Here is a 72,089-nt window from a genome sequence, read left to right on the forward strand (position 1 = left end):
CCTTATAGATTCCATCGGGGCATTCTTTAACGCGCCTCGGACAACCCGCTGGCGTGGTGCTTTGCGCACACACGGAACGCGTTTTCTCACATCGAGTGCACGCACGCGTGATTGGTTGGGGCTCCTGGCACCGTGGGGAGCACAGCCTCGCGATACGAACCCGGTGATCCGAGACGGATTGAACAGGTGATGCTGCCCCACACATCCCTCTCTCTCTTTCTCTTTCTCCGGACTCCTTCACCGACCCGTACCGACCAGCGCGGTGAAGTATGGTCAAACAACCCCTCCCCCCCGTTACTAAAAAGCACGTGGAGGTCTTCATCCAGCAGTAGATTTACAAAGGGGTGTGGTGTTCATAATAGAGGGGTTTTTTGGGTTAGATCGCGTAAAATGTATGTAGTAAATTGGTTAACCATCGCCAGCGATCGGTATCCAGTTCAGAAGTTCTGTCCTTTGGGTTGCCTCTGGGAGAAGGGAAGCCTCCGCCGTGGGCCATGGGTTCACGAGAATGTTTAGAGACGTAAATGTCACCCAGGAACCTCGAAACAAATCGCCCAGAATGAAAGCCGATGTGGTCAGGTCTCAAAAAGCTAAGCTGTGTTGAGCCTGGATAACGCTTGGATGAGCAACCACCACGCATCGACAACAACACTAAAAGCTGGTGTGCCCCATGCGCCTGAAGGTCTACGTGTTATGCGTGTCTACGTTGAACTTCTTACGCACCGTACGTAGTCAACCGTTGTTAATCGAAGGTGCGGGGGAAGGACAACAGATGAAACGTACAAAGCAGTTTTACATTTTTTTTGTTTGAAATCTTTTTGATGTAAAAGTGCAGAGCTCCAGTGGCTGTTTGAGAAATGTGACGTCACATCAAATGCCCATCTTGATTAAATAGACTTTTTAATAAATCTTTCTCCTACAACATCAGAGTGCAGCGGCACATTAAATGCGCACTACAATGACAATCGTTTAAAGCGATTTGAAGCATGTTTTTTTTTTGGGGGGGGGGGCAGAGATTTGTGACGTCATATTTGAGGGGGGTCTGACTTTTTGTGACGCCGTGTGACGATGGGGGGGGGGGTCAAAAATCGTCGAAAATCGTGTGACGTCATTTACGGACGGCCCCTAAGCCACTTCGTTGAGCTATCATTTGTGGCCAGGTCGCATCTGAAAAAGATCTACATAGCTCAGTTGGCCTTACCAGATAAAAAAATAAAATTGTTAAAAATTGTTTAGATCCTGGGTTCGCATCCAGGATCTCACTAACGACTGCAAATACAAAGAACATTTTATAATTAATTTTGTTCTGCACTTTTGTCCTGGTGAGGCTGCGACGAACGAACTTTTGTCCAAATTTCAGCTTTGGGAATTAAAATGATGTTTTCGATAGCCTTGCCATAAACATGACTCTCATATGGCATAGCGGGTGGGAAAGTGCTGTCTGTCCTCTACTGTGTGGACCAGAGGTCACTGTAACATGGACCTCAGAAGTAAATCTGTGGTAACTGCTTCCGTGAACCATTCTATAACACTTAAGGTGGCACTGCTTTGGGAGATATCAGAATGGGTTCTACATCTCATGATTTGACGGCGATACCACAAGTAAAGTGAGATTGGGGGAAAAGATTAAAACAATTTCAATATATACTGCATAGGAATTATATTTATCAGTTTCATAATAAGACATTTTAGTTTTAATTTAAAAAAATCAGATTGGCCGCCCAATCATCATCATCATCATACTATAATGGAGCGCGTAACATTTGTGAAAGTCCGAGTAGGCCTCAGACCTCCGAGACATACTCGGACGCTCTCTTTATAGATCTTCCCCTGGGTCGCAGACCTCTCGGTGGCGCTCCGATGCCCTTCCCGGCGACCTCCCCTCCCTCCCCCCTCCCCGCATGCCTCGTCAATCACAACCTCCCATTCACGATTACACATCTGCAGTGCTCTCCTTAGCGCGTTCTATTTTAAATGTCCGTGTCACTTGCCTCCGCCCGGCCATGACATTCCAAGCATCCGCCCCCCATATATCTCTCTCTCCATGGGCCAAGGTATTCAGAGTTGCCTATCAGGGTAACGCAAACGTTACCACTGCCCCGGACCTCATCTCGTCGTGGCGAATTTGAATTCCGACGCTATTACACAAATCGGTTCAGACTCTTCGTAAAAATATACTGTATTGATACACGTCAAGTCTGATTGGTGCAACATTCACATGAGTCGTTGGTGGCCTACAAATGAAACGGAAGGAATGGAATGCGTCTGAGAGGATGTAACATCGTGGAGATGGAGTGACAACATCGGTTCGTGTGCAAGGTGCAGGTGGAGCATTCACATCGCGGGATCGTGAGAGCCGGCGGCGGCGGCGGCGGCAGTAGTTTCTGGAGGCCTTCATCCAGCAGTGGATTGAAGGCAGCTGCTGCTGATGGTAAATGAAATGCAATAGGGTAACACGATGATCAATCCTCTAGAGCAGTGGTTCTTAACCTGGCGTGCACCGCATCCCCTGGTGGTGCGAGATGGCCTTTCTGGGGGTGCGAGGCATGGGCAGATCGAAAACGCGAGCGAGTGACGTGCAGCACGACACCGCACAGCTGGTGCTGTGTGCGATTTAATAACAACAACAGCAGCAGCAGACCAGTCCATGGGTTACAAGGCTCCCTCATTAGTTCCGACACACGCAGGGGGCGACACGAATGCTGCGCGCGATTTCACGCGAACAACCGACACGCGTCGGGCAAAGGCAAGCCCCGACACCCAGGAGTCGTCAACGAAAATAACACAAGATGAGACATTTCCTTTTATTGTTGTTCGAATTCGGTAACAAACAACAACAACAACAGCAAAAAAAAACCTCGAAATGTCAAGAGCCGCGATGCATGCGAATACGAGACGGTGGTGTTTCAAAAACAGAGCCGCATGCCACTCCGGACATTACAGGGTACAAGCGGTACAGGGCACAAGGTTTCCGCACCCTTTGCCCTGTACTCGTGTGGGACGCAAGGTGGCATACGGCAGCTTTATGACGCTCAGATATTTTATTTCTCTCACTCCCACCCGCACGCACGGCCGTGATGGTTTGGTGATACCAAGGACAGCGCCTCGTGCCCCTGGCGCCGCGCGTGGCCGGGCCGAACACGAGCCGCGTGAACGCGCGCCGAGTTTAAGGAGTTCAGTGGGCAGCCCAGTTTCTGTCTCGCGATTAGCCCCCGGGCTTAGAAGGGGGGTCATGCTCGACTGTTTGAGCCGGTCCCATTTTCCATTCAGACCGCGTTTTAACGAATTAAAAGGCGGCGAAGATCACTGCGACGAAGCGAAGTCAGACCCATGCGCATCGAGTCGGGATGGCCCGGGTGAAACATAAAACACACATCAAGCGAATGTAGACACATGCGATGATTACCATACATGTGTAGTGCCGACTGGTGTAGAACAGGGGTGAAGACGCGCAAACGGCTTCTCACATCGATCCTCTGACGCGCTGACGTGTTGCGTGCCACGTGGGGACCGAGCCAGTTCAGTGACCCTCGACGAGTGAGGAGCAGCGGACACTTTTTAAACCAGCGTGGCCGAGATCATCGACGATTGCGTCCCTTGGCCAGCACGGCTGCTGCGCGAAACCCCAGGTGGGCTCATCTTGGCGAACGAACGGTTTGAACGAGGGTTCATTGCATCATTACGAGTGTCTCTGTTTTACATCGTCGATGGCAGGCCAAGACGACATCGGCCGTCATTGGTGTCTAAATGTGCAAACGGCGAACGTTTGCGCGAGAAGCCATCAAGCCAAATGTTCGACGACTGTTTGGCTCACCTCGATTTGCTTCACGAGATTAAATTGAGAAATGCGTTTGTCAGGTGTTGGACGCAAAAGACGGCAGTGGTGGCAGTGGTGGTGGGGGGGGGGGTGATCGCGTTGAGCAGCGTGGAAGGCCAAGGGGAGACAAGCCAGGAGTGGAATAAGTGACCGGGGGAGCGATAGAGATTCGCCAAACACTTCAACGCGAGCAAGCGAATGGGAGGGCGGCGTCCAGCGGCTCGCGCGGCCGCTCTCGGGCACGTGGTTGAAAGGCTGAGCACGGATCCCGTGCAGGTGAAGATGTCAAATGTGTGCGGGGAGATTTCAGTCCCACGTCGTGGCGACAAAACACGCGAATACACAACAAGCCGACAGAAATCTTCTTTGTTCTTTCGGTAAAGTCACGTAGAAGGGAAGTAAAAAAAAAACATAAAAATAAAACATAATAAAATAATATACATTATTTTATTATGTTTTATTATAAAATAATATACATTATTTTATTATGTTTTATTTTTATTATTTAAAAATAAAACATAATTAAATAATATATATTATATATTATTTTATTATGTTTTATTTTTATTATTTTATTACTTCCCTTCTACGCGACTTTACCGAAAGAACCAAGAAGATGAATCCCTGCAGTCACGAAAGCTTTAAAACGAAATTTAAGCCGACAAAGTTTAAGTTCCACGGGTGCGGATTGGGGGGAGGTGGGGTGTAGATACAGTGGTGTTGATAGGTGGGCTGCCGTACACACACGGTTGATAAGCCACCGAGCTGAATGTTTTAAGGAAATTTATCGACGTGTGACTAAGTGGAAGGAGAAATTGAGTTTTGGGATGATAGGTAAGCTACGAAGTGGACGGGAGTGGAAATATGAATTAAAAATTTCAGCTCCTTCCATCATGAACACAAAGCTGGCAATGTAGCAGAGGCTCGTGAATGATCAGAAGTATGGTCTTGGGTTGATGTCCGCTCTCTGAGACACCAAAGAGGGTTGTTAGCCTTTGAAGGAGCATTCCTGTATGTTTGGGGTTTTCACATCTCGTTGTGATCGCGAAATCTGGGTCCAAGCCAAAACCTTTCAAGTTTGAGAGAGAGAAAAATTGGTTACCCTAAGATCAGCGGGAACACCTTTGGGATGATGAGGAATGAGCGGTATGTTAATTGAAGCCATACCAACCAAGCGGTGGAGTGGCCCCCCACTCCACCGCTTGGTTGGTATGGCTTCACGTTGAATCTGAAGGCAGTAGCAAGATACTTGGAATATCACTCGTGTTCAAACAAACACACACACACACGATTGCAACGTGCAACTCGCCGCACACGAGTCGTTCACTCTCAGACAGAGCGACGGAGGGAGAACGACTCTAGGAGGAGGCGCGAGGAGGCACCGCGGACTAGCAGGAAGGGAGCCTACGCGGCGAGCCGGCGTCAATTGCCCAAGCTCTGCGGTTTACACTCATTCGTTTGGTGGGCGTGGCCTCTGCTGCCATGTTTAATATGCTGAAGCGATCTTGATTTGAAGCTTTCGTGACTGCAGGAATCCATATGCTTTGGTTCTTTCGGTAAAGTCACGGAGGTAGAAAAATAATAGATCACGACGTTTCGATCGCAACACAAAACAAACTGCTGAAGTAGGCATCCTTCAGCAGTTGTTTCTTGCTGTGGTTGTCCCACCTGATGACGATTACTTGTGTTGCGATCGAAACGTCGTGGTCTATATTTTCTACCTACGTGACTTTATCGAAAGAACCCAACGTTGTATTTCACCAGGAAAGGGCCCACCGAGCTGCATAGCTCTTTTTCAGAAGCGACCTGGCCACAGCCGGTAGCTCAACGGAGTGGCTTAGCGCGTGCACATCGATCGCAGCCAAATACTCGAAACGCGTGATGTTGATTATAAAGGTGGAGGGAAAAACCGGAGGACCAGTAGAAAAAAATCCACGCGACCAGTGGGAGAACGTGCACACTCCACATATACATATATATAGCATCAGGGTCGGGATCGAACCCACGGCCGCTGCATACCAGGCAAAGTAGTTAACATCTTAGCACCGCGGCACCCCAGTGAATGTTCTGGCACCTGGGGCCACTCTGGCCCGTGGGCCCCGGGTGCAGTTGCACCGCCTGCACACTCAAGTCACCCAACCGCATGCGACTGGCACCCAGCGTCCAGCGCGTGATTGACGCGTCGGAGGACACCCTTACCCACGTTACAGTAGACGGTGCACTCTGATCAACATGGACACCAGCATCAGCAGGTAGATGTACCACTTAACATAGCGAGTCTTTGCAACCCGTTGCTCAATAGTAGTACGCAGGTTTTGACACAAGCTCTGAGATTCGTCGTTGAGGAAAATACAAAAGCAGGCCCACGATTATCTCTGCGGTCTCGTTTCGAGCATTTCCCCCATGAATACGCTTCCAAAATGGCCTTCTTACGGGGACTTAATTTTCACTGCGTTGCACATAGCCAGGCGCGGACTAATTTAATCGGATTCACGTCCCTCCGGTAGATACCTCTTTGATGCCGTGAAACATTCAAGGGCCAAGGCCGTTTGGGTTATCTTGAGCAAAGTCCTTGCAAACCTCACACTCTGGCCTGCCCGGAGGTTCAACGAAGACATTTTCTCGGCCCAGCAATAAGCGAAGAGACTTTACGAACCAATGGATCATTGTGTATCAAAACGTCTGGACTGCTTCCGCGAGACCTTCATAAAAAAAAAAATATGTTTTAAAACCACGGACAAAATCTGGGGCCTTCAGTGGGAGAGATGCATTCTGGGACCACGCTGGAGTGGCGGTGAAGCCGTCAAAACCTGCAAAAGCGCAGCCACAGTCGTCGTGTTTGGCAGAGGTGAACTTATTTACAAGGCCATGAAAACCGTACGTGAAACATACGTACAGAGCATTTCTTTTTGGTTTAATATAAATCTAATATTTAATTACCGTAATATAGTTACATTCATTTATTCCCACCCCCAGCACCACCACCGCACAAAAGTTCCCACGCCACTGCGCTCGCAGTCCGACGTGTGCGGTGCGTGGTGGCGTCCGTCAGGCTGGGGAGGGGGGGGGGGGTGCGAGCGCGTCGTTTGGGTCATCGAGGGTCGGGAAGATTGCGCGTGCAACGTTACAAATGGGAATGGGGGGGGGGGCTTAACTCGGCAATCGACATTTAGGTGCTTGCACACACAAAGGGAAATCGGTGCTCGCAGCAGCTTCTTTTGGCTCTCGGATGTGCCTTCTGCGGCCGCCTGGAACGCGGTTCCTTTGCGATATTAGGAAGCCACTGAGGCGGTGCATTTAAATCTGGATTGAAAACGGGGTTTCTTTAGAACTGTTTGCGTTTAGTTTGAAGTCCGTTCCCCCGCACCTCCGATTAGCGCCGTTGGCTACGTACGGCGAGAAATATTTCCACCATACATATAAGAAGAAATGCCACGTGGACGGTGCGCGTACATCCGGGGCCCAGCCACTGTGTGGGTTGTTGTGGATGTCTGGACAACCCAATGAAAATATTGGTAACAAAAAAACCCCACCCCTTGCAGGCAATTTATTCCCTCCCTTCAAAAAGAAAGGCGACGCAAAATGGCAAATTGCACGGACGTCAAAGCCGTTAAATACGCAGCAGCAGCAAGCAGCAGGAAGCAGCAGCAATGCGCGCCCCACCAGCATGCTCGGTGCCGTGTCAAGGCCAGTAGGTCGCGTGGATTTCATTTGACGAGGGCGCAGTCGTTCAACGCAGTGACACGCAGCGAGTTCGGTCACCCCCCCCTCCCACACCGCATGAACCTTCGTGGCGATTGCGAGCGAGCGAATCCCGACCACGGCACACGCGATGACTGCGTGGCCGAAGACTCGGTTCCCTTCGCCCCCCCCCATTGACGTCCCAAGTCCGGCACACAAAAAGGGACTCTCGCTTCAAGGGTCGAGTCGGCCAAGCAGAGGCCCAGCCAGGAGCGAACGGCTGTGCCTGCTCCGACTCACTGCACCCGCTCCGACTCGCTGCACCCGCTCCGACTCGCTGCACCCGCTCCGACTCGCTGCACCCGCTCCGACTCGCTGCACCCGCTCCGACTCGCTGCACAGCACACACAGTGATGGGGGGGGGGGGGGTACTCCATATCTCTCGAGGCAGTTTTATTTTATTCTGTTAAATTGAAATGTATAGACTTATAAGACTTTGAAGCACAGGACACAAAAAAAACGATATTACTTTTACATATACAAAAGATACAATAATTAATATGCAACCGATGTACAAGTGAAGAAGAGTAAAGAAGTTGCAAGTACAGGGGCCCGCCCACCCCCTCGCCCATCGCTCAAAAAGCGTCAGCAACTCAAAGCGCCTTGCGTCTCACATCAACCATCCCAATGCCCTGCTGCAGTCGAGCTAAGGGGACCTTCTCGCCCTGTGGCAGCTGTCTCTGTGTGGCCGCAAGGTGAACGCAGCACCGGCCTGAGAGGTCATTGACAGTCTGCCAGTAGGGAGGAGGAGGAGGCGATATAAAAGTGACCGTGGGCACTGCAGTTAGGGCCGGGACTCGACTCGAGCCACTCGTTCCGCTTTGACGAAATCTCGAGAGGCTCAGCCGTGGCTCTGCTTTGATCCCGAGCATGGCTGGGACCGTGGCTCCGAGCTGGCTCAAGTCGAGCGTGGCTCAAGAGCCGACGGACTTGGCTTGAGAACACTACGGGACCTTCGGCACCGTTTCCCCAACAACCCCAACATCTTTATTAGTCTTGAAATAAAAACGTATATAAAATTCGGTTTATTAACTAGTGTATGCGAAAACCTTCACCCATTTTTATTGTGAAACTTTTGAGAAATGTTTAAGCTTCACTTTTGAAATGCTTTGTATTTGATAACAAGACTACATTTGCTAAATCAAATGAGAGTAACTGAACTATTTAAAAGCAAGGGTTGGTATGTTACAAGGAGGCTTACTGGAAATATAGGATATAGACTAAAATTATATCATGATCATCTTGGTGGGAGTCTATGTTACATTTTTTTTACCCAAAATGCTCAATGTGGGATGCCAGATCAGAACAAAATAACAAACACCATTTTCATTTTTACAGTCTTTAAGGGAGGCCCAATTATTTTTCACCGCGCGGTTAGAATCGGCTCCGCTATAAGGCTTTGCTGGACAGGGGTCGCTCTTACTTTACAATGTACGTTTAGTATCTAGAACCAAAACACACAAATGTCAGCAGTGAATATAGTTTGCCAATTCAAGCTGCACGGACCACAATGAGTGGTTCCCACTTCATGTTACACGGGCAGCTTTTGGTTTACAAGTCACCCACCACAGGGATCACAGTCCGCTGACACTCATAACTCGCGACACCCACGCCGCACGCTACACCCGCGCTGCAGCGCGATGGAGCCGGCTGCGTGACCCGGCTCTCTGGCCTGTCAAAGGGGTTCACACGCGTCACGACAACCTTAGCGGAAGCCGTGGCCCGGGGAAAAAACGAGACGACTTGCCAACTTGCGCAACTGAATCTGGCCCGATTAGCGAATGCCGCCTACGGATACAGGGGATCCACGGAACAGCCTCGTTGCATCTCGCCCCGGCGGGTTTGAGGGGGCCCCTGACGAGTCGCCGTGCCCCACGTGATCCCCTTTTGTCCCACTGTCCAGGGTTTTTTATGTGGTGGCGCTGCACGGTTCTCCGATGTGGTTCAAGGGGCGGGAGGGGGGGGGCGTCGTTCGGCACACGATGTCCGACGTTTTGCTCAACGTGCCAAGGAGTTTCTTGGGTGACCGCGCCGAATTCTGGGATTTCTTAGGTTGCCGAAGACGCTCTCGTGGCACGTGGAGGAGAAACGTCGGAACGTCGTGCCAAGGAACGGACGGCACGGCTCGAAAACCACGTGGGAGGAGCTGCCTTCATCGTTACACACTAGAGCGCCCCCCTCCCCCCAACCACCCCACCCCCCTCACCCCCCACCCCTGCGCCCTATCAGCACATGGCGTCTGCCATGTTGGCCTGCAGCTTGGCGAGCTCCTGGTGCGACCGCGGGGTCCCGGGCTCGGGCCCGGAGCTGGCCGGCTCTTCGGGGAGGTGCAGGCCGATGAAGATCTCGTAGATGAAGGCGCCCAGCACGCCGCCCAGCATGGGCGCCACCACAGGCACCCAGCTCCAGTAGTTGCCCGCCCTGCAGCAGAGCGCACACACTCGCGGCGTGAGCTCACGTTTGTTCGTCAGTGGGTGTTGTTGCTGTTGGTCAGTAGGTGTTGCGAAAGAAGTTCAACATACATCGTGCATCGATGCAGTGGGGCCACTGCCTTGTAAAACAATGCTCGGGTCAAATTTTCGGAGCGCAATATTCGTGGTGCGTGGCAGCCAAAACACTCCATCACCCATTGGAAATCTTTTTTTTCATAAAAAATAATAATTCTCATGTCTGCGAGACCTTCATCCGCCAGTGGATTGACCACAGCCGACTGACGACGAGACTTACGAGAAGACCTGCCAGCCCCAGCCAGCGAGGGCGGTAAAGATGCGGGGGCCGAGGTCGCGCGCGGGGTTCACGGCGTAGCCGGCGTTGAAGCCCATGGAGAGGCCGATGAGCACGACGATGAGGCCGATGAGGAAGGGCTGCATGCCGCGGGGCGCCGGGCTGTTGCGCTTGTCGATCACGGCGAGGATGCACACGAGCAGCGCCGCCGTGCCGATCAGCTACGGAAGGGGGGGGGGGGCGGCGAGAGGGGGGCACCGGAGCTCAACGCGCAGCTTTCCATCGGGCAGTTGGCGAGTCCAGGTCAACGGTCAGCCAAGGCCATCATCACTCGGCGGTCAATAAAATAGAGTAACACTCCGGAAAGGTGGCAAGGCCGCAGCAATATATTGCTGGCGAAGTGCAACGTCTTATGTTTACAACTTCAGAACGTCCCTGCATGGCCCGCGACTCACGGGAGGGAGGGAGAGTTTGTCACCTGATCAACAAATCCGTTTCCGATGGAGAGATGCGGTGACGGGAAGGTGGCGAAGACCCCTGCGAGCTGCAGCGTCAGGTTCCCTTTGGAGACGTACATGAAGGCGTCTGCGAAAAACCGTGACAAACGCGTTAACGCACCTAAGAGAGAGCGAGAGGGAGAGAGAGGAGGACATCTGCCTCGGCGATGCCGGGGCGACAAGAGATCGTCTTGTGCGCTCGAGCCAGATGGATCGGTTTCGTCGCAAGACCCTTCATCCGGCGGGGGAGAGGCCGCGGCTGACGACTGCGATTGGATGCGCCGAGCGGGAGGAGGGCTGACGGTGATGAACTCCGGGAGCCAAAAGAAAAGCAAAACGCATCTCTCCGCCGACGTCACGGTTGGCGGATACTGCAGGGTGCGGTGGTGCTCTGCAAGTCGAGTGCAGGCCACGCCACCACGGGAGAGATTGTGTCCCAAATCTCTAACGCAGAGAGGGGAGGTGGAGGGATGGATCTGTATTTGAGGACAATGGGGTTCGCTACGCACCACAGATCGGGGAGCTGCATGGCAGGGATGCTTTAAGGGTCGCGCCATAAATATTAGCAATGTTGACTTTGGGGGTTGCAGGCCGGACTGCCAGTCGGTTCACTCGTGACGCTCGTGGGGGTTAGAAGTCACGTCGCTGAGACGACAGGGTGACAAACAAAAAACAGCCACCACACTCGCCCACCTGCTAAGCAAACACTCATCTTTGCAGCACCAAAACAGATCTCAAGGTCCTTTTGCCTTTTGAACTCAAGGTCCTGGAATACATTGATCCACAATGCACCGGCTTTACAATACACACACAAGGTCTCGGAGGAGGAGGGAGGCGAGGGGAGTCGCGTTGGAGATTTGAAATATCAGATGGGGAATATTCAGTGGACACCAGGAGGACGTTTCAATGAACAGGGTGGGGGGTGGGGGGGTGGGGGGAGCAGCAGAGAAGCGGAAGTGACCACGCACCGCGCCAGAGGTTACCGTGAGAATTGCGTAGGTGGTGCGGAGTTCCTCATGCAGAGAAAGTTAAAAAGCACGCGAGAGGGGACATCAGATCACGCAGGTGGCAGACGGGGCAAGTTGCCGTGTGTCCCCCCCCCCCCCCCCGTGCGAGCGAGGCCACTGTGTGGGGGTAAATAAATTAATAGAAATAAACATACTAATAAGGTTTTTCCCCTTTTTTTCTGGCAACAAAACTGACACCTTTTGCAAGGCATCATGCTTACATTAACCACAATACTTGCAGTCAAATGCAAACAAAAAACAATACTCTGATAATTTATGCATTGTCTTTGAAATTGATTGGTCCACACCAGAGACAGCTGTCAGTTTTGTTGCCAGAAAAAAGGGGAAAAACCTTATTAGTATATTTTGGTACTGGCAAAGGAGGTCCCATGATGAAGAAATAAACATTTCAAAAACCAGACAGGGTGGAACACAAAGCCCACGGCAGTCGCGCGATCATCTCTGAGAACCGCGTCCACGCGTCAGGGTTTATAAATCCGACCTTGCGTGCTAATCAACGTCCCTCAGCCACATCTCTTTTCTCCTCTGTCCACCGCCACTAGTATCATTTACCATCACATTCCTGCCCCAGGGCTCATACCTTGAGAATATCAAAAACAAACGACCGAACCTCTTTGTGTAGATTAAGATCGCAACGCTTTCAGCGTTAACAGCAAAGGTGGCAAGGTAAAAAAACCCCCATTGCCAGACAGCGTTGGTGGTGGTGGTAGTGGCGGCGCCGAAAGTGGACCCCGTGGTGGGGGGGGGGGTAAACTGCAGAACAGCCGAAAGGATTTGGGGCAGAAGGAAAGAAGTTTGGGTGCCACCGGTGGCAATGGCTGCGACGACCTCTTCATCGAGGTGACGCTAGCGAGGATCGCTTAAGTTGCTGAACGCTGCGTCAGCCGTTATGGAATGCGAAGCGCGGTCGTGGTTGCAGGGCCCCGTGTTAAACTGTTGACCGTGCGCACATTGTCATACCTGTCAACCCATCATCAGTGCCCTACCTTATTACAGACCAAGTCGGACCTTATTGGTCACCCCGTGCCCTTATAAATCTCAACGTTCATCCTACAAAGTCCCTTCTCACTAGGGAGAAAAACAAAGAGAGACAAAAAATGTTGCCTGTATTGAAACGGCTGTACAGGAATACGGGTAAACCGTATGGGTTGACAGGCATTACACGAGCTAGACTTTTTATGCAACTAGGTGAGGCCCACTACTGAGCTATATAAACGCGTTTTCAGAAGTGTCCTGGTCACAAATGATAGCCCAATGAAGTGGCTTATCACGTGCAAATGTATAGCAGCCAAATATCTCTAAAACACATGTTTCTAAATGTCGAGGGGAAAAACCAGAGGACTGGGAGAAAAACCCACATGACCATGGGGAGAGAGACACGCAAACTCCAAATATACAGCAGGCGTCAGGGTCGGAATCGAACTCACAACCTCCTGTGTACCAGACGCCGCCAGGAAAGAGCTCACAAGGAAAATATTTACAGGACGAAGGTATTAGGCGGATGTGCTAATAAGGTCGGATGTGTGAATATATATAGCAAACGAGAGCTACACCGTGCACGAACAGTACACTGGGAATGGGCGGTTATCAGTCAGGTAGAGAGGCATTGGCCGAGGTGTGACGTGCCGTACTGCATGTGTATATTTTTGTTTTACCAGACAGTGTAATTTCCAGCAGAATCGAAACCCCTGCACATGCACACACTTCGCAAACTTCTTCAAAACACCACAGCGGTCACAATGGATCGCGTGCAAAACATTAAATCGCCACATTCCTAGGTGCAGGAAAAAACACAACCCTCGGGTCCTCACGCAACACAAAAAACGCTATCTGAATTCAGCAACAAACAACAGCGTGCCTGTTAGCATTTGGGAAAATACGGTCTTGTCGCTCACGTGGAAGCGACTCTCGGAAACTCTCATGCTGGTGCGAGCCACTTGTGCGCACGCACGCACGCACAGATGTCAGATAAAATAATGTTTGTACATCACAACTCTGCATTGTGCAGACGCGGAGTGTCCTTAAAAACACCACCCCGGGCCGCGACGCGTGCGCGCTACGAAGGAGGAAGCGTGGCGGCGCAACGGTTTGTTAAAATACAGAATCAGAATATGTATTTATACCGGGAGAAATCCGATGAGCTATAAAGCTCTTTTTTTTACAGATGTCAGTCGGGGCGGGTAAGAATTTGACAACAAAGAGTACAAAACACACGATAGGAGTTCAAAGTACTAGAAAAGGTCAACAAATCGCCCAAACACACGCAAATAAATCTAAACCATCCCCTTCCTACCAGCCAAAGACCACCGAGGTATTTTTCAAAAGCGACCTGGCCACAAATGATAGCTCAACAAAGTGGCTTATCATTCGCACATTTTAAATCGCAGAACAATCTAAATAGTCTAAAAGCGTGTTCCTAAATGTGGAGGGAAATTCCAGAGGACGCGGAGAAAAGAATCCACGCGACCACGTGGCGAGACACGCAAACTCCAAATGTACAGCAGGTGTCAAGGGTCGGGATCGAACCAGCGAGTTCCAGCGGCGTTGGACAAGCGAGCCAGCAACTTTTCTCGCCTCGCTTAAAATTTGATTTCTGGCTTACTATAATCGAGTGCTTATTCACTGCGATCACATCGACAACCAACATCGTTTGGGCAGCACCGTTCGGTGAACCTTGCCAGGACAATGCACAAGGCCTCACGAGGATTGGTCAACTTGGCTGCCAGTGGACACGCCGATACACCGACTGCGATCGAGCCCGTGTATAGCGCTGGGTGGACAGAGTCGGTGGGGAGAGGGGGGGAGGGGATTAGAAAAAACTCCACCATTGTATCAACTGCCACGCCAGGGGATGGAATCGATCCGATGACCTCTGGATTGCAAGTCAAGTTTGTTAACCGTTACGCCACGGAAGCATTCCAGTCACTCTGCAACTGTTGACAAATGACGGAACAGATAAACAAATAACGACAAGAAGAGAGAGACAGAGACGGTGGTGAGGTGGGGGGAGGGGGCGCAGGTGACGCGTGTGCACAGCCGCACCGTAGTAGAGGCCGAAGACGGTGCCGGCGCCCATGAAGGCCCCGAGCAGCTGAGCGGTGACGTACAAGGGGAACTTGCTCCAAGAGAAGCGGCCGAGCACCGCCAGCGCCATCGACACCGCCGGGTTCAAGTGCGCGCCTGCATGGGGACAAGGGTGGGGGGAGGGGGGCGGTCACAGAGCACAACGGTTCAGGAAAGGTCAACCAAAGCCCCCTCCGCCCAAGTGTTCAGATCGACCCGATCATCCACAGAGGTCGGACCAGGTTCCGTAGCGGTGACAACGCAGCACCTGCGGAATGCGAACGCTCGCACGTCTGTCCGTGTGTACGTCCCCCCTCCCATGTCAATCCGCTGCTGGATGAGGGCTTTCTCTGGGCCGTGGGGCTCATTTGACCATACTTCACCATGATGGGTGGGCGCGAGTTTGTGAATGCGGAGGGTGCATCGAACTAAAAAAGCACAGCGATAGATGTTGTGCTGCAATGCTGCACGTAAATTTTGCTGCAAAAAAGGCTCCGTCCTGCCCATCAGTCCATCCAGGGCTGGGATGGAGGGAAGTCCATTAGCGGAAAAAGCCACATCCGTGGAGCGGATGTGCGTGCAGTCGCTGGTGTCCAGGGTGGGACCACCACTCAAGCCAATTGCAAAACGAGTGACCCCAAGTGGCCGGGAGCACGTCCGCTGTTGAAACGAGAGCAAAGAATTCAGCTCGCGGGCAGGAGTCGGATCGATTGTTACGACGCACGGCCAGGAGCGAGAGACAGAGAGAGGGCAGGACGACTTCTGGAGGCCTTCATCCGGCAGCGGTACAGACCCGGGGGTGCTAACGATGACAATCATCTAAAAAAAATAAAAATTGGTTTTGGCGATGGGGGTATTCGGGGTGAGAAAATCAGGTCACGAGAGAACGCGGAGTGGACGGTGCTCAGTGGATGAGCGGGGGGCGTCCGCGGCAGAGGAGGGATCGATTTACATAATTGGTGTCTGGTTAATGAGGTTTGGGTGCGATGGGTTTCTTGCAGACGACAGATGAAAATCAATCAAGGAGGGGGCATTGAGTGTTAAGCTTCGGTTAGGGTTGTAAGCATGGCGAGATGAACACCACCACGTGAGGTCCGCGGAACGGTCAACAAAAAAAAGGCTGCTACTGATGAGCGACCTACCCCGTTCACGCGCGGTACGCTCGGTCATCTCTCACAACCGTGACCACCTTGAGATGGTTTCCAGCCATGACCCGATTGTACAGGAGTGTCGTCATACGGAGACGCTTCTACCTTCACACACGGATTATTCTATATTTCTGCACAAAAAGGTGTTTGCATAAAACCCCAGATGTCAGAGTTGGGCGCAAGTGCAACAAGCGGAAGCTCAGAGTCCCAAGGGGCTGCTCAAGGGGCCCTGGATTCATGGAAAAATGGGTGCATTAACTAGGAGCTCAAATTCAATTTCTAATAAGCATAAAAATGTAAAGCTAACCTAGGCAAAGACAACAAAACTCAATGCATGTCTGTCCATTGTCTACAACTCTAAATTCACATCAGTCTCAACTGAAGCTCTCTTCCTTCAATCTCTTCTCACGACGTAGCCATCTCGGGTCTCGAGGCGGCTCTCAGAGCATCTCACCGGGAGATTAAAAATCCAAAAGGTCGGAGAGACCAACAATTATTTCTGCTTGGGGCTCCCAATGGGCCGTTCACCCCCAAAGCACAATCCATAACCCCTTGCCTTCATGAAAATGTGTGAATTGAATAAAAAATAATTACCTGGTTAAAATGAAAATAGCTTAGTTTTAAAATAAAACATTGTTTAGTTTCGTAAACTATCATCCAAAAGCATGTAAAAACTCACACCGTAATGATTATTGTAGCACAGAGTGGGTTAGCGTGCCGAGCCATCGCCCAACTATAGACTGGAGGGACCAGACCATGAAGTTTAAATACGTTCTCATGGCTTCCCCAGGCTTCAAACAGTCACACGGCCCACGTCTAGAGAAACAATATTGCAGCAGGGGCTGAGAGCCTGCCGAGCGCTTGATGAGCGACCACCAGGGATTTCCAGGTGGCGGTTTTCAGGGCGGCCAGGATAGGGGAGGGTTGGCCGACGAGCACAGCAGGCCGTCATGGGCGGCTGCAGGACAGCTGTGCCACGTGCCAGGCCCACGATTGTGGTCCCTGCAGTGGCCGGCGGTGACGGGCGCTCGGATGAACCCCACGACCCTGCACCGTGCGGGGTCGTGGGGGTCATTTGAGCGCCCTTCACCAGGGAGGCCCTCGAGCAGCAGCAGCAGCGGCGGTTGTTGTGGCTCGAGAGCGCTGCGTGTGGAACAGGAGCCGCTTGTTCGTTCGGGTTTCACCTGGGAACAGCAAGCGCTGTTCCCACTACGATGAGTGCCCACCGCAAGAAGCCTCCCCCCCCTCCCCCCACCACCACCACCACTGGCAACTCCTGCAGGGCCCACCACAGGGCCGCGATTCACACGCGGCTCTGTGGGGACGTGGATTCCCCCTCCTCCATCACCTCGCCCAGCCCGCCCCCCAACGCAGACCCAATTGGTGCTGAACTGGGAGAACCCCAAATCCACCCTGGCGACAACACAGCAACGCGCCTTCGTCAACAGTGGAGGGTCCACTTGGGCCAAAATTCACGATCGCACGATTATCGGTCGCTCGCTTTAGTCACCTCAAATGTTTTATTTTTGACAAAATGCTTACGAAATGAACAAAAGTGTACTATTAAAGTTGTAAATAAATACCTCCTGTTATCTATTCAATTAGGGGGTGGCATGGAGATTAGGGGTCGTTTAAGGTGATCGATTTATTTGATTGGAAGCGTTCGACCGACAGCGGCGTGTGCGGTTTAACCACGAGGGGGTTGTTGTGAAGTTGCTACGATTCAAATTCTCTTGACGTTGTCCTGCCAAGGGAACTGCATTTGAAGAACTTTTAAGCCACCTTCAATTCATTACAATAAATACGAAGCAAAGTAGCAAAACTAAAATAAAATCCGAGACAATGCACACCGCCATGAGAAACTGGCCACTGGTAAAATCGCGTCAGTCGTGACGTTTGCAAGCGAATCGTCGGAAAATTATATCGTGGAGAGCTTAGCGAACGTCACACGGTAACTGCCCTCAAAGCACTCGGTAGCGAGCAACTGCCCCCGCTCCCCCTCCCCCCCGACAGCCTTGCGACGGTGGTGGACTTTACACATTCCTATGGCGGGGACCCGTTGCTCTACGGCACAACCACTGTCGACAACCAGCAAGGATGGTGCAGGTACACAATTGATCAAAACGCAGCAAGGATGATGGGCCACGCCGACCTCCCGAACAGGATACGAATCAGAATATGTTTTTATGCTGGAGGAATCAGATGAGCTGTAAAGCTCTTGCTCACAGATATCCAGCAGTGCGATTCTCCAACTGCAGAGCCACCAAGCCAGATGTACTTCGGACACTCTAGTGTACAGGAAGACCTCGATATGCATATATTCGATAAACTTAAGTTTTGATATAACGAACTTGGGTTTTTTTGTTACACCCTTATTTTACACAGAAAGGTAGAAACAAAGTAAAATAATGCACTGAAAATAATAAATAAATATTTAACCCTTCTACATTACTATGAAATAAGAATAACATTACGTTTCTTCCATAGGACTAATTAGATAATCTATTGAAATTGAGAAATAAAAATAATTTTAACCGTTTGGATAGCAACAGACTTAGTGCTGCTTGACTCATCAAATAATATAGTTTAAATGCATGCCTATCCAGGTCACCACACGTCAATTGGGATTACCTGTGAACAGATAATAATGTACTGCTATTTCAGTGCACACAAACGACAGGAGGTACAAGATCAATGTACATGCATCATGTTCGTTGATTACCAAATAAATATATTCTTGGGGTCTTTCGGTAAAGTCGCAAGCATTGCGTTGCGATCGAAACGTCGTCGTTTTTTTGGTTATTTTCTTTTAACCTATCTACGCGACTTTACCAAAATACCCAAAGAATTTGAATTCCTGCAGTCACGAAAGCTTTAAAAGTCAAGATGTTACCATGTAAATGACCCACCCGGTAATGGCTGTCCATTGTGATTTAGATGCATTCCATCCCACCCCACCCACCACGCACAAGAAGGGCTCAAAAGCGACGTCTTCACAGCTACCCCTCTATTTAAGGAACAAAACAGGCGGATTTATCCACAAATCTGGCTGTCGCCTGAGGCCGGCTGTAAATACTGGCGAAACGTCGAATTCATATGATAATATTATTTTCAATATAGTCTGTTTACAATACGAATGGGCAAGTTATGGACGTGTTTATGGGACGAAATGGAAAGTTACAAAGGCTGCGTGAAAGCCTCCTCATAGCGATGTTATACGTCGGTCATATACGACGCTCCAGGAACGTATCTCCTCCACATATCGAGGTCTTACTTCGCCATTTACTTTTGACCGTACAGTACAAGGACCGTGCATCACCCTCGGTGACAGCAGCCACTACAATGCCTACGATTCTCGACAACGGCCGAGTAAAGACATTTTACCCCTCACTCTAAAAATCAATGTCTCGCTGTTTAACAGAACGCGATTTACTTACGGAGGAAATCGCCAGGCTGATTGCAGCTAAAAAGGAATGACCACTCATCCTGGGATGTTACATTTCAGGATAATGCATTATTTTTTTCTGAAATGAAAAATTCACATTCACTCACGATGTCAATTTTCCCCCTCAGCTGGGAGTTTTGATCCTACCAATTGCACGGTCAAATGTAAAATTGCCTTAATGGTAGGGTGACCGGATGCGGTGTCTGTAGAACATTGCCACGTCATTAACACGTCACCCAGTGGCACTTCTTTGTTCACAAATGGAGAGGACGCGGCCCATCATCACTCAGGGGTAGATAAAATTAGTCGCCCCTGTGGTAAGTGACCATTGATTAAAAAAAAATATCACATTGTATATTCTGACCCCCTGCCATTGGAATGTCGAATTTCCATCACCGACTTGGAAACACCAACGCTGACGAAGAATGCTGCCCAAGCGCTCGTTTGCGCAAGGAGAAACCTGGACTCACCGAGCACCTCCGATGAGCACGGTTGGCTACGTACAGCGCGAAAGAAGTTCAACGTACGTACAACTCAGCATGGAGAGCATCAGTGGCAGGGACTTCTCTCCACAGTGGCTCAAGGCAAAATCACCAATGTGGCAACTTTCAAAAGAAGGATAAATGGTGCATCCGTGCAATTTCTTCTTCGTGCCACTGCTGCTGCTGGTGGTGGTGGAAGGGCTTCCGGAGGGTATTTGGCCTACTCTTCCAGTGCGAGCAGACAACATTATCCGATTGACTGACTGCGGTGTTCGCATTTACACCGCTGGGTGGAAAGAGGTGGCTATGGGGCTGAAAAAAAAAATACTCGCTCATCGTTTCAACTGCTGCCTCGGGCGATCTAAAAAAATGCAGTCACTGGTCAATCGGAGGAAGGCTGGCGGATCGGCGGCCATGCGAAACGAGCAGTTCCGTCTTGTGGGATTTCTCCCCCCCAGAAGCATATTTTAACAAAGTGCAAATAAACCGAGCACGTGAGTCCGTCCCGGTTCCCACCACCTGCGTGTAAACGATATCTGTTATGCGAAACTTCTGGCACTCAGGAGCAGCATAAACACGACAATTTGCGATGATTAAAACAATAAGGACCATGCGACTCTCATCCGCAAATTGCTTACTTGAAGTTGATCAACGCCTATTTCAACAGGGCGTATGTACACACGGTGGTGTGGTGGGGGTGGCGCAGCGATTAGCATGCCGCCACTTTAAATCCAGCGACCAGAGTTCAATTTCCAGGCCACTGCTAACAACGCCAGTGGCGAGGGCATGCCCGGAGCGGTGCTGGGCCACCGCTTTGCCAACCTTGCACAGAGCAGCCAAGTGAAGTCTGGTCCAACAACGTTTCCCCGTGACTGATGCAGCTTAGGGATGGGTGGCTTAATCCATAGGTGTGAAACAAAAAGATGTTTGGATGAAGAAAATAATTACGCAAGCCTATAGTTTAAGCCGCATCATCCGTACCCTTACTTGGGCCCACGTGACTACTGGGACTGCACTAATTCAGGGGTTGGGCAGCCAAAATAACAAGAATTTTTTTTCGAATTCGGTAAAAAAACCCCCCCCTCAATATTGCAAAAGCCACACCGCACGTGAAAACGAGACTGTGGTCCCTAAATAATGTCACGAACCGGTCCCTTAAAGAACCGCACATGGCTCTGGTGCCGTAGGTTGTGAATTGGTCAACTACTTTGTGTGTGGTAGATTAGCCAGGCCCATTAAAATACAGCACCCCGATCGCCCATGCAGCCTCTCATACAAGGCAAGAAACCCCCTAAAAACCCACGCTCGGTGTCACGCAGCCGATGACGTCAAAGCCTGTCCATCACCTCCCGTCCAGCGGCACATGTGGAAGCAGAGGCGAGAAATGTTTTTCTCCCCTACAATCGTGTTACTTGTCGAGTGACCAAACCGATGATAAATACGCGCAATCGATGAATATAAATGGTTTCCATTCGGCTTCTCCTTAACTGCATGTTTAAATAAAAAAATCGATACCGGAGTCTTTAAAATGATAACATTTTAGCTTCAACACCGGTGTTACGATGCACGAGACAAATCCAATCTGCAACTCCGGCAACGCGCACATGGCATTGATCGAATGGAAGGGCGGGGGGCAATCTTCCAGCGAGAGAACTGATGGAGCATTAAGTACCGTACGCACAGGATCAGGTGTCATGCCCGGTACGAGGAAGGCTTTTTGAGCAATCCACCATGCAAATGACCCGTAAAAGGGAATTTCCCCCCACCCCCCCACCCGTCCAAATTCAACTTTCAATATCAAGGAAGGTATTCTCGTCCCGTAAACGGAGCTCACAAGGGTCCTTTGAGCAATGTACGTCACACGGCAATGCTTCAGTTTCAGAGTCGTTAATAAACCCAGCAGATGTAATCCATTATCCTGACAACCACATAAACTGATAAATACACGACGCTGCGAGGTCGCGCCTATACTTGGGCCAAATTTTGGGGGGAAACGAAAATGGCAATACAAACTGGCCCTAGGATAGGCCACGTGGTGCTAGTACGATGCCAAAATGTGGCATTAGCCACCTGCTACCACCTAACAATATTGTTCTGTACACAAATATAAAATTTTGACCAACCAAGCTTCAACTCAATGGTGGCCGTAGAGGGCTTTAAAAGTTGGCCGAGGGATAGTTTACAGAAGCGTTCATGACAAGCGCGAGGGTACAAACCGTCCGTACAGGCCTGGGCAGTTACTGTGTGGTGCGTCACGTTGCATCGATTTTTATTTTTAAGAAACTTAGATTAATCTCGATTTGAAGCTTTCGTGACTGCAGGAATCCATACTTTTTGGTTCTTTCGGTAAAGTTGCGTAGGTATGAAATAAACCACGACGTTTCGGGACGCTTGTGTTGCGCCCGAAACGTCGCGATTTATTTTATACCGACCTGACTTTACCGAAAGAACCAAAGACTTAGATTAGATTGTATTGATTCATTTCGGCAGGAAGAGCCCACCAAGCCGTTAGTACAGTTCCAGTCATGGTGTTATATATATAGGTCAAGATACAAAAAGGAGAGTACATCGGCACACGCTTTAAAAACACGTGACAGGATTTGCTTGCAGGCACGATCACAGCACGTTACTGCGAATGTAAAGTGTTGATACACAAAGTGGTCCTGGTAAAAGCAGCAGCAGCAGCCACATTATTGGCCGATAGGCCTCCCTCCAGTGGGATTTTATTCAATTGGCAGCTACACTTAGCCCCCCCCCATGCCTATCACGTTCTCAGTCATAGTCGATTGCCCATGGGCGCTTTGTTGACTCGCTCTTGGATTGAGGGGAGATTCCCGCAGCCGTGCCGGTCACGTGCCGGTTGTTGGCCCGCACTTCATCGAGCTGGTCAGTGAACGTCAAAGGCAGGGGATGGCACAAGTATAATAACATTGGATTTTGAAACACTGCCATTTGCTGCAAACGATGTCGCCCCGCAAGCCTATAGCACCTGTTGGGTGTGGTGGTCACTATCCAGGCTAAAATAGAAACTCTGCCCGGCGTCGGCAAATTTGCCGAAATTGGGCACGTTCCAGGCAATTGGGGTCATAGGCACCGGTAAATCACAAGCGCAGTGCGCAAACAGTGTGCAGCGGACTCAAACGTCTCGGAGTAGGCCGTGTACTACTTTGATTAATTGTTACCATTCTCTTAATTGGAATATCAGACGTAGCACAGGTCATGCCAACGCCGTGTTAGGGCATTTGACTCTCCAGGCGTGCGCCCTCTTGTGGGTGCATACGATGTGTTACATCAGAATACGACCAAACAATATTTTTTTTTTTAACCAACTCTTTGCGAATTATTCGCAATTCATTACTGCCCAGCAATATCTCCGATATTTTTTAATTAACCTTCATTAGTTCGCGCCGTTCAACGGGAGAGATCTCCCAGAAGGCATTACAATTTCTGAAGTTTCCATTAAACACTCAACTTCCATTCAGTAGTTTTCGTCACAAGGCGAATAACTGTGGCTCACAGCCACCGTGTTGGCTCCGATTAGAGTGGGCTTAGACGATTTTAAATCGTTGCGAATTTACACGCGCGTTTTTAGTGGCGTATCCTTGCATATGTACGGTGCGAAAGAAGCTCAACATACGTTACCGTGGCCAAAGTTTTTCTCCAATAAAGGAGGGACTGGCCAAACGTGGCAAGGCAGGCTTTCCTGCGGCTCCCAAATGCAGAGCAGATTGGCCTGGTTACCTTGGAACATCTGATCAGCTGATCATAACTGGAACGAGGGGGTTCAATGGCAAATATCAAATTGCGTACAACGATAACGCAGGCGCCCTCTTGTCCAGAGGCTGTGATAATAATGTGCACGATTTAATTAAGTGCGGTTCCTAATGGAACACTGGAACCTAATCAAGGCGTTGATCGGTGATGGGCTTCACGAGTGAACCCACGGCTCAATAACGAGCACGCTATAAGTGCCACACTGCCAATCGACCAAAAAGACAGCTGTGCAAGACCGGTCCCCACCACAGGAATGTGGAATTTCCACCTCTTGTTCGGAACATCCAATAGCGATAACCACCACCCAACAGCTGGGGTATGAACAAACTCCCGGATATATATATTAATGCCAGTACTAGGATGGTGTTCGATTGTTTTGGCTTGATCAGCCCTAGATAGGAGATCTGAACATTAAAAAAAAATCAGCCCTAGATAGGAGATCTGAACATTATAAAAAAAAAAATCAGCCCTAGATAGGAGATCTGAACATAAAAAAAAATCAGCCCTAGATAGGAGATCTGTAAAATGAGTTTTGGATAGATATGAATGGATGGCGTCACAGCAAACGTCACCGATATCCCGCGACATCTGCATCTTTCCTGCCAAGCGATATCACACAGCATCGGGTGACACCACTTTTGTAAGCGTGGACATACACTAGATTATAAAAAAAAAATCTATAAAGACCCGAAATTGTTCTAAAAAAACGCATCCCTCCCACCGATTCATAAACAGACTTTTGGATGAGATTGCACAAGTTACAAGGTGCGTGCCATAAAACCCTCCTCAAACCCGACACAGCCCAGTGAATGATGAAGCTATTGCGTAACACCGGTGGCAATCCTTGAGAGCGATCCACGCACAAGTGGGTGCAAACGTTTCGCTGGTGGCTATAAAGCAGCAGCAGCAGCAGCAGACAGTTGCCAGAATTGTGTTTGTGCCATCCGACCAAAAAAAAACTATTTAGAATCAAAAATATTGCTTGAAGGCCTCAACATGTTATATATATATAAAAATTACATTGGGACCCAGTCCAAATACTGCGTCTGGCAAAAGGACAATCAGCTGTTGGACCTCGGCCGGTCAGGTTTTTATTAGTTATTCCTAAAGAGAAGCGTGTTGCGTGATGAAGCGAGCAGTGCGCGCGGACACGAGCAGGAATTCCGCGAATTCGCACACGCCGCACGTGCCGCGCCACCAGAACGCCGTGTAATCGTAGGAGCCTCCCCCGCGATGTCGTTGACGTCAAGCAAACGGAGGGGAAAAGCTTCGAATGGATCGTTGTTTAAAAAAAGGTGCTGGCAGAAAAGGAAAAAAACGGGGGGCTTTGAGGAGACGCGCCATGCACGCGCACATTCCAAAAAAAAAAGGAACCGAATCTGGCAGAGAATGAAAACGAACACCGGCGATGAAGTTGCCCTGGCTGTGCGGTTTCACTTTCGGCTGCGGTACAAACCCTTGAGAGCCTACACAGCCAAGCCCGTTGTTGTGCCCGACTGCCTCGAGCTGGTTTTAATGATAATCGCTCAGCATTTATTTGCGTACGCAGGAAAGCCTCGCCGTGGTTAGCGACCCCACGTCCCTCCCCCCACCGCCTGCCAGGTCCGCTTGGGAGGAACCTCCCAATTCCCTTAAGGGTATTTCTACATGGGAGCAAAAGGGGGGGGGGGGGGCCCGAGAGAAAATACAAAAACACGGAGGGAAGAACGTCAGAACTATCGCACGGAGAACAAAAACCATGCCGGGAGTAAAGAGATAACAGGAGCGAGGGGCCCTGAGATTGCTGGTGGAAAAGCCTCCACCAGGAGGGAGCTCTAGCAGCACCTCGAGAGGCAATTTGGTCTCCACCTTTCAGTACCCCCCCCCCCCGAGACTTCTACCCCACAGCCTCTCCACCTGCCGTTGGACTAAACTTGTCCGCATCACGTCCCGCGGCGGAGACACTTTGCCGCGCCTACGCGTGCGATGTTGTTTTGCCATCTCGGTGTGATCCACCGACCCTGCAAATAAATTGCTGGAGTTGAGAGTGTAATGGGGAAAGAGAAAAAAAAAGCCCCAACACTCTTGCCGAGCGCAAGTGCCTTGGAAGCTCCCAGGGCACGGGCGTGTAAATGGGTGCGACGTTGACCGCGGACAAGAGGGCTTTCGTGACTGCAAGAATTACCCTTTGGTTCTGTCGGTAAAGTCACGTGGAAAGAAAATAAATAAAATAATAGAATACGACGTTTCGATTGCAACACAAGCATCCGTCATCGGGTAGAAATAAATTTGAGAGAGAGACAAAACACAGACACGGAGACGCACAGACAGACACACAAGCAGAGACAACACAGAGACACACACAGAGAGAGACACCCAACATGTCTATGTCTGTGTGTCTCCGTGTCTGTGTTTTGTCTCTCTCTCAAATTTACTTCTACCCTATGACCGACTGCTTGTGTTGCAGTGAGACTCGCGCAGCCAGACAAACAAAAATCTGCTGCATGTAAACGTTTTTTTTTTTACACGTAATATCAGCCGAGCAGTGTCAGTCCCAGAAGTCCGTGTGGGCGATGGGTTGTGTGTAAAAAATATGCAAAAAAAAGTCAAAAAAAAGTCAAAAAAAACTTTTTAAAAAGTTTTTAGAAAGATTTAGGTTGAGAGAAGGTCCCAGCACATGGAGTGAAATGTCAGACATCGTGCGGTACAACCCGTATTGCATCGGGCAGCCGCACAGCGCAAGCTACACGCGCGCTTTTTGTTTGTCCCCCTCCCCCCCGCACCTCCAATTAGCACGGTTGACGACGCACGGTGCGAAAGAAGTCTAAACGTACGCACGTGCGTACGTTTGTCACGTCAGGGTCGAGTCGAGTCGTGGGGGGTTGCGTTTTTTTTTGGTTTTGGCGGCGACGTGCGGCGAGTTCCTCGCTCGCGCCTACCGGAGACGCCGGCGGCACAGTAGGCGCCCATGGTGACGGCAAAGCCGAAGGCGAGGTTGATGGTGAGGAACCGTCCCTTGGTGCCGTCGCTCAGCTCCACCTGCGCCACAGAGCCGCAGCCAAACAGCTGCGTGGCAGCGGGGGGGGGGGGGTCACACGGGGTCACACGGGTGGGGTGGGAAGAGTCGCGGCTTAGCTCGAGCCAAGTTTGAGGTTTTGAGAGTCTATGCCCATCCCGGGGCTGCTCCCACGTTTAGCCGCGACGTGGCCCCGTTATTACCTCCGTCGCCTCGGAGCTTCTTCCCCCCCCCCCACCTTTGCCCGCCCACTCACTGGCCCCGTCGGCCACGCACGCACGCACACGCACGCACACGCGCACGCATGCACAGGCAGGCAAGGGGCACACGCCCACACATGAGCTCACCCGGCAATGCCGTCACCTGTGCAGCCGAACAAATCGCAGATTAGATTTTTTTTTAAGTTCCATGAAGAGCACAGTTTATGGTCGACGACAGCCAACTGCACCACGCGTCGCAAACTAATTAAGGCCCCTACAAGCCCCGCAGCCCCGGTCTACGGCGACGTTAGCCGCACCACAGAAATGCATCACAAAAAATGGCAACGAGACAACGCATGGTCATCGTGCCGATTTGTGGCAAACAGAACGGCGGCGACGTTTTTTGGCGGAGACGCGCCCGTTTTTCCCGCACGGTTGGCAGAGTTTGCCGTCTTTAAGAGATCAAGGGGGTCAACCCTCACTCCAATGGAGCGTTGGGGGGTAGGCACTCCTCCTCCCCCCCCTGGGAGTCGGGTGGGAGCAACTCCACACTCCTGTTGCAGGGGACGAGTCCGTCCGTGCACGGCACAACCACGCACTGAGGACTTCCCAACAAGGTGGCACGCGTCAATCTCGCACGGGAGACACCGAGGAGGGGAGTTGGTGTTTGGCGCAAGCGATACTACCAAACATATGCTCTGGGCCTCAAGCAGCTCAAGGGGGAGGTCCCTGGATTCGTGAAAAAAAGAGGTGCATCAACCTCTCAAGTTTATAATCTATAGAAACAAAGCAAGACAATTAATTATATCTAATCTCACTACATCCGTCTACATTTCTCGGATCTCCATCCCTTGCCAACATCCTTCCTGTCATCTCACAAATACGCTACACTTATCCGAACCCCTCCCCCCCCCATATGGGTGGCTCGCACCACTACAGCGAAGTAATGTGGAATTGTCCTCGACAGCCTCGGAGACTGCAAATGATGGAGAGTCGCGGCCCAGAAAAAAAAAATTCACCCGAATCTGAATATTGATTTATACCGGAGGAATCGCTGGACCAGGGGGAGAAGCAGCTTTGTCCATCCTCCACGCTCGTGCACAGATGGAATGGCCCTAAGGGTGTGGCAGTGGACGCCCCCCGCCGTTCCACGCTGGGTGCGAACGTAAATCTGAAGGGCCTTTGTGCGCGCATGACCACCTGCCGCTGAGCGAGGTAGAGAAACCTCACCGCTCACATTAATTGCCCCAGTGGTGCAATGCAACACAGAGACCGAGCAGAACCCAAGTGCCGTGCAGCAGAGCAGGTGTTGGTTACTCTCGCCAGGTCACGACAGGCAACTCTCCTCTTAGCACAACAAGGAGCAACCGAGCAAACTTTACTCAAACTCGACTAACCGCTTTAACCACGATTTAACTCGCATCCTACAAACGCTTGCCAAAAATAAAAACCATCACCTTGACTAATAGCCGAGCAGCCCTTGCCACAAATCAATCAGCGACCCTGAACACAACTCAACGAAGCCACCCACCAGCAGCTCCACTCGAGTTCGAGTCCTGGCCGTGGCCAATGTCAGAAGGGCACGAACTCAACCCTCCCCCTTTCCCAAACCGCACTGACAAGTGTGGCGAAGTCAAACCACCATCGCTCATGAAGAACATGGCTTGGAGAGGGGAGAGGTGTGGGGCGCGGCTTCATCCAGCAGTAGATTGACACAGGCGGCTGTAGTTGAAAATTGTTTTTATTACGTTTAAAAATTAGGGCAATTTTTTTCTTCCGTTTTAATTATAATCACCGGATTCGAATAATTCACTAAACAGGGCGCTATACGCTTGCGGGTTGTTCCAAACGAATGCCACTCGAAACATAAAATCCTTTCCCCCTTTGTAGGCATACAAACAAAATACGCCTGCACAAATCGTACAGCGCAGTGGTCGCGGCCCAATGGGCAGCTTGTTCTCAGAGGTTCGCAGTTCGGTTCCCGCGGGCAGCCCCGGTTAACGCCGCGGGTGTAATTAACCGTAAATACACACCTCCTGCTTTGCAGTGAACGGTTAAAAATAATCCCTCGACGTCATTTGGTGGAAAGGAAAAAAGAAAGAGCGGCTGCGTTCTGTGCTGGAGTCACGGTCCACTTTTCCAAGTTGAAAACTTGCACCGCAAATTGCTCAATTGGAGGAGGGTGAGAGCAATCATCACCTGCCTACTGGCGGATTAATGCCCACCATGCCAGGCCGGTGCCACAAGCAGGGTTAAAAGCTGACATTTAGAGGGGTCCTGCCTATGGATATAAAAAAACCTCCCAACAACTTTGCTCAGAGGACGTTTTATTAGAATATTGGCACAATCTGAATGCAAGTGCCCTTGTTACAATCATCATCACGGGACCTTTTCTTGCCAGTATCAAACAACGAAAAATAAGAATATGTTTTACCCATTCTGGCAATAAAACAATATCCATGATATCGCTGCTCAACTCGAGCTACAAATACCCCGATACAATCATCGTCTTTTCACTGTACTCTTTGGTTCTCCAGCCTCAGCAGTTCTCCTGCTGTGTTTGTCTCACCTGATGACGATTACTTGCGTTGCGATCAAAACGTCGTGATGTATTATTATTGTTTCTATCTGCGTGACTTTACCAAAAGAACCAAAGAGTTTGGATTCCTGCAGTCACGGAAGCTTCAAGATTGTCCTTTTACTCTTCGCCTTTTGGCGTTCTCTGGGCTGACACTTCTGAGACGAGGCCATAAAGAAGGCGACCGTCTCTGGTGAAAGCCAATCGGTTTCAAAGACAATGCGTCTGTTATTAGAGCATGTTTGTTGGCATGTTCACCACAAGGACGTGTGCTTAATGCAGACTTGATCCCATGCCAAAAAGGTGTCTATTTGGTGTTTGAACATTTTAACAACTCCTATTCCATTCCCAGAAAGGGTTTCATCCCCCTATTATTATTACTACTACTACACCCTACAGGACACTATCAGTGCCCTCCATAGACTGCACTGTGCACAGGTGTGTAGAGAATTGGCGGGCGCGTGTGCACAAGCACGTGCTGCAGAAGGGGGGGGGGGGGGTTCTCGTGAAAATTGCTCTGTACTCACGACGAGAAGGAAGGTCCCCATGAACTCCGCCAAAGCCTCACGGATCATCACGTTCTTCACGTGCAGCTTGCGCTCCAGCTGCTTGAAGCGACCATCGTGGGACGGCATGTCTGCAACCGCACACGCGCGCACAAGGTAAACGTACCGACGCGAAGAGAGGGCGAATATATACGGACCAACAACAAACAAAGAGGGTGAACATACACGCACGGATGTATGTTGAATGTATGCATGTTGAAATTATTTCACACCGTACGTAGCCAACCGTGCTAATCGGAGGTGCGGGGTGCACACAGAGTCAAAGACAAAGATCCCCTGTATAGCCTTAACAGACTGTTGGGGTAAATGCAGTTAGCGAGCACCTATGAAGGCCGGCACAACACACTAGGGGGTGAGTAACCAACCGACGCTTGTGTCAGGCTAGGTGCACATTGAGGCCACGTGAAGTGTCGAACACCCACTGGCAGGAGGTCACGGGGCAGACCCAGCAGGTGCCACGGGTCGACTGACTGAGATGACCGAGATGACTGGATGATGCACCACCTGTGCCCCCTGCCAACTTGCTGTGCTTTAGCCACCCGGCGCTCCGCTCGTTGTTGTGAGCGTCGCTCCTCCGCCCTCCGTTGTTGTTGGAGGGCGACTGCCTCCAACTGCCCAGTAGCGTCCTTCACGAGCCTCCTCCACAGAGGCCGATCTTGACTCCGCTGGTACCAGTCATCGGTAAGTCCACTTGGCTCCACATCCTCCCGTGCCACATCACTCCATCTCTTCTCTAACCCCATGCCTCGCCCATTTAGCCTCCTCGATCGGTGGCTGGGCATGCGGGCTACATGACCCAGCCAACGCAGCCTTGCCTGCCAGAGGAGCTCACCGATGGGATGGTCAAGATCTTTCAAGGATATGTGAGCTCCTCACACAAACCAGCCTGGTTATACCCAGGGTGGATCGTAGGCAGGCCAGCCTAAATGTTTCTAACTGGTGAAGATGTTCCATTAGGCGGGGTCCACGTTTCGCAAGCATAGAGAAGGGAGGGAATGACTGCAGCCGAGAAGACCTGGAGCTTCGTGCGGAGCGACAGACCAGGTAGCTTCCACACAGCGTTACGCAACCGATGACAAGATAATGCCGTTCGACTGATTCGGAGTGAGACCTCTGCTGTCAAACCAGAGCCGGTCATGAGCACACTGCCCAGGTTTGGGAAACTCTCCACTCTCTCCACAAATGCCCTATCACCAATTGGGAGTTGTGGGGGTGGAGTGTCCGATGGTACAAAATACCCAGGCAGGTGTTTAGTTTTGGTGGGGCTGATGGCAAGTCCCCACCTCTTAGTGGCATGCTCCAGGTTCAGCAGCTGCGCCTTTAACTCCTTCTCCGAGTGAGCAGCAATTACCAGATCATCGGCATACATAACGTGGTTGAGCAATAGAGAGCCATCCCTGGATCATACCCGGGCATCGATCAGCCTCCCATTGTATCTGTACCAGATGGAAATTCCTCCGGTACAGCGATTGAAGGCTTCACGACCTACGTGGTCGAAATAGATCTTAAATAATGTGGGAGCCAGAGGACATCCTTGTCGCACCCCAAAGTGAACAGGGAATGGCTCCGACTCCCGGCCACGTAGTTTTACCCGGGCCCGCTCACCATCATGAAGGTCCTTAATGATCGTGAGCAGCAGGTCAAGGACTCCGAAAGCACAAACAACCCAGAGCTCAGGCTTACTGATGGTATCATAGGCTTTGACCAAGTCAATAAAGCAGAGATGTAGATCTTGTTGGAATTTTCTACACCTCTGCTGCATCTGTGCAGGACCGCCCTTTCCTGAAACCACATTGGGGCTCTGCAAGCCTCTCCTCAGTGTGCCTGGCAAGGCGATGTTGAATAATCCTTGCCAGGACCTTTCCCGGCACACTGAGGAGTGAGATGCCCCTGTAGTCTGTGCGGTCTTAAAGAGGGGGACCACCAGGACATCCTTCCAATCCGTCCAGTGGTCCAGACTGTTGTTATGATGTCATGTAGGGCAGTCTGTGCACAAACGCCACCCTCCCTCAGCATTTCGCTTGGGAGATCATCTCTGCCCGGTGCTTTTCCTGGTCTCAGACTCCGAATCGCCTTCAGTACTTCAAGAGATGGCACCTCGGCCAGCCACTCACAGGGGGTGACTACTTCACCTCTGTCAGCCAGGGTCTCTGGGGAGGTCTGGACCGTGTACCCAAAGGGCTGTGGCTCATGCAGCTGCAATAGGGTGCACGCACCGACACCCACCCACACACACGGGGTTTGCACCGACACACACACCGACACACACACCGACACATACAGGGTGCACACGTAACGTCGCCTAAACGTTACTAGATATAAACAGCAAGAGAAGACTCCTACAACCGTGCACGTTTTAACCCAAACGGGCAACACGAATTAATAAAACTATACTCGTCCACACACTTTGAACAACCCGAGGCGCGTCGATTTTCACGGTGACATTATTATGAAACAACTTCGTGTAGAGCTCTCAACAGTGGAACCCACGCTCTCCTTCTCAACTCGCCAAACTCCCTGAACTGCCCCCTTCACGGATGCACTCGCGGCTTCCTCCGCCGACCGCACTCCGCGTCGAGGCCACGTGCTTGCAGGTCGCCCAGGGGCTCTGCCGTCCACTCAGTGGGCGACGTTCGCGTCCACCACCACGAGCCTCATCCCCCGACTAAGTTCGCTGTTGTGGTGCCACTTCCTTGTACACGCAGCCCCCTCAATCCCCTCCCTTGTTACACGAGGGAGCATCTTCATAAGCGCGGAGTTTCATTACAAGGACTCGCCCCCCCCCCCACCCCGTGTAGCCTGTAACAGACCGATGGAGCAAGTGCTGATCGCGATCAGCGCCTATGAAGGTCTGCACGGCACACGAGGGGGTGGGTGAGCCAGAACCACGTCCGGCCGCCTTTGTCTCTCTAGTGGCGAGGTTTACACACCGCACCAGGTACTTATTTTAGGCCGAGGCGACCTATGGGAGGCCCAGGACCGGTACAGATAAACGTCACTGATGTTGGTGGTCGCGGGATTAATAGCGCAGCGCGCGAACCGCTACACAGATACAGACACACAGACAAACACAGCCAGACACACACCGCATTCACACGCGCGCGGCTGTTTAGCAGACCACATATCCTATTAGATCGTCGCACACAGTGAACACAACAACAGTGACAAGACAATTATCGTTGACCATACAAGCTTTGTTACCATTCAAGTAATGGAATGCCAGCAAAGCGTCGCCTGCTTCACGTTCTCATTGTCACTACAGCCGCGACCTGGTCCCACCTACTCAATGAACATCCCAAGTCAATTTGTAAGACCGCATTCAGCAAGATATTAAAACAAAACTCTTACACGTCGTATACATTCCGATCACTCTAAAATTAAACGCGAGTAACGACGCCCAAATGCGCGTGCGAGGTGGCATCGATATTCCAACGTTTGCGATTTCCCCAAACTTAAAAAAAAATCCCACAACGAACCTCCCCCTCCCCCGCCTCAATCTCTCCCTCCCTCTGCTCGGTGAATCCGTGCAGGAGAGAGTGAACGAGGCAAGTGACCCTGGATGTCTCTACCTGCAGGTTTTGCTGTTCTGGCCGCACTACGAGAGGCGGAGACCGAGGAGGCCGATGAGGAGGATGGAGATGAAGGAGGAGGAGGATGGAGATGCTGAACACGAGGCTGTGAGCGCAGCGCTCATTTTAAAGCGTGGAGGGGCGAGGACTGGGGCGGGGAGCAGAGGGGGTTTGGGGGGTGGGGGGAAGGGCAGCCCCTCCCAACGCACACAAAGACAAAGAGAACCCGTATATTCTCAACACACTTTTGGGGCAAGTGCTCTGGGCGCGCAGCGAGCACCTATGAAGGTAGCAGCACGCCCGGCCGCCTTTGTCTCTCTCGTGGCGATATTGACACACCGCATCAGGTACTCATTTGAGGTTGAGTCGACCTCGGGGACTGGTTGAGATAATAGCCACTGGTGTTGGCCGTGGGCGGGAATGGAAGTCACTGCAATCACTTGTGCGCTCTCCACACACCTGTGCGCATACTCCACAATCACTCCGCACACGCACACCCAACACACACTCCACACACCCAACACACACCCAACACACGCACACCCAACACACACACCCAACACACACACCACATACAGACACCCAACACACACTCCACACACCCAACACACACGCAACACACGCACACCCAACACACACTCCACACACAGTCACACGCCCAACACACACTCCACACACACCCAACACACACACACACACACACACCCAACACACACACACACACCACACACGCCACACACACACACCCAACACACACCACACACACACTCCACATACACACACTCAACACACACACACTCAACACACACACACCCAACACACACTCCACACACAGTCACACGCCCAACACACACTCCACACACACCCAACACACACACACACCCAACACACACACACCCAACACACACACCACATACACACACTCGACACAGACACTCAACACACACTCAACACACACTCACACCACACACACACTCAACACACACACACACTCAACACACACACCAAAGACAAAGATCCCCCTATAACCATAACAGACTGTTGGGGCAAGTACTGTTAGCGAGCACCTATGAAGGCCAGAACGGCACACGAGGGGGTGGATGGGCAGCACAACGCCCAGCCGTCTTTGTCTCCCTAGCGGTGATCTTTTTACGCACCGTACCCGGTACTCGTTTGAGGCTGAGTCGACCTAGGGGAGGCCCAGGACCGGTTCAGATAATCGTCACTGCTGTGTGGCCGTGAGCTGGAATCGAGCTTGAGCCGCTAGGTTCATAGCGCAGCGTAGCGCTAACCGCTACACCACCGCTCCCCACTAACCCCTACACTACCACACACCCAACACACACACCCAACACACACACATACCCAACATACACACACACACCCAACCCACCCAACACACACACAACACACACACACACAACACACACACACCCCCAACACACACACACACCCAACACACACACACACACCCAACACACACACACCCAACACACACACACACCCAACACACAACCCAACACACACACACCCAACACACACCCACACCCAACACACACACCTGTGCGCGCCTAGCAGTCGCCGTTGCGCGCATCTGATACATCGACAGCTCCGAGACCCAACACACCCAGCAGGCGCCGATATCCGTTTCACATCATCCTCGTCGGCCACGATTAAAACCGCTGCTGGGTAAGCACCTCTCCTGCAAGCCCCCCCGTCACATCTCACGGTCCTGCGATGTCACGACTATCGGCGCAGCACTTGCACACGAGCCAATGCCACTGCCCCGTCTCCTCGCTACGCATCCCATCGGCGGCAGAGGTTCACTCCTTTGGCTGACACCCCGACTGTAGTCTCGACCGCGGACCCACCATCCCTCCCAGCGACGAGTCCTGCTCAATCATCGCTGACTCTCTCTCTCTCCTTCGCGATACGAACGGGTCGTTGAACCTTCACGTGCCACTCACTGACTCTAACCCGCGCGCTCATCTCTCCGTCTCTCGCGCGGCAAACTCCGTCACACGAGGCGAAACACAGGCGGTCATTGAAAAGGAGCGGTAACAGAAACAAATTAAAATGAAATAAACTTCCGAGAGGACGAGGGGCTGGTTCGTTGGCGAGGAGTGGAGAGCGGCCGTCGCGGATTCCATCCACGTGATGGGCGTGGGTTGGGGTTGTTGCGTTCCGCGTGCGGAGTTCTCCGGGGACTCGCGGTTAACACGCACCGTGTTCGTCTTAACCACGCGTCGTCTTTAATCAGCAGGACACGTTCACTTAAACCCACGTTAAAGCCTCTGGATAGTTACAGAGTGGTCTAGATGTATTGTAACCCCCCCCTTCCACCACCAATAAATTGACCCCTTACATGTTTTACCCTTTGAATATTAATTCCTGTTTTAAATAAACATTACTTAAAAAAAGAGAATTAAATGGGGGTCACAGGACATCTGGATTACCCTGTACATTCGTATTTCATTCAAGGCAATGACATGAGCACTATTTTTTTATCTTTGCATTTAGGACACATTGGGAAATCATGATGTAAAATGATTACTGTGCGATATTACGATCATCATGCATACGTCAATGAGCCGAGTGTAGTGGCGCACGCCTGGGGGCTGGTGGGCCACGTAGAGATTTGTGGAACTCTAAAACCCGCTGGAGTTTCAAGGTGCCCAGCAGATGGGAGTAAGCAGGCGCATTTGAATCAATCTCCCGGACAAAGGGCGATGTGAATTTGCATACTGATGTATGCACATTTAAACATGTTCATGAGTATGGATGGAATCAATTCCGACACTTGAAATTCTAAATCACTCCATGACCAAACCACGTTTAATCTCGCCAGATGGACAAAGCTAAGCAGGGCTTTCAGCCTGGAGATTAGATGAAGGTGCGAGCACAGACAACGCCGCAATTGGGACTTGCCGGAGTAGAGCTCAACGTCGCATGGCTATGCCATCACGCCAATGCTTCCCGTCTACACCAAGTGGCACGTCGAGCGTGCTGCGGTGCGGTATAACGCTCACAAACCCCCGTGACCTCATCCTGCAGTGTATGTGTGCTGAACTTCTTTCGCACCGTACGTAGCCAACCGTGCTAATCGGAGGTGCGGGGGAAGGACGGCACATTTAAACACAAACAACATTTCTAAAGAAATTCGTTTTCAATCTAGATGATTTTAAAAGTGAATAGCTCCGGTGGGTTCATAATGTCGGCAGTAGGAGCGTTCCAGACGGACGCAGAAGCGCATCTGAGAGGGCGCGATGCGGTGGCCGACTTTGTTCGATGGTCAACCAAAAGCCGCCGCCGCTGCTGCTCCTGCGATGATGACCGAAGTTCGCGTGATGTTGTTTTGCTCCTTAACGAGATCTGCATGGTATGTTGGTTCATTCAGCGGCAGGCACTTTGTGTGTGCGCGCGTGCGTGTGATGAGGACTGACAAAAGTTTCTGTGCATATAAACAGACGTCCTTGTAAAGGCGGTGAGCGCGGGACACTCTGCCTGGGGCTGCTGCACCTGTGGGGGGTGAAGATGAATTCAAATTTGCCTCTGAATGTGAGGAGTGGCAGCACGGCGGCACGTGAGCGGCGATTGTGGTGTGTGGGTGGGTGGGGGGCGCGCAGGTTGTGATGGAGATGACAACAGATGACGATGTCATTGCGGTTCCAAACGTCCCGCGAAAAGGTAAAGGTGCAGGCCCTGCAAGCTTCTCGCTCGCGCTACTGCTGGTCGAAAGGGACCTCCTGGCCCACGATACACTTCCAGCAATGCGGTGATTGAGTTCGTGTCCGTCTCTCGCTCACTGACTTCTGCAGGCCGTCTGGAACGCTCTTCCTCCCCGGTTATAGGACGTCACTGGAAGCGATGCACTTTTAAATGATATAGATTGAAAACTAATTTCTTTACAAGTGATTTTTGTGTTTCGTTTGTTATCCTCCCCCCTGCACCTTCAATTAGCACGGTTGGCTTCGTACGGTGCGAAAGAAGTTGAACATACAGTCCGTACATACGAGTGAGAGTCCAGTCATTATGTAAATCATAAGCAATCAGTGACGAGATAATGCTACGCGGATTTCAAAACGATTTTATGTTTAAGCCCAGATGTTCTGAACCATCCATTCTTAATTATGCACTAAGCCTGCCATGGTGTCTTTATAAGCAAACAATCACACATTTAAATATCAAATACATTGGACTGGCGGGGCGATGACGCCACTCAGGTCACCGGCTGGGTGACTTGAAAGCCGTACAAGGTCGCAATCGATGCCTGTAGGCTCCCCATTCGCCTATTGCCATCATGCTATGTACATATAAAAGTTCAGCATACATACAAACATACTACAAAGACAGCGATCCCCCGTATAGCCTGTTGGGGGCAAGTGCTGTTAGCGAGTAGCACCTTTGAAGGCCGGCACGGCACACGAGCGGGTGGGTGGCCAACACCACCCCCGGCCGCCTTTGTCTCCCCGGTGGCGATGTTTACACATCGCACCAGGTACTCTTTTTAAGGCTGAGTTGAACTAGGGGGGGCAGGACTGGTTCAGATAATCGTCACCGGTGTTGGCCGTGAGTGGGAATCAAACCCGGGTCGCCGGGTTTGTAGTGCAAAGCGCTAATTGCTACACTACCGCTCCCCATGTATGTATGATGAACTTTCTTCGCACCGTACGTAGCCAACTGTGCCAATCACAGAGACGGAGATTAACATCAGCCGGATACTTATTTTTGTTTGGATTGAACACCGATATCTTACAGCCCGTGTGCCAATCCACTGCTGTATGAAGACCTCCCCACGTTGTGTCGGTTGGTGGGGGGTTGTGTGAGCATACTTCACCAGGCTGGTCAGAACGGGTTGGTGTAGGGAGTAAGGAGTGTTGCCCAGGACCTGTTCAGGTATTAGAGGGTATTTGGCCTACTCTTCCACGCTGACCAGGCGTCTTTGAAGAAGTGGCGGTACCCATCATTTCTGCCGGGTATAAAGAGGCGGGGGAGGGAGACGGAGCCGAATCGGCGACCTCTGGATTAAAGGTTCAGCTGCGCTGACCAATCGCAACCACTGCGATTGCAGTATCCGTAGGCGACGCGAAGCCGCCAGTTGCCTGAACTACACACGAACATCAATCACATCTGCCACGGAACGTCTCACAGGCGCGTTGTGCTCGCCAAGTTTCTCGTTGCGGATCGCGGCTGAGCCAAATCGAAGTGGCGTGCAACTCTCTCGAGCTGACGACGTGAGAGGCACACACACACACACCGTCAGAATTCCGTTTCGTGTCTCCACATATAAATACCAAATACGCGTTTCGTCCATCACCCACCGCCCCAAACCCCCGTGGGTTGGCTCTCCGGGAAACCGCTGTTCGTGGAGCAGGATTTGTTGAAGCGAGCAAACTGTGGATCGCTATCTGCGGAAGGGCAACTTGGATCAAGAGGGAACTGGCGGTGTCATCGCACGCGCATCGCGGACAGACACGGAACGCGGTGTCCTCCTCTGTCCGGAGTGGCAAAAAGGATCGCCGCGTTCCGTACACAGCACATTGCATCGCTCACTCATCCGCCAGTCTCGATCCACAGGCGGATGAAAGCTTCCCCTGGAAGGTTCCGTTTGTTTTAGCGAATTCGTTTAGTACTTTTTGTTGTTGAATGATTACAGTTGATCATCGATTTTCGCGGCCGCTTTCCAACAACGTTCCGTCGAAACCGTTCCAGAGGCCCTCACCAGTCCGGCGATCAGCATCACGCCCGTGACGATTTTTTTTTGTTTAGCTCTGCTTGATTTCAGTGTCAAATATTATACACGGTACACTTTACACGACGTACAACAACAATGAAAATACTGCGCTATATTCATCACCCATGTGGAGTGGTTCGTACGGTTACATTAAATGCAGCAACTTGTTAAAGCAGGATGTTTATTTTTCTCGATTTGTATGTTTGTTTATGGAAATTTCATGTCGTAAACACATTTGAAACACGAACAAAAACATATAACAACACCTGCAAGTATATTCTTGGTTCTTTCGGTAAAGTAACGTAGGAGGGAAATAATAAAATAATAAAAATTAAACATAATAAGATACAATTCTCACGACGTTTCGGCCACAACGCAAGCAGCCGTCCTCAGGTGAAGAACAGGGCTGTCGGAAAGACAGCGTCCTAATGAACACTGCTAAGCTTGGCAGCGTATTTTAAGCTGTCAAGCAATTAGCGATTTTAAACGATGATTAGCGGTGATTATGAAAAAACGTCGGATAATCATCCGACTTTTTTTTTTAAACCGGTGCCCCAATCCCTGCTGAAGCCGCCTGCTAATTAGTTATAGATGATCTACTGTATTAGTACATTGACATCTTTATCGGTGAATTTAAAATCGTTTTAAGAATGTTTACAAGTGTGTGTTTTATAGATATAGTAAGAGTAAAGCTTTCGAACAAACGGTTTCAAAGACAACGCATACATTTTAGCAGAGCACGGTTTGATTGCATGTTCACCACACACGTGCGTATGGCTAATGCAGACTTCATTCCTTGCCAAAGTTTTCTCTTTGGTGCTTTGGACATCTTAACACCTCCAGTTTTATCCAGATTTGAAGTTTTCGTGACTGCAAGGATCCATACTCTTTGGTTCTTTCGGTAAAGTCACGTAGGTATAAAATATAAAATAAAATAAATCACGACGTTTCGGGCGCAACACAAGCGTCCGTCATCAGGTGGGGCAACCACAGCAAGAAACAGTTGCCTACTTCAGCAATAAAGTGAAGCGCCTATTATTCTTATTATTCTCCACAAAGATGAAGGTGCCGCCCTGATGTTTTGCCTGCTCCACGCCACTGCTGGGTGGAAGGCTCTCCACTCGAGAGAGTGTATTTGGCCTACTCTTCCGCGCTGGCCCAGATGTCTTGGAAGAGGTGGATGTACCACCGCCCCACATTTTACCCCACCGTATCGACTCGCCGCTCGCCTGTGGTGCAACACAGTCGGTGGAGGGTTAAGGACATTGCGCCGTCGTTTCAACTGCGAATCCTGCGACCCCAGCTACCCCTGCATGCATTGCGAGTCCAGTGCGATAACCACGAGACCACGGGCAGCTTCTCGTTTGTGTTGCCACAGCATCAATGTGGGTCTGATATTAGCCGGTGCCGGGGTCTTAGGTCCCTTTGCATCCTTCAACCAACCCGCACCAACCAGCGTGGTGAAGTATGGTCAAACAATAACTGAAAAAGGGTGTGTGGCGGTCAAGTCGTCGTCGAGAGCTGGATTTAGAAAGGGGCTTTAAATTACGATCACACCCTAACCCCGCAGCGCGGTTGGCTACGTGCTCTGGCAAAGGAGATCAACACACAAACATGAACACAAAGTTACACCACCGACGGCTGAGCTGATATTCCTAGTGCTCGCTCGCGTCGAGGGTTCGTTTGACGTCCGCGTGTTCCCCCGATGTTGAGCCCTCGGGGCATCACAATGCGACCGATAACTTCGCACACACAGCCAGGGATGGCTACGATGCAGGGAGGCCTACATGCAGCAGTAGACAATGGCTAATCGTGATGATGATGATGATCACGACATGACAGACACTGAATTGGGCAACACTTTGAGTTTAGGTAGTCTGCCCACGTAAACACGAAGTAAGGCGTAAATCCTGTCACAGATGCTTCTGACAGGCACACGTCATTGCCTCTGGGAAATAAAGGAAACTGGAATCTCTGGACGGAAACTTTAAGCGACTCGCCGCATCGCAGGGCGGCGAGTTAAAGTTGAAATTCTCACGCGTCGTTTTTTTTTTACGCGAGGCACTGTACGCTTGCAGAGCTGCGGTGTTTGACAAACCCTAAGGGGGGGGGGGGTCCAGCCTCACGGATGCGAATCATCGACCCTCATCTCCACACTGAGTCTAGTGGAGCGTGCGGTTCGCCACATGTCCCCTGAGTCAATCAACTGCGAAAGCAGCTAGCATGGTGCTCTGACGCCCAGAGTACCACAACCACCACATCCACACCACCAATACGAAGACAAAGATCCCCCATTTAGCCTTAACAGACTGTTGGGGCAAGTGCTGTAAGCGAGTAGCACCGACAAAGGCCAGCACCACGCACGGCCGCCTTTGTCTCCCAAGTGGCGATGTTTACACACCGCACCAGGTATTAATTTGAGGTTGAGTTGACCTAGGGGAGGCCCACAACCGGTTCAGATAATCGTCACTGGTGATGGTCGTGAGCAGGAATCGAGCTCGGGCCGCTGGTTTCGTAGCGCTAACCATTGCGCCACCGCTCCTTACAGCACCAAACACGACGCGCAATCCCTCCACCACCACCGTCACAAGTGGCCCCGCTAACCTTACCATGGTCGCTACCATCACCACCACCACCACTACAACCACCACCACCAGGACTGCACTCAGATTGCGATGGCACAGTTAGCATCGGAGGACTGCACGACCAGTGTGGCGATTGCGGGCATCACTTGGTCACGTGCGCCATGGAGTGTTGGTGTGTGGCCACGTACCTGGGATTAGTATTGGAGGGGGGGAGGGGGACGCACTGTCGGTGTTGGATAAGTGTTTTACTTTATCGAACGGAGTGGCTTATATGGCTTCATTTATTCCGTGGGCCACACTGGCTGCGGATATGGTCTACTCCACCCAGGGCGCATCACCTTAATAACTCACAGGATACATCTCCAACGCACCAGAGACTGTGCATAGCAGACCATTTGTACACGTGGACTATTTTCAGATATCCAACACTGAGGGTCAGGATATTATGCGGGTAAATTATGCAACAATCTGCTCGGCCCAGTGCCAGTTGTGCGGTGTACTTACTCGTCAGCAAGTCCAGCCACTGGCGAAGCGAAAACAAAGAGAAGCTGCAGCCTTGTCGTGGTGCCAGCTCGCTGGAGAAGGAGAGAGCCACTTCGCAGTGAGGGCGCATCCACGCGTCCAGTGAGGGCGCATCCACGCTTACAGAGAGGGCACATCCTCACTTGCAGTGAGGGAGCTTCTAGCCTGTTTGTAAGATCCTTTGCAGGGAAGCGCGGTGGTTGGAGGCCGAGTTAGATTCGCGCTCACGACTAATAACAGTGGCTAATATCTGAACCGGTCCTGGGCCTGGCCTAGGTCTACTCGGCCTGAAATGAGTACCTACCGCGGTGTGTAAACATCAGCACTGGGGAGACAAAGGCGGCTGAGTGTCGTGTTGGCCACCGACTCCCTTCGCGTGCCGTGCTGGCCTTCATAAGTGTTCGCTTGTGCCACTTACCCAAACAGTCTCTTATAGGCTCTATGGAGAGGGTGGGGGGGGGGTCTTTGTTTTTTTACATGATATTTCCAAAATGCAAAATGGCCTGCAGGGAAAATATAAAAATCCATTTGCATCGTTACTCATGAGAATTGATCACTGTCATGGGGAAAAAAATATATATCTAATAATGGCCATTTGTATTTACAATTTACGTAACCGAATTTATCCCGGGCACCCCTTAAGAGCAAAAGTTACAACAACAATATTTAATAATAAAGAAAATAAGTCAACCCACGTGGTTATATATTTGTGGGTGGAGAAAATTTGCCCAATTTCCTCCCAGGAAATCTGAGGATCGGCCGCTTCGTCCAGGGTGACAGTCAGGACCTGAGAGTACAGTTGGCTACGTCCGGTGCGAAAGAAGTCCAACGTGCATACATATACATACAAACATGTATATACTTATCAGAAATTTTGATTTAAAGCTTTCGGGACTGCAGGGATTAATCTTCTTGGTTCTTTCGGTAAAGTTACGTAGAAGGGAAATAATCAAATAATAAAAATAAAACATTAAAATAATTCTCACGACGTTTCGGCCACGACGCAAGCAGCCGTCCTCAGGTGAAGAACAGGTCTGTCGGAAAGACACTGTCTACGTGACTTTACCGAAAGAACCAAGAAGATACTTAACAGAAGTTTAACGTAGCCAACAGTGCGATTCGGAGGTGCGGGGGAAGAACACAACCTCCTGAATACCAGGCAAGATAGTTAACATCTCGCCACCGTTGTACACAGAGAAGACGCAAGCATCGTGGGCACCTTGCGTATCGGCAGCATTGCAGTAATGCGACGGAGAGTTGTTAAACGTCGATACAAACGAGGCAACTTTGCAACTGCAGAGACACTTTTTGGATGCTGTAATCACAGATTGGAAGTGCTGTATTCGAGCACAGGCACAACGTGACCCGGACCAACCCATTCGTGCAGCTCTGTGCCCACGGTCAAAAACATCGCCCGGGCAAAACACCCACGCAGTGCCCACTTGGCCCTCCACACAGCACACACCGCCGGGTCAGGGCTCTGGTGACCCTGGCGCTCCTCTTGGGTTTCCAGGCCCTGACCAAAATGTCTAAACTTAGTTTAGCTGCGGTAGAATGCAGCGCCTAATTACGGGGTTTCAGGGTTACCCCGGGGTCCCGAACAATCTGTGGCGGGTCGCGTGCGACAAAAACAATCTCAAGTGACATTGTCACTGCATTGTAAATCAGTGTGAACGAAGGGGACGTTTCACTCGAGCAATGTCACGCAACGGGGGCCATGGGCCTGAGGTGCCCTTGTGGGTAACAACGCCGTGCGGGAAGCTGCCAATGGCACACAGGTAAAGCTACCGACGGTCGATTTTGCTATCCAGTCCTGGCAACACGGGCGAGTGTGAAGATCTGCAATGCTCTTCCCTTGTCCACGTCCGTTAAAGTTTTGAAAACACCATTTTCAGTACCTTTGCAATGAGGTGCCCAACGAGCTAACCCGCTACATTCGTTCAAAGCAAACATCCCGCTTGGCGGTCAAGTACAGGTGTGCCCACCGCCTCCGATGAGTTTGGCCAAGGTGCAGCAAAGGCACCGAATGCTATCGAGCGCCTCCATCTCGTGCAAGGCTCATTCCTAGCAGCGTGCTTCAGCCGCACCGACCCTTCAAAAAATAATATTCAGGGCCTACCTTGGCTCCTCCCACCCTCAACCAGTATATATACAATTACTGTGTTCTTGGAATTTATCTCGCTTGATACAGCTATCGTGCTGTGACGGTTCCACCTGAAGACGGAGGCTTGTGTTGCCTCCGAAACGTCGCGATTTTTATTTTATTTTTATTTTACTTTTATTAATTTAAATTTTTTACCCACGTGACTTTACCGAAAAAAACCTAAGAATATGAATCCTTGCAGTCACGAAAGCTTCAAATCTAGAATTAAGACCGAGGTTGAAAAGTGCGCGCGGAATATCTATCGGCGCCGCGCGCGGCGTGACAGAGCAGCCCTTTGTGGTATGACGCAACAACTACATCAACAATAACCACGTGACGCAAATTCTGCGATGTGACGAGCACCACGCGATGGTCCCTGGCGTGACACGGCAGCTGGTCTTGAGTGCCGTGCGTGTGTGGGGGGCGGGGGGCTGGCGCGTGGAGGTGACAGGGGGAGAGAATCAATTGAAATTGAGAAGAATTACAATAATTTCAATCGCCGTGATAGCTCTCGACTCAGCGCAGCCTGGAAGCGTATTATTAAGTAATGCACAACACATATTGCAATTCATTACAGGTGAGTCACATGCTAAGTGGCTGATTACTGATCTATTACATAATTGCATACACCCCCCCAACCCCCGCCTCTGATCACGAATCCTGATGGGGTTCAACAATGATGACGTCATCATGCACTATTTCAGACCGGAAGCAGGTGGATGGCTTCACTATTCTGGCAAATCGCCTGAAGATTCTGGATGTAATTTCCAGCGAAACGTCGAACTCAAATTGTAAATGTTGTGGATTCGCTCTTCAACACACCGGTGGGCTAAAGTAGTGAACTATTTGTCTTTTGTCAACGTGACAATTTTTTTTACTGATTGGCCGTGTCGGGTGGTGGAGGGTTGCGACACATTTATAAATATCGCGATCTAACCCAAAAAAACCTTTGTTATGGATGGCTACGAATCCAACTCAGGTCGCGGGGTTCACCACCCAGTGATTAATCACCGCACAACCGTACCAGCCCACACATAGTGCTCCACAGCTGTGCATTCTGAACGTTGGGAGTCAATGCGAGTCATTTACATTCATTCATTGGAGTTTAATATGCAGGGAAAAGATTTGTGGTGGTGGTTGGGAGGGGGGTATAGGAAATAAAATAATATAGAAAATAAAAAAAAGGAAATAAGCAAGATGTTCAGTTTTGATTTTGGTTTTGCTTTTCAATAAAAAAATTAAATCACTTAATTTTGTGTCTGGAATGAAAACCACACGCACAATTACGGTGGGTCTCATGCACCCTGTATAAATATGATGATAGGTTTGTAGGTAAGATAGGGTACAATAATATATGCTTATTGTGGATAGGCCTACGTTGCATTTTAGTGGTCGTGCCTGAAATCGCCGATTGTCCCCACTCCATGTCAAGTTCGCGACGTTCCAGAAAACACGAAATGAGAAATGAAGATCTCCTGAAAATGAAAAGACAAAGATGCCCCGTATAGCCTTCACAGACTTTTGGAATAAATGCCGTTAGCCACCACCTATGAAGGCTGGCACTGCATGGCATACGAGAGGGTGGGTGGCCAGCACCCAGCCCTGCCGCCTTTGTCTCCCGAGTGGCGAAATTGACACATTGCAACAGGTGCTGGTAAAGATAAAGATCCCCCCGTATAGCCTGAACGGACTGTTGGGGCAAGTGCTGTTAGCGAGCACACATACCAGTGGTGCTTTATACACGCAGAGGCACAGACAAGAGATAGAGCTGAAGTGAAAGGACGAGAGAGATGGTTCGCTAGGTACGGTGCAAAAGAAGTTCAACGTGCACAAAGAGTTAGAGAGGTCGCGAGGTGAGAGAAGAGAGGTACAGATGGGACAGATCACGTGGTGGAATGCGACTAAAGTAGATGAGAGACAAGGATGGTGTTAGATGGGAGGCGAGACATACAGGGACGATAGGGATGGGCTACATTACTTGAGTTTAACTACAGCTATTAGGATTTGAATTTGAGCTGATGTCTGATTCGCCCGTATTTATTCATGAACTCGGGGCCATTTGAGCTGCTTGGGCCCTAAAAGTGCAGTGCTTGCGCCTCCGTGCCACCACTACACACAGCCACGCCGCCTGTGCCCAACGCGGCAAGAAGGACTTGCATTCTTGGGTTCAAAGTGAACAGCGCCTGGGCCACGTTAAAATAAGGGCCTCTAGGCAGGCCACGCAAGGGGAAACAGGGCCCCTGGGAATTCGGGTGTTAGGGAGCTGGGACTGGGAGCATGGGAGGGTGTGGAGGAGGGGGGGATGGAGAAAAGGGAAGGAGCAATGAAGACGGGAGCCATCAGCGCTGAAAAATAATAAAAATATTAATGCTTTTCGATTGAAAGCTTTCGTGACTGCAGGGATTCATCTTCTTGGTTCTTTCGGTAAAGTCACATAGAAGGGAAATAATAAAATAATAAAAATAAAACATAATAAAATAATTCTCACGACGTTTCGGCTACAACGCAAGCAGCCGTCCTCAGGTGAAGAACAGGTATGTCTTATTATTTGATTATTTCCCTTCTACGTGACTTTACCGAAAGAACCAAGAAAATATTAATGCAGTTAAAACCACACGCGATATTCCGTAGACATAAATGACCTTTGACTGATGCGCGGAATGTGGAGTGGGATGTTTGTGTCTCGCGGTAGAGGCAGGGAAGGCGCTACTCTTTACCGCACCGCGATGCCAACTGAGATTTGTCCCTGTTTGTCTTTCTGAGCTGTTCAAAGAGACGGCGCGACGTGGCTTCGGCTGTTCGTGTTGGGGGATCTTGTTTCTCCCGAGATGCGTTCTATTCCGTTATTTATTTATTTCACCTCCCCAGAAACTCTTTATAGAAAGGATTTATCAATTAGGAGGAAATAACGTGGCTTATTTTTTATAAAAGCGTGCCCGTAGAAGTTGAGCGACCTCCAGTTTTCCAGCACAGAAACGTTTCTGACAGCCACTACTGCATGGTGCAGCGTGCGCTGCCATTCGTCCAGCGGCGTGTTGATCACGACTGCCAGTGATTGGATGGAATCTATATCACATATAGCTTATTGTGACTGAAAACTTAATGACTGAATCCTACATGCATTTATGTATTGAAATACCGCGGTGGCGAGATGTTAATTGCCTCGCCCGGTATACAGGAGGTCGTGGGTTCGATCCCAACCCTCACGCCTGTATATGTGGAGTTTGCGTGTCTCTCTTCCAGCGGTTTTTCCACGTTTAGAAAAACGTCCGTTTAGAGTATTTGGCTGCTATACATTTCCACATGATAAGCCACTTTTTTGAGCTCTCATTTGTGGCCTGGTCGCTTCTGAAAAAAACCTATATAGCTCAGTGGGCTTTACCTGGTAAAAAAAACAACAGTTAAATGATGCACTCATATTTATCCATGCGAGTAGGAAGAGTTGTTTGTATATGTATTTTTTTGTCATCCTACCAACCCAAACAACTCTTATTTGATAACGACACTTGTTTAAATATGAACTTGGCTTGGGAAACCCGGGCCACCGTCAAGTCCACAGCATCTCTATGTTCGAATTCACAAAGTAGCAGCGCCAACCCACTCACCCACCCTCCAATCAACGGATTTGAGCCACTGGTGTAAATTCCACATTCCCATGATGAGAGCCAGCCTATCCAGAAAACAACTGTGTACTTCTTACAAAGTTGCAGTCATTGTTTCGATGCGCTCCTTATGCTGTCCATAACGCCGTGGCATCCTGAAATCTTCGATTGCAGGACAGTCAAATGACTCAGAGATGTTGCCTCCAGACTGCTGGCATTGCACCTGCAAAAAGGGACCTACCCTGGCCCGAGTGTCAAATCCCTCCGCGAGCTCCCATTTTGAGCTCAGACCTCACGCTACCCTCGTGGTGTCGCGTGGCCTGTGGAACCCAGTGCAGTTGCACCGCCTGCACACCGGTTTAAAAAAAATGTCGAACAAAAACGGTCAGTGCATCGCGCGCTTTTAGATGCGCTTCTGTGGCTGTCTGGAACTCTCTTGCTTCTGATATAAGGAAGCCACTGGAGCTACGATGCACTTTTAAATGATATCGATAGAAAACTAATTTCTTCAGATCTGCTTTTTGTGTTTCGTTTGTTCTCCTTCCCCCGCACCTCCGATTATCACGGTTGGCTACATATGGTGGGACAGAATTTCAACATACACACGTACAACTACAGATTCTCTCCCCCTCTAAGATCTCCCTTCTCTCATCTGCTGTGGATGAGTAACTTCCCTAAGGTCACTTTCCACAATGTTACCACCTTTTCTACCTCCATTAAAATCATCATTCCTCTGCTTTCCCCTGTTGCTGCTCCACTCTATCGATGCGTACATCACAGGTGTGTAGTATTCGTCCTTATCTTGCCGTAGCGTTGTTTGGGATGACTTGTGCAACTCAGTTTATGCGAAAGCCCCCGGCTCTCGCATAAATTGCGTTGCGCCGTTTGGATTGAAGTCAACTCAAATGCCGCCTCTCCTGGAAGAAAAACAAGCCAAAGTAACGCGGTGCAGGTGGACGGCTAGGAGGAGGATATAATTATATTGCTCATCGCAGGCCGGCAGCGCTGAGACCCGGGGGTTTAAAGCGTGGGGTGGCCCCGCAAGGTGAAACAGATCCTCGCGTGCAGCAAGCTGCCAGCTCTCGCTGCTCACCTAATGGCAGCAAGAGACAGCATGATGGTTGTTGTTTTGTTGTTTTGTTGTTGTTGTTGACATCTAGTTCAACGAACGGACGGCACCAACATTTTACAAGCAGAGACGATGGGGGGCAGGGTCGGGGCGGGGCTACGAAATGCCACCTGGGTGGCAGGACGAGGGGGGGTCGCGATGCAAGGACGGGGGGGGTGGGGGGCAATAAAGGGACGGAAAGTGGGGGGCAATACAGGGACGGGGGAGTGGGGGGCAATAAAGAGACGGGGGAGTGGGGGGCAATACAGGGACGGGGGGGCAATAAAGGGACCGGGGAGTGGGGGGCAATACAGGGAAAGGGGGGGGGGCAATACAGGGACGGGGGGGGCAATAAAGGGACGGGGGCAATACAGGGACGGGTGCGAGAATATCTGAACTCTACGGGTTTAAATCCAATTCAGATGACTCGGTACTCTTGTTTTACTCAAACTGCGTGTGTACGTGTGTACGTGTGTGCGTGTGTACGTGTGTGCGTGTGTGCGTGTGTACGTGAGCACGTGTGGACGTGTGCGCGTGTGCACGTGTGTGTGTGTGTACGTGTGTACGTGAGCGCGTGTGTCCGTGTGTACGTGTGTGCGTGTGTACGTGTGTGTGCGTGTGTACGTGTGTACGTGTGTGCGTGAGTACGTGAGCAAGTGTGTACGTGAGCGCGTGTGTGCGTGTGTACGTGTGTGTAAGTGTGTGCGTGTGTATGTGTGTGTGCGTGTGTACGTGAGCGCGTGTGTGCGTGTGTACGTGTGTGCGTGTGTGCTCACTCCCACTGCTACGTAATTGGCCATCTATTACCAAGCGTAGTCTCACTGAGACCAGAACAATCGCAGGTTAATCACAGGCATTCAGAAATAATACGGAGAGAGTGGAGCAATACCTCGAGTCCCCGTGCCAACCGCATTGCACCACGGCTAAGAAAGCTTCACTGATGAGTTCCTACGCCATTCGCTCGTCCGCGTGTGGGCTGCCCGATGTGGACTTCACAAGTTCACACGCGTGTGCGTCAGACAATAGCAGGGCCGGATTAGGGTTCTTGTAGACCCTAGGCACTTCTGTTTCGTCGGCCTTCAGTGATAATTTTCTACTTTGAATCACAGTTCCTATGGTTACTGTTGTTACATTGTTTTTATAGCTTTATTTTGGTGATTCGAAAACATATGGTTAATCTATATAGTCTCATGGTTGTTGTTGTTGGCTTGCAACACATTGGGATTTTTGCACACAGCGTTTAAATAAGTTTTTTTTATATTCTGCTGGTTTATTCCAGGATGTTTCTGTTACGCGTCGTCGCTTTAAGATGTTCTGTGTTCATATTTTGTTTGTTGCGGTTGCACCCGACTTAAGAGCCGCATGGCTCACAGGGCTATACCTAATAAATGAAACTTGGAACTACAAGTTGTCACCGCTGCTGCCCCACGTCACTACTACCGCCGCTGTCACTCCGCTTGTTTCACGCGGACTTTGTCTAGCCGCTGAAAAGATGTCGCGACTGATACGTTCAATATTTAGTCTGTGCCCTAATTCGATGGGAGCGCGCTGTGTGCCACAGAGAAGCACATTTAAGTTGAAATTATCGAGAGAGAAAAAACAAGATAAGCCAAAAATTATTCTCAGCTAAAATGTATTCAGCAATTTGTTTTACTATGATTATCATATTGGATTACGCACCTTATAAATTACGTTGTTCATTTGTATCGAACACAGCAAAAAAAAAAACCACGGTCAACATTTTTTTTCGTCGGCACCTTACTTATCGTAGGCCCTGGGCACAGTGCCTGCTGTGACCTAGTGGATAACACGGCCCTCGACCCGAGGGGTGTCGCCATAACCTCCTGGCTCAGATCCACACACTCCCGCCGCTACTAACGCGGTTGTTCTCTGCGCTTGGCCACTTGAATGTGAAATTGTATTCTAGATTTGAAGCTTTCGTGACTGCAAGGATTCATATTCTTAGGTTTTTTCGGTAAAGTCACGTAGGTAAAACATACAAATTAATAAAAGTAAAATAAAAATCACGACGTTTCGAAGACGGAAGCTTGTGTTGCCTCCGAAACGTCGTGATTTTTATTTTATTTTACTTTTAGTAATTTTAATGTTTTACCTACGTGACTTTACCGAAAAAACCTAAGAATGTGAAATTGTAGTTCTCGCTCCGCGTCTCCATCAGCAGCCACACGACGACGACGAGAAGAAGAAGACTGGCGCAGACGCGACTGACCCCGGCCGGACAAAACAAAGACAAAGATCCCCCGCATAGCCTTAACAGACTGTAGGGGCAAGTGCCGTTAGCGAGCATGCCCTGGCACATCGACGCTGCCGTCAATGCGCCGTCGCGCTTTGTGTGCCACGTGCACAGCTGAGGAGGCAGGCGATCGTTTCGCGAAACGAGAGTGAGATGAAATCGAGAGAGCTCCGGGGAGACGAGAGGCACAAGAGTTTTCTCGTGGATCGCAGGGACAAGTTTCTGTCCTCATTCATCCGCTGTGTCTGCAGCTGCACCGCGGTCACACCGGGGCCAAAGCTCTACACTCGACGCAGTGCCCCCAGCAGGAGCCTTGTGAAATCAGAGTCTCGAGACTTAGCGTGGCCTCCTCGGGTGAATAAATACGTTTTTTTTTTACTCTTGAAAGCGCACGTGGTGCGAGTTTAAGTAAGAACAGATCCGTTGCTGAATAGTTGTCACACGTGCACTTGCACGGCCCTTCACCGGGGTTCCTCAACTGCCTGGCGGTGGCACGCCACATCTAGGCCCTAAGGGCACCTTGCAAGAGTCTCTCCCTTCTCGAGATGTGGCTCACCGCAACATTGACCACGGAGTAGAACAATAGAAATTAGAGATGGACACGAGGTCGAGATGATGAGAGGCCTGTTAATAAGCGGTCGCATCTATTGAAGTTCTGACCATCGCAACAGCGTGTAGTGTCATAGCATGTGTATGCGTTGTGACGTGCTGTGGCCCGCCAACACAGTACACACTTTAGTATAACAGACTGGTGGACCTGCAAGGTTTAATGGCTTTTGAAACTAGTGTACGGCACTGTTCTATTTGAACCAAATGCCTTTTATAGGCACACTCATTATCTGAAACGGTGTCCCAACCTGCACGCGTCTTTACAACAATTATTGTCGGCTTATGAGGAAAATTAGCAAGATTAACATTTTGTCTTTTCTTTCACATGTATTTGAATAAGGCAACTTGCCCGAATAAATGTTGGTCGTATAATCAATCGGGCAGTGAAAAATTGGAGACGTCTTAAAAAAAACCCCCATTCTCCTAAACTGTAAAACAAATATTTCCACGACTTTAATACTTCGTAGAATACGTACGATTTTTGACACAATTGTAAGTGACCTGGATGCGATGCATTCCATCCAATTAGGGACGGTTATAATCTGGACGCCACTGAAATAGCGAGCAAAATCACAGCACACGATGCCAGCGGAGGGCCTTTAACGATAAACACACAAAAGTGTACAACGACATTTAGATCCAAATAAGCCAACTTATTCCGCCTGCTGCTTATTGGAAACCCAGCGCACGAAGAGATGCTAGGGAGGAATTTAATTCAATAAATACAAAAAGTTTAACCCCCCTCCCCCAACACTAACAACAACTGCAGAGGCACGGAGCAGCCGCCGTCTCTCTCAACTGCGAAGGCAGAAACAACAGCGGCAAAATTTCGATTTAAAGCGTTCGTGACTGCAGGGATTCATCTTCTTGGTTCTTTCGGTGCGGCAAAGCGTGGAGACACCGTGCAGAGACTGCCGACTGCAATAGCGAAGCAATTCCTGCGTGGAATGTCATTTTGCCACGATTATATAATGATGTTTCCCCACTGGGAAACTTTTGGCTGGGCGTGTTTTCGGGTCGCAACGCGTGTTGTTCGGCGCGATGTCTGACGTTTCGGTCCACGGGCCGGAGCGAACGGAGTACAGCTCCTGAACCAGCACCCTCAGCGAAAGATTGACCATCGCGCCAAGCGACACTGCGGCGTAAACCCACCCGACAGCTCACCGGAGTTGTCTATAGGAACCGAATTAGCAATACACAATAACCACCAAAACACAAATCAGAGAGCTTTAGGACACAACAATCACAAGCGGATCTGCAGAGACAACCCATAGGTAAATTACACGCAGTTTTGCTGATTACATTTAATACTATTTAATTTTTCTTTTGTGACATAGACCCAGATGGCAGAACAGCTCCGGTTGGTTCTTGTGGGGGAAAAAAAACTCCGATAATCCGCGAATTTTTCGCAGGACACCAGAGCCGCAAGTCACGTACCGCGTTTTATTTGATTCTCTCTGACGATTTGGAGTGGGGTCACTTATTTGGTACTCGCGAAATGCGTAACACGCCGTACTCCGCAGATTTCGGGAACACATCCACGAAATGGTCCTCTGATGGGTGCGGGCTATTTAAGTAACGTATCTTTTATTTTAGTGGGGTGCTTATAAATGGACTGCCCCATATATACATTGTATTCATATACCATACCTCATGTGCATGTGTGTGTGTTCAACTTCTTTCGTGGGGAGCGGTGGTGCAGCGGTTAGCGCTACGCTGCGCTACGAACCCGGCGACAAGAGTTTGATTCCCGCTCACGGCCATCACCGGTGACGATTATCTGAACCGGTACTGGGCCTCCCCTAGGTCGACTCAGCCTCAAACGAGTGCCTGGTGCGGTGTGTAAATATCGCCACTGGGGAGACAAAGGCGGTCGAGCGTGGTGCTGGCCACCCACCCTCGTATACCGTTTAGGCCTTCATAGGTGCTCGCTGACGGCACTTGCCCCAGCACTCTGTAAAGGCTATACGGGGGATCTTTGTCTTTGAACTGCTGTCGCACCGTACGTAGCCAACCGTGCTCATCGGACGTGCTACTTACGGTCACATGATAAACAAGCCTCACAAGGTTTCTACAGTAACAGCGCCCCCGTCATAGGAATGTGGAATTTCCACCGCTGGCGCAGGGCCTCGTCGCTCGTTTTGAGTGTGGGGGGCGGGGAGGGCTCCATCCGAGAGAGTCAGAATGTTGTGTGTGTGGTGTACTTAACGAGAGAGGCACACTGACAGTACAAACAGGATATATAACACGAAATCATAGGCCGAGTTTGACTTCTATATTTGGGGGGGGGGGGGGGGCGGAGAGAACTTTTACCTGAACGAGCGGGCGAGGTGGCAGATCGGCAGGAGCCCCCCACAGCGATGGTCGCACTGTTTTTTTGCCAGGGGATTGGGGCATCACAGTTCGGGGCAGGACACCGATGCACTGATAAGCGATGTGTTGCGAAGGGCGGTGGTGGGGCAGGGTGGTGGTGGTGTGGGTGCGACTTTTCCCTCCAGTGGAAAATCTCGTACCACTTAGGCAAGAGCTCATCTCGGGTCATGTGCGACAGGAAGGCACACACCCCCACCCCCCCCCGATCTGTTCAAATGTTAGCACCGGTTGTGGACAATCGCCTAACATTTCACTCACTTACGGCAAACGCCTCTGAGAGGGGGGGGGGAAGCGCAGCAGAGTGGGTAACGATTTCCCCCGGTGTTGTCAGGGAGGAAATAAAAACAACAACACGTTAAGTACGACACACGCACACGCACGAGACGTTTTCCTTTTGCATTCAAGTTCACAGCCCGTGGGTGTCCCGCCAAGCCGCGATGCTAATCTTGAAGTGCCACAGCTGGATGGAGGGGCGATAAGGATGTCCCTTCCTCCTTTGACTTCGCAAATCGGCAAGCGGCACAAACTGCTGCTGAAAGAAATGTGTTCCTGTTGTGGGTGCAATCTAAGGGCTCGATTTTAAGGCTCACTTTAACCCGCAAAGTATCCAAACAACACATAGAACGGTCACATGTTTCATGTAGTAGATTTTATTGTTGTATAAATTACATGTCACTTGTCCTCATGTTGAGCGTAGGTTTACAGACACCACGGCGAGGTTGCTGGGCTGGTCTTTCCAGCATACCGCTTCAAGCCCTTTACTTTAACCTAACCCCTAGCCTTGTGCAGAATATGTTAAGAGAAAAACTCTTTTATCGGTGGCGTAGCGATCGAGTGTGCAGGCGGTGCTACTGCACCAGGGAACACAGCAGCCCAGGCACCGGCCCACGAAGAGGGTGAGGGGGGAAACGGACGGACAGGGTGCTTCATTTAATTCACTACAAATGTATTAAACTAAGCAGAAATTTTCGCTCCTGCGGAGGGATTCTCAAAACGCCGCGGCTTGCCCATTTGATCCCCCCCCACCGCCCCCGATGTGCGCAGATACTACTGGGTTGTACCTCAAAGTTAACTAGATCTTTTTATTTATTTTACTTTCCAAATCATGAGCGCAACTATCAAAACTCTAGATAAATGCTCAATTAATGGAAAAGTACGTATTTATGGGTAATGGATGAAAAAATCATTTATGAGACTATAGTTAGATTGATCATACTGGTTCAGAAGGCTCTTATCATTTAGTTGACGGACAAACGAAACGCCGGGCTTTTATAATATCATTACACCATGACCCGTACCAACCACGCTACACTTCTAAGCTTTAATGATGGGGCTTTTATAAATGGTTTCACCTGGGGCATTAGTCAGTGTCCATTTAGGGCTTTTAGGGAACTTCATATACGTTTTCTATAGACCACTTATACTTTAATAAGATGTTCGGTAAAGTCCCAATGAGTCTGAAGACTTTTTAAGGAAGGTGGCCGCGTTGAAATGGTTGGCCTGTCAAGCGACGCGAAGTCTACGCGAGCAGGGTGGAGGAATTTTGGGGGGTGGGGGGGGGGGCACGAGTCCCTGGCGGCATGGCGAGTGCCCCCCGGAGTAGCCCCTCGTCTCCTCTGCCAGTCCCAGTGCGCCATCATTGCAAGTCGTCGCGAGCAACAAACCCCTCCCGGGCCCTCTGCCCACGCTGCCGGGCCGGGCCGCCGACTCGACGGGGCCGCCCCCGGCAGATCTCGCCATCTCCCTCGGTGACCTCCCGTGCATGGGAGGTCAACCCTTCACCCGAACGCGCATGGGCTGCTAGCCACGTGGCCGGAGGCCTCTCTGCACCTATGATGCCGCTGCGTGGAATAACCCGAAAAGACACCAGAGAGTCGTACAGCAGCACAACCGTGAAAACCCCACACAGTAGCAAATACTCAGATGGGTTCGCAACCTATTTGCTGCACTGCCATCTTCCAGCGACTTTGCAGCCCGACAAATGTATACGATCCACCAAACCTAACCTTCGAAGTGCTATATTACAGGCGTGCGCTATCATGCCCGACAATGTAATTGGTCCCTCTGTACAGTAATTGAGTTTGTAGGACGGCAAAATTGAAGCTTTGGAACCCTTGCGCAAAGCTGTGCACTATTGTGCGTGACGCGTGCCCATCGGCTTCGATGAGTCACACGTGCAGCCCTCACCAAACAATCCCACGTCCTCCACCAGAGTCACTCTGGTGAGGTCATGGTCAGTGACAGACAATTGTGTCTTGACTCCAAAATGAGTGTACATGTTGTCAGCCCTTTTGTCAATCCACTACTGGTTGAGGGCCTTCTCACCGGGGTTATTGGGCCACATTTCACCACCGTGGTCAGTGCGGTTTGGTGAAGGCAAAGGTCATAGAAGTAAGAGCTGTCCACCGTGTAGCCCCATAGAAAGTACAGTACAGCAGACCAATGGATGTTGCTGCACGGCCTGCTATTGCCCACGCTTATGACCGTCCGTTTCCGTGTGGTGGTCGCCCATCCGAGCACAGTCCAGGCTTAAGCCTGCTTAGCTTCAGAGATTTGACGAAATCGGGTGCATTCTGGGTAAGGTGATCCAACGCTTCCAAGGTTAATTTGCGCATAATGCAATGCACAAAATAAGTCCTCAAAACAGCACCGTCCTGATAACACGAAACACATATAATGAATTATAAAAAATCGAGAAGCAACTGAGGGCGGTACAAGATCGCCACGTCCAGTACATTGCTTGGGCACGCTGAGTCAGCAGAGGGGCGTCTACAGTACTGCCAAAACATCGCCGGCCCTGATGCATGCGACGTACCCAGGGTGGTATTGCATCTTCCCCAAACACGCTGTCGTCTTGAGTCCACATCGCAATTTTTACCAATCCCACGCAGAAACATGGCCATTTCCGCACGAACATTCAACAAAAAAATGTAGTTGTGCACAAGTAAGCATGGAGAGATGCACACTTTGAATTTCAATCTGAGGTAGAAAGAGGAACACGTGGACGAGAGGCGATTCCCTCTGTTGGCTAATCGCCACCGATGTTGTCCACGCCATCCCGCTCTGTTCTCGTTCGTCGGTCTCTCGGTTCCCTTCCGCCAATGTTGCCATTGCTATCTTTGTTTTAGAACATTCGCACGTTAATCATTCAACCTGTCAAGGGAACTTAAGTGGGATTGTGCAGGACATGTCGTGGGAAGGGATGATGATGATGAAGGGAAGAATCGGAAGGGACGTTCACTGATGAGATGGAACGATGCAGATGCCTGGTGTATTATTACATCGCAGTGAGAGATGACGATAGCCTGGGCAAGCCTTCGTCCAGCAGTGAATTGATAATGGCTGACAATGAAAACCATTTTAGGATATTTTTTTTCATTTTACCAGGTAAGGCCTGCTAATCTATATAGTTATTTTCCAAGGGCACTGTGGCTTGCAACAGATGTAATAAACCAGACAAAATAAACAGAGATTTAAAAAATAGCATTCCCCCGAGAGGAGGCATGGGATTTCCATCTTGTACAGGCAGCTGTGAGCACGGGAGAGAAAGTGGATGGCTCGAATACATACTGTGATGCACGGGCTGTGGTGCGCTGAAGCAGTTGCTGCCAGTGATGTATGTCTTGTTTATAAACCTCACCAGGGCAGCACTAACTTAATGTGCAATACTTATGGGTCTGCTGCTGCTGCGTTCACTCGACTCGCTGTTCGTTTGTGATCTCCTTGTCCATACAACACTGAGCTTTCCATGGCAGTCTCTAGCTGGTGCAGTTGAATGATGGGTCTTTACGATTGTGAAACCTGTCGATATGTCTCACACACTGCCGAACACAATTTTGCGTTTGTAAGAAATTAGCTATGGGTTTTCATGGAGTGCTAATTACACTTCCCCATGATGTTGTTTGTATTTTATTGCCAAATCTAATTCAGTAGCTCTCTCGGTATCAATGCGATGGAGAAACTTCCATCTGGTGCTTTCGGGCAAACACTGCCCCACCATGTCAGGAATTGCTCCCACAAAGGTGGTATTATAGAACTACTTCTGAAATAAATTCAATGCGCCGCTTATGCAACACCTAATGGCATGCGCTTTTATGCCTATGTACAGTGTTGTCATAGGGCAAGCCGAGTTTAATTATCAGAGCCGGAACTAATCAAATGTATTTAAAAATCGAATCGTGGCTTTAGGGAGCCTCGGATGTTGAAGAGCTATCAAAAATAATGACAGCGTGAGAATGAGTGAAACGCAAATGTGCGAAACTGTGATAAAACCCAAGTGTCGTTTGGTCATGCAAGCCAGAGCATGACCGTGTGTGTCACAACCGTTTACGTGCCGATATTAAAATAGTTTTCTTACCTTTCTAATATGATTTAGTATTATAATTGCTTCCGCCACGTACAAAAAATACTGAAATAACCCATGTGAATAACAACGGAGGGTTCGGTGCCATTAAGAGGTGAGAGAGACACAGTTTCATGAAGGAAATTGAAAGTGTACAGGCCGCCAACAACAAATGTAATCCAGCCACGTGGTAAACATAATGCATTGCGATTCTTGATAGCAGAGCCGTCGATTTTTTTTACGTCACGTTATTATGAATGTTGGTTTCATTGTTTGGCTATTTGTGAAAGCCTAATAGGTACGTGAAGACAACGTGTCTCTGTGGCAGGCTATGAGCGCAAATCCCAGTTGGGTGTTCGATTAGATCGTCATCTCCTCGTCAATATAATGACTACCACTGTGGGGAAAAGAGATTGTCTTAAAAAACAAATAATAGCCCCAACCATAAGAATATGGAATTTCCACCACGGCTACAAAGCTGTAAACCATACATTAGCATAATCAAACTTTAGTTTGCGCGTCTAGGCACCTTGATACGGTGCTTGTAAAACACAATATTTGAATTAAACTGTGCAATAATTATTTAATAATATTATCTTGAAGTGTGTTCTCCACTTTTGCGAGATGCTTGGCTTGACGTGACCCAGTTTAGCTTCCTCTTTCAGCCCTCGTGATGTTCCCTTCAAAGTAAACACACCTTTACTTTCCTAGAGGCGGCAGCCGCCGTTGCAGGTGAGCTGCATTCCTGGAGCATGACGAACATTCGGAGATGAACACGGGCGCAGCGGTTTGCACGCTTCAACTGCAAGCCAGCCAGCTACGGCTAACATCACTGGCAAATCATATCACTTACCTTGCTCACCCCCGCCCAAATCCTCCAATTTCCTCAAACCACGCTGACCAACAGTGGAAGTATGATCAGACAACTCCCATAATTAATATGGAATGGGTAGGCTTCATCTAGAGTTCTGATATCAAACACGACGAAAGTTATCCATGGCCAGAAGTCGAACTCAGGTGCAGTGTGCGAGTCACTGCCACGCTCCTCATCCCCAGGTGTGCCGGTGATACCTCTACTCCAGTGATGTAAAGACACTAAACTAAACTGTAACACTTTGTTTTTTTTGCCAAGTAAGGCCCACTGAGATATATAACTCGTTTTCAGAAGCGATCTGGCCACACATGCTAGCTCAAAGAAGTGGCTTTTTGTGGAAGTTTAGAGCAGCCAAATAATCTAAAGGCATGTTTCTAAACGTGGAGGGAGAAACCGGAGTACCCGGAGAAAAATCTACGTGACCACAGAGAGAACACGCACACTTCAGATATACAGGCATCAAGATCGGGATCGAACCCATAACATACCTATCAACTCCTTATCAGTGCCTACCTCATTACAGACCAACTCAGACCTTATTGATCACCCCGTTGCCCTAATACATCTCAACGTTCATCCCACAAAGTCCCATCACAAGGGAGATGCACAAACAAATAGACAATCACCACTAGTACACTATTACCACTACATTCCTGTAAATCCCTTATCAGTGCCCTACATTGTTACACACCAATACGGACCTTATTGGTCACCCCGTTGCCCTAATACATCTCAACGTTCATCCTACAAAGTCCCATCACAAGGGAGAAACACAAACAACGAGACTTTTTTTTGCCCGGATTGAAACGACTGTTCTACCCCGTATGGACCTGAAAACTAAATTTCCCTGTACAAGAATACGGGGTAAACCGTATGGGTTGGCAGGTATGGCACAATCGCCTATATACCAGGCGAGGTAGTCACCATCTCGCCACCACACGGTTGGGGAGTCACGGTGAGATAGAAGCCGTGAGATGTATCGGTGCTTCATCTCTCCAACGTGTGTTTTTGGTTGTAGCGAACGTTGCTTGGAAGCAGTTCATTTCCTGAAACTCCCAGTACCCGGAGCAAAACATCTGACGTCGTGCCTAACAACGCGCAGAACGACCCGATTGCAAAAAAAAACCCCCGTGCAAGGTGGGCGTTTGACCGTGCGATGGAAATGTTTGTGGGAAAATTTTGAGTGTCGAGTTTCTTTGCTCAGGCACAAAATAGACTGAAGTGTCCAAAAATCCCCAGCAAGAAACCGATTGAAAGTAATTTGTGGAACTGGGTGAGGTTGCTTTGAGTAATCCACTGTATCTTCTTGGTGCTTTCGGTAAAGTCACGTAGAAGGGAAATAATAATCCCTGCAGTCACGAAAGCTTTAAATCGATAATTATTTTATTATGTTTTATTTTTATTATTTAATTATTTCCCTTCTACGTGACTTTACCGAAAGAACCAAGAAGATGAATCCCTGCAGTCACGAAAGCTTTAAATCGATAATTATTTTATTATGTTTTATTTTTATTATTTAATTATTTCCCTTCTACGTGACTTTACCGAAAGAACCAAGAAGATGAATCCCTGCAGTCACGAAAGCTTTAAATCGATAATTATTTTTATTATGTTTTATTTTTATTATTTAATTATTTCCCTTCTTCGTGACTTTACCGAAAGAACCAAGAAGATGAATCCCTGCAGTCACGAAAGCTTTAAATCTATAATTATTTTATTATGTTTTATTTTTATTATTTAATTATTTCTCTTCTACGTGACTTTACCGAAAGAACCAAGAAGATGAATCCCTGCAGTCACGAAAGCTTTAAATCGAGAATTATTTTATTATGTTTTATTTTTATTATTTTATTATTTCCCTTCTACGTGACTTTACCGAAAGAACCAAGAAGATGAATCCCTGCAGTCACGAAAGCTTTAAATCGAAATCCACTGCATGTTACATGGAGGCACAAAGCAGAGGTGTCATTTTATTTAGATTTTCCACAACGCAAAATTAGTATTATTATTATTATACGTTAACTTAACACATAGGCTAGCGTAACACGTGCTATTATGTGCGGCATTTTATAGAGTTTTGCGTCAAATATATGACCCCATGTCTTCCGCGGGGGGTCCTTTGCCTATAATCATCTGGAAATTGTTCAGCTTCGGCTTCAGAAAGCCAGGCTCTGCTGATGAAACACTAAACACTGTCGAGACACGAAACAATGTCGAAACCGGTCACGAGTTTTGCTGGTGTTGAACCAATGCTTCTGCAAAAGATTTACTCCCAGAATGTTGTGCGGCTGATGGGTTGTGTGAAAAATACTTCAGAGGGTTTTTTTTTTGGCGTGGAGAGACAAATACGGAAAGGAGGCATTCTTTGTTGTAAGTATTTCAGTATATTATTTAAATAATGTACTGCAAATGGTCTCATACGTACAACCAATTAACTGACCATAGCCCAGTGAACGTTTTCAATGTTTAACATTTCACCAGCAGCAACAAAGCCCCCCCCACCTCCCCTTTAGAGGACTGCATGGTACCAGCCTCTTAATAATAATGCAGTGCATTTGGCATTTGTGACATTTGTATTGTCAAACATGGCAGCTTCGTGATAGCCTTGCACTACCAGCTACAGTATCGTCTAACAACAGCGGGGGGGGGGGGGGGGGTAACGTTGTTGCCTGGCTTAATCCAATCCAGTTCATTTAAGAAATGAGCCGTAAAAGTTGGCACATTTGGATCGTAACGCCGGCACTCATGGCCCACCCTTTTCCCCCGAAAACCGCCGATGGGAATCTCTGTGATGTCACCGTGAAGCAGGCGGTGCCGGAGCGTGCGCGGCTCAAGACACCCCACGGCGTCTAACACCCCCCCCGCGGGGGGGGGGGGTGTTAGACCCCGGGGGGGGGGTGTTAGACCCCGGGCGGGGGGGGGGGGGTGTTAGACCCCGGTAGGGGGGGGGTGTTAGACCCGGGGGGGGGGGTGTTAGACCCCGGTAGGGGGGGGGTGTTAGACCCGGGGGGGGGGGGTGTTAGACCCCGGGGGGGTGGGGGGGAAGGGGCCGCTGCGTGAACGGCGATACGAGCGGCCACGCGGCCTCCCTCCCCCCCCTCCTTAACCCGCTCGGCCACGTCACCGCCCCCCCCCCCAAACTCGCCGGTTTCCCCGCGTAAAAAAGAAAAACGGTATCGTAATCAACAGTTGCCATTATGTGTATTAAATCTGTAAACAAATAAAAACAATCAACACATTCAGCTTCACCGCTGCAACAAATATTTACGTATTCTTGGTTCTTTCGGTAAAGTCTCGTAGAAGGGAAATAATAAAAAATAAACAAGAAAATATTTTTAAGAATAAAAATATAAAACAATAAAAAATGTTGTTGTTTTATATTTTTTTAATTTTATTAATTCCCTTCTACGTGACTTTACCGAAAGAACCAAGAATATGAATCCCTGCAGTCACGAAAGCTATAAACAAAAATATTTACGTATTCATTAATTCATATCTGGTGAAAAGGTCTCATTGCAGGCTTGAGAGCTTGCGGCCACTGCTGGTATTTGCTTGTGCCGTGGTGCAGATCGACCCAACAACGGAAAAGCAAACACGCACGCACGCACACGAGTTCACATTTTAGCCACGGGTCAACTTAGCTCATCATCCAGCCGGACTTGTGTAGGGAATTGACAGTCGCTGTTTCACCTACGAAGGAGAGGGTGACCACCTACCATAGCAATGTAGAATCCCTCACCATTGGCGCAGAGCCATCGAGGGGAAAGGAAAGCTGCCCAGCACTGATTTGTGCAGCTGAGAGGCACTGTTCTCTCTGTGTAACTCCAAATGTAGATGCCACTGTTGCCTCCACATCAGTGGCGTAGTAACTACATTATCAGTGGGGTAGTAACTACATTATCAGTGGGGTAGTAACTACATTATCAGTGGGGTAGTAACTAAATTATCAGTGGCGTAGTAAATGCATTATCAGTGACATAGTGACTACATTAATTACACTGTGTAACAATTTTTTTTTGTTCCTGGGTAGTAAGTGTTATTTCCTAATTGCTTATGCCTCAAAAGTACAGAAGATGGATATTATTCCCCAGAAACTTTGCTTTTGTGACCAGCACGGTGATATTTTGAAATTTACCTATTTTCCAGAACATTCCAGATAGATCCAGTGCTGAGTAAACTTGGAGTGACTTCTAGAACATTCTAGAACTTTCCAGTAATATAAATAGTAGTATAAATACAGGGACATTAAGCCCACCAGTTCAGTTTAGTTCCAGCTGCCTAAGTGGATACATATCTGCATTTTTCTGAGAGGGCATCAAGAGGCTGCAAACATCCGGCAGACGCATTTTGCTTTGTCTGCGGCCAATTTATCAAGCCAAGAGCGAAAAAGTTATCTGTCAAAGTATCTGCTAAGATGTGTGAGGCCTACAAGGCATATTTCGGCATGTCTGTAAGGGATCAAGACAAAACCTGGGCACCTCATTTTACCTGCGAGCAATGCAAAAAAAACTCTGGAAGGTAAGATGGACAATTGTTGCTCGGAATTTTATGTTGTAAAATTTGTAAAAAAAATTATAATACGTTGTTTTTATTTTTAAATGTTTTACAATGTTCAATGTTATTGAAAAAATTTATAAAATAGGACAAATGTTGCGAGAATCTTTTACACATTAGTCATGGGTGAAATAAATGTATTATTGTAGGATGGTACAGAGGGGAAAAGACAGCCATGAAGTTCGCTATCCCAAGATTTTGGCGGGAACCCACTGACCACTCAAACAACTGCTACTTCTGCATGGTGGACCCTTCCAAACGTCGTACTGGCAAGAATGCACCTGCTATCACGTATCCGGATCTTCCTTCATCAATCGCCCCGGTGCCATACTGCCATGAGCTCCCCGTACCCACTCCTCCGGAGAGAGAGCAGCCGTCTTTAAAAGAGAGCAGCAAGTCAGAGAGCGAGGAAGACGTAGATCCAGATAACAATTTCAGAGGTGGAGCTGAGGAGAGAAACCCATACTACCCCAACCAAAAAGGCCTCAACAACTTGATCAGAGATCTTGGTCTCACCAAGTCCAATGCCGAGCTTTTGACGTCTAGGCTCAAGCAGTGGAACTTGTTGGATGAAAGTGTGCAAGTCGCAGATCAGAAGAAGCGTCACCAACCTTTTTGCAGAGTGTTCCAGGAGTGATCGATATCCGAACCGGGTCAGGATCAATGCCTCGCTATTCAGTGTCAGTCACGGGAGTTGTTTGCCAATATTTCTGCACAATGGTCAGTGTGGTTTGGTGAAGTGAGGGCCCAGGATGGGTTCAGATATGCTTCGCGACTGATGTTAGCCGTGGCTTGGAATGGAATGCTGGTCGCTGGTATTCCATGGCAGTGTGTGAACCACTGCCCCACCGCTACCCTGGGTTAGTCTACATACGTGTACCGTATATTACGTGGATTAACACGTTTTTCTATCTTCCAGAACACTGCCAAAATAAATTGAGATCATTAAATATTTTTTTCTGTTGGAATGTATATGTTGAACTTCTTTTGCACCGTGCGTAGCCAATCGAAGGTGCAGGGGGGAAGGACAACAAACTAAACACAAAAAGTAGCGATAAAGAACTTTCAATAGAGATGACTTTAAAGTGCATATTTCCAGTGGCTTCCTAATATCGTAAGGAAGAGCATTCCAGACGGCCGCGGAAACGCAACCAGAAGCGCGATGCAGTGACCGTCTTTGTTCGATGACCAGCCAAAAGCGGCTGCCAATATGAATTTCGAAAAATAATTTGGAATCTTTATTCTACAAAAGGGGAATGAAAGCTGAAGAGAAAATCCTGGCAGGGGTTGGGGGGGGGGTTAAATACGAGGAGGGGAAGCCGGGGGGGAGGGGGGGGCGTTACTCGCCTATGCGTTGCCACCGAGGCCACGCGCCTGGACGTCCAAAAAAACCTGAACCCTCGTACGCTGGTTCTTTCGGTAAAGTCACGTAGGTATAAAATAAAATAAATCACGATGTTTCGATCGCAACACAAGCCACCTGCAGTCACGAACGTTTCAAATCAAGACTGAACCCTCCTCGTGTTTACAGAACCGTGAAAAAAAGGTGGGCAAAAAACCTGCGAACTTTTTTTTTGTAAGACCGCATTGGCAGCGGTGCACAAGCACAATACTCAACACGATCGTGAGCAACGCTACCCTCAAGAGGACAGTATATTTGTAGTATGCAACATTTGTGGCCCTTCTTTATAGCAAAACATCGCCTCCTTATACATTTTCTTTTTAGGGCAATGTTATTGAAGAAATGTTGGATTTTTCTTCAAAATGTTCGCTCAAGTTGTACATCTAAGACAGTAAATCCATAGCTAAAGCCGTGCGCTGATTTTCTAAGCAGTTAAAGACGACGGCGTGAGTTTTACTGAGTCACACACCGTGCTGAACCTAAACTCAACGGAGCGTGAGGTCTCCTTCCCTCCCATGGACTTGTCAAGGCTTGTGCTGCTGCTGCTGCTGCATCACAGACGTGGCTGGCCTCTGTGTGGCCGCTACAAACCAGGCGCACGTCCCTGCCACAGCGCTCGCCGTCACAGCCAGACACGTGTTTATCATTCGCGTCTCAAGGTGGGATTTACCGCACTGACAACGTTTGCGAGTTCTATCGCAGTCGCCCGTCACAATGCGAAGGCGTTAAATAAATCACCGACTGCCGCTCGGCAAAGGGAGCGAATGACTTTCGGCGTTAACGCGCACTCTCTAGAGCTTAGATGTGTTTTTTTTATTCGACGGTACATTTATCATCAGCAAGTTGAACGGCGGGGAGTTGTCTCGACTTGCTGTGTGAATGGCACAATCGGCCACCGAGCACAATACACGCATTGTTTTGCGGGAATCGCGAGGCAGAGAGAGTTTCCGCGCGAAGTCCCAATTGGAAGATTGTGTGGCGAAATGGTTATGCGGCTGTGGATCTGCACCACGGTTTATAACTGAGGCCACGATTACGTTCCGCGTAACTTTTTTTGGGTGACATTTCACAGTGTAAACCTTAAACGTGTTTCGACCAACTTTTCCACAATGCTCTTTAAGGACGTCATTTGAGTCCACGATTCCTGTGACCCCCCCGTGACCTCCTTGGAAAAAAATTGTAGCTTTTATGATTTGAAAAAAAAAACCGTAAGAGAACACAGGGTCCAAACTGTGAGATGAATGGAATACTGACATTTAGAAAAAAATCTGGAATGTTGAATTGTCAAAATTGGATATATTGTGTCTGCATTACGTTGGAAGTTTTTTTGCCCACTGCCAACTCTCACTCACTATAGCAGCGAGATCAAAACATCTGAAAATATGCAACCAAACTAAAAAGTTTCATCCTGATTAATGGGGTTTTTGTCTTCCATCATGTACCCAAAACACACACAAACATAACTTAAAGGCACCTCCTCGTTGGTACACAACCCACAAATCATCGTGATGGGCGCTGCGTGTCATTACGTTTGGCAGGCCCTGGTATTCCGCCGCGTATCACAACACATCTCTTCAAAACGTTTGAGACGTTTGGCCTTTGAAAATGTCCACGTGTCCGGCAATCACAATAATTCACGTGAATGTCAGAATAAATAAATACATAATAATTGTGCTGCCGCTGACAGTGTATGTCAATGGTGCTCTCATAGGATTGGCATAAAATACTATAAGGATTTCAAGTGTCATAAAAAAAATCGATAGGAGTTCTCATTGTGCAGTGATTGGTAACTCGGCTAAAGTCCTCATCAACTCCATCACCACACGTTGAGACCCTGGTACTGGTAGGAACCTCCTGGTTACACCAGCCCACAGGGGATTATTGTGTCCGTCCGTCGTGCAGGGAGGGGCTGGGTGGGGAGGGAGGGGCTGGGTGGGGAGGGGAGGGTGGGGAGGGGCTGGGTGGGGAGGGTGGGGCTGAGTGGGGAGGGTGGAGAGGGGCTGGGTGGAGAGGGGCTGGGTGGGTAGGGGCTGGGTGGGGAGGGTGGGGAGGGGCTGGGTGGGGAGGGTGGGGCTGGGTGGGGGGTGGGAGGGAGGGGTGGGGCTGGGTGGGGAGGGGCTGGTCACCCCGTGGTGCCCTTATAAAACTCAACGTTTAACCTACTCACGCCGGCTTGTGCCCGCCCTCACAGTCGGGCATATTTGCAGAATACACCACGCCGCCGTTGACCCGGACCATTGACCGAGCAACCCAACGTTCCTACCAGCTCCCTACGCAGGAATGTATTTTAATCACTGGCACCCGCAACCCAGATACGAACCCAGAACTCAGCAATGTTTGGGGGCAGCACTCGGATTGTTGAACGGCACCTGACGAACTCCTTTGATTACTTGACATTGTTTTGCAGTCGCTGGTGACCAGATGGACACCATTAAGATATCTGTACTCGAGTCGATAAGAGTTCAACCCACGATCTCAGTCGCTCTGATGCGGATATCTCTGAGTATTGTGTCATGTCGATAGGGACAATTGCTGCATATTTTCTACTCGCACCACACATTGTATCATTGTAGAAAACAAACATTCGTTCTCTTATCCAGCATATTTTCCCAAGCCACACATAGCAAACAAACGCTGGCAACTTCAACTTTTCACGATTAATTATGTAAAAAAAACCAAGGTTTTTTTAATCAATGGAACACATATTCGAAATTGTTCTACATTTGAATGTGTCAAAGTAAATAAACAGGACCGTGTTTTTGTACAAATTTAAGTAAAGTAAATAGACGTGTAATGGCCAAATCTGGAAAAATGTGAGTTTGGTAAACACTGTTAATGACTGTGAGGTGTGCATAGTGGGAACTTGTCCTTGTCGAAGCGGTGCATCGTAAGGTAGTATGGATAAGCGCGGCATGTCATTAATCACTGTAAATAATTCAGGTAACGCACCTTCGTTCACAATGTCACGTGGTTTCGCTGTTGTTATTATCAGCGTTGTTCCATTCATCATGTGCTGCTATTGGGTTCATGAACTTGCACGCGGGAGCATACCTTTGTTTACAATTAGAGTCACGTTTTTCTATTCCCACAGTCGTTGCACCTGTGGCGGTGCTGTTGTTAGCTCGATCAAGTCACGTGGGTCAGCCCACATTGGCTGGTGGGTCATTGGGTCGAGAGCGTGCAGACTGAACTCCGTGCTGATTCGCTCGCACGCGTTACAGGATATCACGACACTTTCTGTCACAGTTTGATGGCAAATATGTCATAACAGTTGCTAAGCCATCGATGGGCCACCATTTCGAATGTCCTACGATGTAGCACTGCGATTTATCGCCCCGAGCCAGACTCTCCACCTCCTGGAGAGGCACAGTTCGTATGTGTGTATGTATGTATGTACGTTGAACTTCTTTCGCACCGTACGTAGCCAACCGTGCTAATCGGAGGTGCGTGTCTGCTGGGTGGAATGAAAAACGTAAAAAAATGGCTGGTGGATGCCTTCATTTAGCAGTGGATTGAGCATGGCAGATGATGATGGCTTGAAGTTAAATTTTTTGTAATGTTATGAACTACTGTACTTCAGAGATGGACGACAACAGGACAATAAAACGTGTGTAGTTGTTGTTGTTGTTTGGAAAAATGGAAGGAACCGGAAAGAGAGGAAGGCCTCAGAGAGAATTTCTTGACAACGACACCGTAAGAGATCGGTGCCAGAAAGACGTGGCCACTACTTGAGCACATTGGCACAAGACAGAGAGGAAAGTGGAAACAAATGACGACATCTGCAGTGGACATTTACGGGCTATGTGCCCTACGGATCGAGATGATGATGATGATGAGTTCTGAGAAATGCACTATTCCGAAATGACCCTTTAACGATTGTCGTGTGCGCCCGTTCGTGGAGCGGAGGTCTCGAAGGGCTGCGCGCATGGCTGTCGTCACTGCCAAGCGAATAGTCAGGACAATACGGACCTCAAGCTGAGACAGAGTCCGCACGAAGTCTCCTCACCAACTGAACCCCAGCCTATTTGGCTCAACCCTGCAGCATCCCGGGAGTCCACTGGAGTGTAATTACTCAAGAAGACGGTACAACAACAAAACAGTACTTTCCGCATCCTGTGTATAAAAATGCACGACATTATTTTTTGGAGATAAATTCCAACACCCATGCATTCATCAGCCGTATGCTGTAAAACCAGTGGCTCTTAACCTGGGGGTGCACGCTGCATCCCCGCGGGGTGTGGGATGCCCTTTCTGGGGGTGCGAGACGTGGCAGCTTTTTCTAGAAGGTAAAACACATTCCTGCGGAGGGAGCTGGTAGGAACGTTGGGTTGCTCGGTCAATGGCCAGGGTCAACGGCGGCGTGGTGTATTCCGCAAATATGGCCGACTGTGAGGGCGGGCACAAGCTGGCGTGAGTAGGTTAAACGTTGAGTTTTATAAGGGCACCACGGGGTGACCAGCCCCTCCCCACCTAGCCCCACCCCTCCCACCCCCCACCCAGCCCCACCCTCCCCACCCAGCCCCTCCCCACCCTCCCCACCCAGCCCCTCCCCACCCTCCCCTCCCCACCCAGCCCCTCCCCATCCTCCCCTCTCCACCCAGCCACACTCCTCCCATTTTTGGATGCACGACGGACGGACACAATAATCCCCTGTGGGCTGGTGTAACCAGGAGGTTCCTACCAATATAATCGAAACACAAATGAAGCGCGGGCACGAAAGTACAACTCCTCTGTTTCATCAAGCCTATGTATTCATATTACACGTTTTTTTACGATTGAGAACGAAAGGGGTGCAAGGCTGCAGTAAAGGTTAAAAACCACTGCTGTAAAAGGAGCGATACGTGCGAGCGTGGAAAGAGGACATCCCCACGGCAGAGTCATTTTAACCCTCGGTTAGGGGCTCCCGTTCACATGTAATCAGCTGTTGCTGGTGTGCGCCCCTAATGGCCGAGCCGGCTTCGTCTAAATGCATTTACTACAAGCATAATATTTATTAGCGAGATATCCGCAGGCTAGAAAAAAAAGAAACACCCATTTGTGAGTCTTCCTGTTTTACGTGACCGAAGACCAATTGCCATTATCTGCGACGAACTGAAAAGAACAAACAAACAGACAAACTGCGCCACAGCTCACAGACGGCTGAGAAACAAACCACGGAAACATTGGGAAACAAACTTGAGTCCGTCGAAGGGAGACGTTGACTCGTGCGTGGATAATTCAAACACTTGCAGAGCCATTGTAATTCTAACCAAGGTACATGTAAAGCCACTGAAATACACAATTGTCCGACGTTTTGCTCCACATGCCGGATTCTGCTGCAGATGCTGAACTGGTTCCGCACAACTGGCAGTGCAGTACAATACACATCAGAGAGCAATTGGCTCCCAGCACGGGAAGCAGAACGGCAGCCTTCACTCTAAACAAACACGCATGCACAACCCGTTCCGAAACGCATCCAAAAAATCCACCGCAGAACCACGTGGACTTGCGAAGTGGCATCACGCCAAACACCCGCGCCCAACCCAAGGCATTCATATAAACGATGCATGCGGTAGGCGCGCTATAAAGTACGTTATGCGATTATATTAATGGTCTTTCAGGTTGTGGTAAACTTTTCACAGAGATGACGGATTATGGTGCTAATGACAGGCGGGCATGACCGCGCACTAAGTGAGCCTGTGTTAGGGACAAAGCCACATGGTTTGACTGTTCGGGGGGGGGGGTGTCCGCCATGTGTCACGGCGATGTGCATCTAATCCTCGCTGAGGATCATTTTCAAGAGTAACATTACACTTTATCCTGAGGAAGAAAAAAAAACTCCCCATAAATATATATATGATATTACATTATGTGGCCATACGGTCAGCCCTTTCCAAATGTGTGCGAAGTTTCACCAAATTAAACCGATCTGCAGATGGAACCCACGAGAAAACTCTATCGACCACGCTGCCTCCCTTCTGCCGCAATACATCCAACCTGTGCGACGTTTGGTATCGGTGCCATTCGTGTAGCCCCGAGGCTACGACGCAGGCGCTGCGTTCACGGGCGATTACAGTCGGGCAGGAGTTGTCCAGTAGGGGGCGATGTGGCTACGTGGCTCTACCCAAATAGGTAATTTGCGGTGTAAATCTTCACGTTTGGACCGTGGCGCACAACTTCCCCGCTCTTTTTAGAGCAACGTCACGGGGGGGGGGTCTTTAACGTCGACTGTGAAGCGGACGGCGCAGAGTTTTTATGGGTAAGGGACCGTCCATAAATGACGTCACGCACCTGGAGGGGGGGTCAGACATTTGTGATGATGTGTGACGGGGGGGTGGTTGAAAAATGCGCAACTTTAATTAAATATAGAATTCATATTCT

General features: G+C 49.6%; 1 protein-coding gene across 3 annotated transcripts; it reads right to left on the bottom strand.

Annotated features, from left to right (window-relative positions):
• Nucleotides 1–2,790: 2,790 nt before the first annotated feature.
• On the bottom strand, nt 2,791–35,515 carry LOC144945837 (aquaporin-3-like). Of its 3 annotated transcripts, XM_078874394.1 has the most exons (9): nt 35,189–35,515; nt 33,628–33,733; nt 30,020–30,129; nt 26,638–26,764; nt 14,850–14,987; nt 10,761–10,867; nt 10,286–10,503; nt 9,765–9,979; nt 2,791–7,892 (listed from the first exon to the last, which is right to left on the bottom strand). In XM_078874394.1, exons 1-8 carry the CDS (start codon nt 35,228–35,230, stop codon nt 9,784–9,786), a joined length of 1,044 nt encoding a protein of 347 aa, XP_078730520.1. In that variant the 5' UTR covers nt 35,231–35,515; the 3' UTR covers nt 2,791–7,892; nt 9,765–9,783. The 3 variants fall into 3 exon arrangements, with proteins under 3 accessions (XP_078730520.1, XP_078730521.1, XP_078730522.1); XM_078874395.1 differs by lacking the exon at nt 33,628–33,733 and having other exon boundaries at nt 35,189–35,216; XM_078874396.1 differs by lacking the exons at nt 33,628–33,733; nt 35,189–35,515 and adding an exon at nt 33,260–33,501.
• Between the last annotated feature and the right edge of the window lie 36,574 nt (nt 35,516–72,089).

This window comes from Lampetra fluviatilis, chromosome 39, assembly GCF_964198595.1.
Source record: "Lampetra fluviatilis chromosome 39, kcLamFluv1.1, whole genome shotgun sequence".
NCBI classification, from domain to species: Eukaryota; Metazoa; Chordata; class Hyperoartia; order Petromyzontiformes; family Petromyzontidae; genus Lampetra; species Lampetra fluviatilis.

What these genes read in the sequence shown, in the direction of transcription:
- LOC144945837 (XM_078874394.1), bottom strand. Translation starts at nt 35,230, where the DNA reads ATGTATCAGATGCGCGCAACGGCGACTGCTAGGCGCGCACAG. An exon ending in CTGTGCCGCCGGCGTCTCCG is followed by an intron (nt 14,988 to 26,637) that starts GTAGGCGCGAGC and finishes GTCCCCATGCAG; the next exon opens with GCGCGCACTTGAACCCGGCG. An exon ending in CGTCTTCGGCCTCTACTACG is followed by an intron (nt 10,868 to 14,849) that starts GTGCGGCTGTGC and finishes GGTTTTTCGCAG; the next exon opens with ACGCCTTCATGTACGTCTCC.